General features: G+C 45.1%; 1 protein-coding gene and 2 non-coding genes across 3 annotated transcripts; all 3 read right to left on the bottom strand.

Annotated features, from left to right (window-relative positions):
• Positions 1 to 12649: 12649 nt before the first annotated feature.
• LOC136519305 (small nucleolar RNA snoR27) lies at positions 12650 to 12736 on the bottom strand. Its single transcript, XR_010774855.1, has one exon. It is a non-coding gene; the product is annotated as a small nucleolar RNA snoR27 (small nucleolar RNA).
• Positions 12737 to 12879: 143 nt separating this feature from the next.
• On the bottom strand, positions 12880 to 12972 carry LOC136519301 (small nucleolar RNA snoR26). The gene has a single exon (XR_010774851.1). It is a non-coding gene; the product is annotated as a small nucleolar RNA snoR26 (small nucleolar RNA).
• A 20520-nt stretch (positions 12973 to 33492) lies between these two features.
• On the bottom strand, positions 33493 to 47293 carry LOC136517728 (uncharacterized). Its single transcript, XM_066511372.1, has 15 exons — positions 47107 to 47293; positions 45988 to 46642; positions 45570 to 45882; positions 45199 to 45345; positions 45014 to 45102; positions 44838 to 44930; positions 44185 to 44311; positions 43385 to 43449; positions 43138 to 43309; positions 42010 to 42228; positions 41841 to 41888; positions 41578 to 41724; positions 35402 to 35484; positions 34062 to 34177; positions 33493 to 33957 (listed from the first exon to the last, which is right to left on the bottom strand). The coding sequence occupies exons 2-15, from the start codon at positions 46590 to 46592 to the stop codon at positions 33872 to 33874; spliced, it is 2310 nt and encodes a 769-aa protein (XP_066367469.1). The 5' UTR covers positions 46593 to 46642; positions 47107 to 47293; the 3' UTR covers positions 33493 to 33871.
• Between the last annotated feature and the right edge of the window lie 24796 nt (positions 47294 to 72089).

Genomic DNA, 72089 nt, shown 5'->3' with positions numbered 1-72089 from the left:
ACGCAGCCGTGTGGACGTGCGATCGGGTTTGTCGTCAGCAGTCCCTGCATGGTCTCCGATGGGCTAAGGTACAGATCGGGCTGGCTTGTTCCGATTGGACGCACACCACCGAGCTCGCAGGAACACGTTATCAGATTTTCGGCGAAAGCTGCTACCAAATCAATGCTCCTAGAATTGAAGCACACAAGCGCATGTGGCAGTCAAAAATTTAACCTTTTACAAATAATACAGTACTACCTCCATCAGCAAAAGAATATGATTATGGGATACGCGTCGATCAAAGAAATTCAAGTTTGACCAAATTTATAGCAAACAATATTATCATTTATGTCTTCAAATAAATTTATTATATAAATATATTCTATAACTAATCTAATGATACATACTTTATATCATAAATGTTTGTACTTTTTATATACTAGGTAGCTGGCCCGTGCGTTGCTACGGAACAACTAAATCTTTTGTACTAAAAACACACGGATCGCACGATAAGATAACAATACTGTTAAATTAAATACCGACGTCAAAGTGACATTTAATTCAAAAAGCAAAGTTCGTGAAATTAACACAGTCACGGAGAGCGCGACATCGCAGGCTCACAAATTCTTCTGTATAGACTTTTTCGTGATACGGCTAAGATAATATTTTATATCGGCAGAAAGAATTATACGATATCCATTTCTTTCATGCGCCAATAAATTTATGAATAAGTTCCACTGCATCTCCATATAATCATATACACATAGGTTCGAGTATATATGTAAATAGGTTCGTGCTCGTGCGTTGCTACGGGACAGCTAAACTTTTGTACTAAAAACACATGAATCGCACGATAAGATAACAATACTGTAAAAGTATATGACCGACGTTAAAGTGACATTTAATCGAAAAAGCTAAGTTCATAAAATTTACACGGTCATAGAGAGCATGGCGTCGCAGACTCACAAACTCTACTGTGTAGATCTTTCCGTGACGTGGCTAAGATCATTTTTATACCGACAGAAAGAGATTTCCGATATCCATTTCTTTCGCGCGCCAACAAATTCATGAATAAGTTCCACCACATCTCCATACCATTCTGTACACGGTGTTGGCAAGCGAATTAGCCACAACTTATGTGATTAGTTTTATAATTAGCTCATGTTTAGTCCTCCTAATTGATATATAAACATTCAATGTGACAGGGACTAAAGTTTAGTCCTGGGATCCAAACACCTCCTAAATCTCAACTCCTGCTGGCTGCTCACTTACACCACCATGCCTATGTGTCTGCACGTATAAACTCTAATGCCAGAACGTCTAAGATGGTCTTTAAGGTTGCCATTTGTGTATGCTGTAGGATTGGGATGCTTTGCACTGATCCATGAGGGTGTCCATGAGAGTCGAAATTTTTGATGCCATTATGATGTCTAAGCTTACCAATCAGACAGAGACGAACTTGATTGTTAAAATATTTTCAACACTGCTTTCATATACTCCCTCTGTCCCAAAATAGAATTCATTCTCGCTTTCCGAGAAGTCAACTTTTTTTAACTTCGACCAATTATATATAAAAGAATATTAATATTTATAATACATAATTAGTATCATTACATAGACCATTGAATATATTTTCATAATAAACTTATTTGGAGATATAAATGTTGCACGTATTTTTTACAAACCTAGTCATTGAGAATATTTGACCTGCACATATTCCATAACGACTTATATTTTGGGCAGAGAAAGTATATGCTAATAGGAGTAGTCAACTGGAAGTCGTGATGAACACAACAATACTTTCATATTATATGTTAATTGGAGCACAAAGAAACGCAGGGGAATGTACCTATATACAAATGGTGGGAATATTCATTTAGGAAATTGCAGAAGGTTCACCAGTCTCACCATGTATAACTTGCATATCTTTTATTTGGCACCACTGATATTCTCAAGGAGCAGCCACTTTTTAATTTTAGGTCTGCATGCTGGAAACACTAAAATTAAGGGTGAAAGGTCCTAATGGCTAGAGGGGGGGGTGAATAGCCTAATAAAAATTTCTACAACAACACTTAACCAAATGGTTAGATAATTATGAGACGAAGCAAGTGTTGCGCTAGCCTACTCAAAATACAAGCCACCTACCACAATTCTAGTTTAGATAGTGTCAATTCACACAAGAGCAACGACACTACCCTATGTTAGTGTGCTCTCAAAGGCTAACTAAAAAGTCACACCAACCAAGCATGCAAGCTCTCACAACTAGCTATACTAAAGAGCTTGTCAACTAGTTTGCGGGAAAGTAAAGAGAGTGATCAAGGGGGTTATACCGCCGTGTAGATGAATGAACCAATCAATCACGAAGATGAATAACAATGATGACCAATCACCTCGGAATCAATGATGAACACAATGATTTTTACCGAGGTTCACTTGCTTGCCGGCAAGCTAGTCCTCGTTGTGGTGATTCACTCACTTGGAGGTTCACGCGCTAATTGGCTTCACACGCCAAACCCTCAATAGGGTGCCGCACAACCAACACAAGATGAGGATCACACAAGCCACGAATAATTCACTAGAGTACCTTTTGGCTCTCCGTCGGGGAAAGGTCAAGAACCCCTCACAATCACCACGATCGGAGCCGGAGACAATCACCACCTCTGCTCGACGATCCTCGCTGCTCCAAGCTGTCTAGGTGACGGCAACCACCAAGAGTAACAAGCGAAATCCATAGCGAAACACGATCACTAAGTGCCTCTAGATGCAATCACTCACGCAATGCACTTGGATCACTCCCAATCTCACTATGATGATGAATCAATGATGTAGATGAGTGGGAGTACTTTGGCTAGGCTCACAAGGTCGCTATGTTAATGAAAAATGGCCAAAGATATAAGCCACAGCCGGCCATGGGGCTTAAATAGAAGCCCCCATGAAATAGAGCCGTTGTACCCCTTCACTGGGTACTCTGCGCTCTGACCGGACGCTCCGGTCCACCTGACCAGACCCTGGACTCAGCGTCCGGTCCACAGATGGACGCCACGTGTCATCGCCTTCAAACGCTGTTCGTCAGATTCCAACGGCTATGACGCTGACCGAACGCTCCGGTAAAAACTGACCGGACACTGGAACCTCAGCGTCCGGTCGAGTACAGTAAGGGTCGAAACCTGGTTTTCCTCGACCGGACGCGTCCGGTCCACCTCGACCGGACACAGCCCAGCGTCCGGTGGTAAACCCTAGCCACTGTACCGACAGTCAACGCGACCGGACACAGGCAGTCAGCGTTCGGTGCTTTTGGATTCAGTGTCCGGTCACTGGACCGACGCTGGCATCAGCTCTGTTCTGACTTCTATCTTCTCCACCCTTGCTCCAATGTGCCAACCACCAAAAATTTGCATCCGGCGCAATAGAAAATAGGCATTTCATTTTCCCGAAAGCGCCAAATCCCGCTGAGCTAGCTCGGCGGGAGGGAGAGAGGGACCCAAACCCATCTCAACCCTGCAAACACCTCGTGCACATGTGTTAGCATATTTTCACAAATATTATCAAGGGTGTTAGCACTCCACTAGATCCTAAATGCATATGCAATGAGTTAGAGCATCTAGTGGCACTTTGATAACTGCATTCTGATATGAGTTTCACCCCTCTTAATAGTACGGCTATCAAACCTAAATGTGATCACACTCTCTAAGTGTCTTGATCACCAAAACAAAATAGCTCCTATGGTTTATACCTTTGCCTTGAGCTTTTTGTTTTTCTCTTTCTTCATTTCAAGTTTAAGCCCTTGATCATCGCCATGCCATCACCATTGTCATGCTATGATCTTCATTAGCTTCTTCTACTTGAAGTGTGCTACCTATGTCATGATCACCTGATAAACTAGGTTAGCACTTAGGGTTTCATCAATTCACCAAAACTAAACTAGAGCTTTCAAAGGGCCAACCTCATGGAGTAGCCTTGCTTGATCTTTGCCAATTGTTTTCTTCCATGCATGATTATTGTTTCCTTCCATGCATGTGGCCTCAGGTGATCGATTTGTTTCCTTCAAAGCAGGCGGGGATAGCAGGAATGGCAGTTTCTTTTTCTATCGCGCGGGGTATCGCATGGCCAGAAGGGAGGAGTCTTGCTTGATCTTTGCCAATTATTTTCTTCCATGCATGATTATTGTTTCCTTCTATGCATGTGGCCTTAGGTGATTGATTTGTTTCCTTCAAAGCAGGCGAGGATCGCAGGGACGATAATTTCTTTTTCTATCGTGTGGGGTATCGCATGGCCGGAAGGGAGGAGCGACCCAAAAAAAAGTCGCACAAAAAATAGTCTTACTTTTAGTCTTTTTAGTTGTAGGAAAAATTTAGTCAAAGTTCCAACGGTTTGACTTCTCAACAAGCGAGAATTGCATTCTTTTGTGGATGGGGGGAGTAGTAAGTTAGTATGTTCACGATGTTGGGAGATTAATACAGTAGTTAGTATGTGTTGACGACGAGTTGGGTCACCACACTGGTAAGGAGCTAGCTCGCTCGATGTAAGGCCTAGCCAAAGTTAGGGTCGGTCAGCGCCTATGGTTGTCCGCACCTAGACCGTGTGCCTCTAGTGATGAGTGTGATACGTAAGACACGTCGTCGAAGGAGACTCGCTGGGAGCGCGATATGCAAGACATGTTGGCAAGGTTTCTTGAGACCTGAAACCTCACACGTCTAGAAGGGACCCTATCGGGGCATGTGGCGGCTATGGGCTGCCCTAGCTGGCCTGACCGCTCTAGAGCATCATAGCCGTTGATCCTCCAGCCATGCAGCACTGACAAAGAATGAGGAGAAGAGATGGGAAGAGAGGGTAAAGAGAGGTAGTAGATGTGTTTTTTGATGGCTGTGAGTTGGGATCCTCAATCGGTCATGATCCTCTCATATATAGAGGGTGTGGTCTTATCACAGTAGGAAATAATTCCGAAACACGCTTTGCCAAGTTTCTCATGTTAAAACCCAATTTAGAAACAAATCGGTTCAAAATCATGAGAAGTTGACCTAGTCGGGCTCAAACCTAGCCAGGCCGGGATTCACGAGCTCGAGCACTATGGTTGGCCCAGCACAAGCAATCCGGCCTAGCCGGCTTGGGAGGCTGGCCTAGCCGACTTCAGCGGTACAACACCGTTGTCATCTTCTTCCTTTTGCTTTGTGCTTCCAATTGTGTTGCATTAAATATTTTCTAGCACGTCATTTATGTTATGAACATGACGGTGCAGCCCAAACCACATGCTAGGACACTTTTGCGTGTCAACAGTATGTTCACAATGTTGGGAGATTAACAGCATCTCCTAGAGTTTTTAATCTTAATTTTTGGAAAAATTGGAAGAAAAGGACTCTCCAACAACTCCTTATCTTGACTCTCAATCTTTCTATGCTTAGTAAAATCGATCGAATCGCATGGAAATATACGCACAAGTATCCATCAGCTGACCTGAAGGTGGAAGGACATGGGGAAGAAAAGGAGAAAGGACTAGCTTCCTAATGAATTGTATAAGAGAGAAATAAAGTATAAAAATGGCTCAATGAAAGCGCATTTGTCCGCTATGTGCGTTTTGATGCATTAAAGACATCCAAATTAGAGACTAACAAGTTTATTGAGTGACATTACAGTTATTAGTCCTTTAAAGGGTTTAAAGGATGATTTGTATGATATGACACTCCTTAATTCAAAGTTTAAAAGGCTTCTAGACTCAAGTGGTTTAAACCTATTTTATATATTTTAATTTGAGTTTATGAATCGCCACACTACTAAGAGAAATGCAAATCTAGGTGGTCTAAAGAAGATAGAGTTCTCAAGTACCTATTTAAAATCAATTGAGAGACACTCAAACACAACACATGCACTTTGAGTTAGTTTTGAAGTCTTCAATTGTCGGAAGTTATGATGTGACCCGCGCAGCTCAGTCCTGAAGCTGTCAGGAGTTGGTTTCTAACTTCTGACCATTGGAGGTTATGACTGCTGTCGGAAGTACCGACGGTTTTCTGCGCAACCTTTTCTTTGCTAAATCCGTCGAAGGTTCCGACAATCGTCAGAAGTACCGACGCTTGCGTGCACATATTCTGTCGGTAGTTCATCGGAGGTTGCCTGCAACTTCCGTGCATTGGAAGTTCTGATATTTGTTGGAAGTTTTGATGTCTCTTCTTGCGCAGCATGGAAGTCTTGTTTGTATTGTTTACTGTGCGAAAACCTTTGGCGTCAGGATTTCTAACGCCGCTCAACCGGCTAAATTTCCCCTTGAGGTATAAATACCGCATGTCACTCTTCTAACAGTTATCCCACTCATTCGTTATGAGCAACCTTCAAACAAAACACCTCCCTAGCATACAAGCTCTCTTGTCTTCTTGCTCCTATAGAAGGGTTCTTGGTGAGAGAAACTCTGAAGCAAAGCTTGAGTACTAGATTTCTTTGTCAAGCCGGTTTGATTTGTGTTTGTTACTCTTGGGATTTGCCCCCTAGCTGGCTAGGCATCGTCTGAGAGCTCCTCGATCTATGGGAGAACCCCAGGAAGTTGTATTACCTTGAAATTTTAGTGAAGAACTTGAGATGATCTTTGTGGTTGCTTGAGAGGCAAGGATGTGAAAGAGACTTCGACCTTTGTGGTCACCTCGATAACGAAGACATAGGCACTTCTTAGTGGAGTGACCAAACGTTAGGATAAATTCTTGTGTCCCATGTGCTCATTGTTGTTGTGATTGCTTGAAATTACTTGTATTTGGTTGCTTGAAAGGCACAAATATACTCCCTGTTTTTTCAGCGACTAAAAACATTTATTTATTAATTGATTTTTAGGAAATACTCCCTCCATTCAAAAGTCTCCATCGTATTAGCCTTCGGTGTAATAATCAAGGAGCAGTAAACAACGCCGATTTGCATTTAAGGCAAGGAGTAGCCAAGGAGTCACAGCCAAGGAGCAGCCAAGGAGCAACCAATGAGCACCAAATGCGCAACACGTACAAGAAGCCAAACCCATGGTCCTAGACTAATACGAAGGAGTCTTCTGGAAAAAAAATGCTGAGATGAAGGAGATAAATGGACGGAGGGAGTATTGGAGATGCTCTAAGTATGATGATGTTAAGGGTGGCAATGGGACAACTGCATTTCCATCCGCTCCCCTCTTCCCAATCACATCTAAATAACCTTCTCCAGCCATTCTAATCTGACACAATTTAGGAGTGTTTCGCCAGATTGGTGGGGTAGGGCTAGGCAATTGGTGCAACCAACGAGTTTGGTTCAGTTTCATCAGTGTAAGGGAAGTTCAGTTTGGACTGATTGGAACCCAACTGGTGTAGGCAAATACAAGAAAACCAACTATTTCCATGCTAGTGTTCAGTGGAAACTGATGTTCACACCCACGGACCCACCCATTGTGCCGCCACTCCTCAACACTCGCTTGCACCTCCATCTATGGTCTACCATTAGCCTCTGATGATGTATTGAATTTGTATGCATCCTTTTTCTCATGTTAAAAACGATTTATCGTTGAATACCCATTACACATCAGACTTTCTCATAGATGATTGCCTTAAGATAAGTCGCACTATGGGAGTTCTTGTGTCAACTATTGACTATACTCCATACCACAATCTAAGGCACAAAACTCAGACATAAGCTATCATTTTTCGTTCACAGTTATGTCATTCTTGATGTTTGGAGAAAGGCTTCATGCCCATAAATTGGGATGCAAAATCATCTTGTGTGCATGTGCTTGCCTCTTGTTAGCGCACATGGGTATGCAATTTCACATCTTCGTTTGAGTAAAAGATAGAATCTGCATCTCAACTTTTGCAACAAAGCATATCTATGAATATATTGTAGGCATGAAAACAGATCGGATCGGAGAAAGTCTCCCATATCCTAATCTATTTTTCCTTTGTCAGATTTGGATTGGAGGAGATAATATCCGGATGTGGATATGAAAACAAACTTTTTTGGATGCCAGAAATGGTTCAGAGATAGCGCATAATCAGATCAAAAACAAATTTAAATAGTCAACTAATATTGGCGTATAGATAATTTGCCTTATGCTGATGCTGATTTCTTGTGAGGAAAACACTATTTATTCACTGAAAAGTACTGCTGAAGTAGTGCTGAAGAACATACCGATATGCTTGTCAAGACTTAATAATTTAGTAAAGAACCAATAGCAAGTATATTGTATTGCAGTCTATGATGTGGCCATCGCATCGACCCAATTAACACTGAACGAGATGTGCACACTCACAAATGATAAGTTATTAGCCAAAAGGTAATAGCAACCATCAAGTTCTAAATTCAAAAATTAGAACATAAAATAACCACATCTGTTCTCGACTAACAAACTTTTTTATCCTGAATTCTTTTGGTTTTAATCTAGGAGAAGAAATTGTTGAATATCCTATTTAAAGCATCAAATAATAATCTGTATAAAATGTGTAGATAATCCATATGCATCAAATTTTGACGATTTCATACCTATCCTCCATGCACGCACATAATCACATTGAAATTATCCATGTTTGCATGATACTAAAGATCTTCTCCATATACTCAAAATTCTGATTCAAATTGGTTTAAAATTACCTTACAAATTTTTTCGAGCAACCAAAATGCATATTTCAAACAAGTTTCCATGTTTTTATGAAGAAATGAGTTTTACGGTACAGATTTTTCCATGCTGATTGCCAACAGTGCAATACTATCTTTGGTATTTTTTTCAAATAAAAGGCAGGAGACTAGTAATAATAAAATCATTCTTGTTGTAAAACCAATCATATACTATCTTTAGTTAATCAAAAGACTGCATCAATTTATGATGATTTGCATACATAATCAAAATGCTCTTAGTGTTCGTCTAAAAAAAACCTACTCTTAGTGTTTTTTTACTATTAGTGGTTATTATCTAAAAGTTGTCCCTTCGTAATGACGCTTTCTGCTTCATTTCCTAACTAAGAGTATACCCCGCGCGTTGCTGTGGGAATTACAGATGGTTTAGAATGAAATATACTATATATAATTATTTATACGAAGAAATAAACTATTATAAATTAATGCTAGTGGATTACATGGTGACATGGACAATGAAATGCATGGACTTCACAATTGCAGTGGGTTTTAATTGCATGTGATAGTGCATTCTGAGATGGACAACTTGCATGTTGAGAGAAATTGCTAGTGGAGTTCAGTAATATAAGATATACTAGGTAGCGTGCCCGTGCGTTGCTACGGGACAACTAAATCTTTTATACTAAAAACATACGGATCGCACGATAAGATAACAATACTATTAAATTAAATACCGACGTTAAAGTGACATTTAATTCAAAAAGCAAAGTTCGTGAAATTAACACAGTCACGGAGAGCGCGGCATCACAGGCTCACAAACTCTACTGTATAGACTTTTCGTGATATGGCTAAGATAATATTTTATATCGGCAGAAAGAATTCTCCGATATCCATTTCTTTCATGCGCCAATAAATCCATGAATAAGTTCCGCTGCATCTCCATACAATCCTGTACACATAGGTTCGAGTATATATGTAAATATTAGTGCATGTCATATGGATAATACTGTGTGTCTTAAAAAATCTCTCACAAAATTTTAAAACAAAGTATGTTATACTCACCGTATAAATATGTGTGGCTTTAGAACTATTCCACACAGACATATATGGTAGAATAAGGTACCCACTTGAGTGTCTGTTCCAAGATGTTGAATTAGGTGTTGTAATTCTTAATTTCAACATATTTTTTAGGTCAAGGCAACCAATGGTGACACTTTTCTTAGTGGTGCATAATTTTATGGTGCACCTCTTGACTATCTGAGTAAGGACAAGTTAGCACAGTAAAGGCTCAGAAAAGCTGCTGAGAAGGGTAAGGTTGAGTTTTCCTCCACTATGCATACTAAAACCTATGTCCTCGTTTATCATTGCCGATGCTTTTGATGCAAAGCAATTCAACATTACCATGATCAGATATAAGTTTGAGTCTCTTATGAGCAATCTCATAGAGGGACTCTCATCTTTTATGTGATCTGCCTCAAGGATATTGGCAGGACAATAGATCCATGTTGGAATGGCGCACCAAAAAGTGTCCACGATTTATTTCCCATGAATACATGCGGTACTATGATAACACTAACTACACCAAATGAAAGATTAGAGAGAATTTGCATTGCCTCCAGAAGGATTTATTTATTAAGTTTTTTGGACTCTACAGGTAGTTTTGAAATATCTGTTTGCATGTCTTACCTCGTATCCTAATTTAAAATTTTGTAGTTTAATTAGGATATGGGAAAGGATTCAAATTGAACAGACCCAAGGGCAATTTCAGCAAGAAACAGTATGCGAGGGCGATGGAACACGTGAGCGTGAAACTAAATGAAATGAGAAAAAAGTTGCCCCTTTTACAAATGCAAAGAGAAGTAATTAAATATAGGCAGATTTGGCAAGGTTCTCAGAAATACAAAGAGGTTTCTTTTGTCTTAATTCTCTTTCCTTCTGTGTTAATTCTTTTTTCTTTTGTTCGTTGCCATATATGCTGGTGCATGCAAACATGCAATGCGTATATGGTTAGCACAATAATTTTCTACTTTCTATTTTACTGTGATTTCTCTATCACATGGCAGGCAATATTCAATCAAGGAAAATCGCACCAAAGGACACAATATGCGGGAGATGTCGTGGGATCACTGGAGATGTCGTGGGATCACAGGCGTAGGCAAACGGACAAATCAAAACAAATATCGCACAAAAAAATATCTACACTTTGTTCTTTTTAGTTGTAGAAGATAGATATAGATATAGATTTTTTATAGCTGAGTGTGCAAAACTAAACTTCTCACTAAATAATTGCAATGATTTTTTTAATTAGGAAGTCGAACTCATATAGCTAAGGTGTTTTGTATGTCAGCAGTAACGCACGGAGCATTTACCTTCACTTATGCAAAATCTTTTAGTATTTAATTAGTTAGTCTCCAACCCCACTAAGAGGGCGGTTGTGTTAGCTTTAGCCGGCCTGTTCGTTTGTTGGTTTCAGCCAGCCCAAACCAGCCAGCCAACAGTGTTTTTCTCTCACAATAAACCAGCACCAGCCAGCCCAAACCAGCTCAGAAACCAACCAGCGAACAGGCCCAGCATCAATCCGTCCCTAACCAAAACACACGATGAAAGATGGAACCATTTCATACCAGTTCCACTTGTCTCAGTTAAACACTTAGGTTTTGTTTGGCTACACACAAATCCACCCCAATCTACATATGTGATTGGGATGAATTTGTGTGCAGCCAAACAAGCCCTCGGTGAGATCCACCATGAGTTGTCTCAGTCAAACACTCAGATTTTGTTTGGATGTACGTGTATCCACCTCAATTTAAATGTGTTGGAGTAAAATAGAATGAAATTTAGTTTAATTCCACTCCAATCCACTCCAACACATATGGATTGAGACGAATACATACGCATCCAAAGGCCTCAGTGAGATCCACCTTGAGTTGTCTCATCCAAACAGCTGCCTTAAGTTTTTGATTCATACCATTATAATTTTCAAACTTTGAAAAAACACCATTACTATTCATTTATTTTGAAGCACACTGTTACAATTCTTCGCTTCCCACAAGAATACCACATAATACGTATAAAGACGATTTAGGTCTAGCTACAGGCATATACGAATACGTATATTTTATTGCAGCCCTCTGCCCTACGGACCCCACCTGTCGTCTACTTTCTCCTCTTGCCATCTTCCATTGCTGAGCAGCAGCAGCAGCATGTGAGCATGTGGGCGCGCAGCAGCAGCACGCAGGCGAGCGGGTGGCGGTGGGGCGCTCGTGGGCGGCGGAGCACGGGGCCCGGGCGACGCTCGGAGCTCGCGGCCATGGCGGCGCGCGGAGCACGCAGCCGGCGTGGAACTTGCGGCTCGGGCGGCGCGCGGAGCACGCACCTGAGGAGCTCGTGGCTTGGGCTGTGCACGGCGCACGCGGCCGGCGCGGAGAACACGGCCTTGGCGGCGCGTGGAGCACGCAGCCGAGGAGCTCGCGGCCTGGGCAGTGCTTGGAGGTCGCGGCCCAGACCGAAGTGCTGCTGCTGCTGCTCGCCCGCGTGGCTGCGTGGCCGACGCGGCAGCGGCTCGCCAGCTCGCCATCGACGGCTGCTGCAGCTGCTCTGCAATGGAAGATGGGCAAGTGGAGAAGGAAGAAGCTGACAGGTGGAACCCGCGCGTCAGTGAGAGTGAAGAGAGACTGCACTGAGGTATACGTATTCGTATACGCTGCAGCCAGCCCAAATCTTTTTTTAACGTGTTCTGTGGTATTCTTGTAAAAATTATAATGGTACGTTTCTAAATAAACGAATTGTAATGTCGTTTCTCTCGAGTTTAAAAATTATAATGGTATGAAAAAAAAACAAAGAAAACTATGGTAAAGCTGGTGTGTGTGGCGTGACAAGTTATGGTCACGAACCACAAGGAGTCTCAGTCTCTCAGTTCATTCTAGTGGGGAGCGCATGAGAACTAATTTTAGAGTGACTCTGGTAGAGATTGATGCTCTTAGCTCCTGGTGTAAATGGAGCCCAGGCGTGATTCTCCCGGAGAAGCTGCGCAAGTTAGGCTGCCAAATGGCCCCCAAAACTGATGCAACAAACTATAATTGAGGTAGCTGTGCAGAGTGAATTTTGACATGGATCTCAGCAAGTAATGTATTCTTCAGCACCTTAAAAGGTTGCAGAAAGATAACGCAGATAAAAGTAGCATCATCGATCCAGACTCGAAAACATGATAGCGTCTCACACATCTTTTCCCAGTGATTTCCTCAGCACGCAACTCATAGTGCAAGGATTAGTAAATATGAATGTAAGCAATCCACAAACACACCATAAGAACAAAAACAAATGAAGAAGAAAACACGATAGCATCTCAGGCAACTTTCCCCACTGATTTCTTCACCGCGCAGCTCATAGTGCAAGGATGAGTAAATATGGATGTAACATCATTGATGCTATTACCAGGAAAACAATGGAAGAATTAGAAAAAGTTGATTCCATCAGCGCAAAAAACCGATGAATGATTAAAACGGAAAGGTGCACCAGAAACAGAGACTGGATTCAATCCTTCTGGGACTACGGATCCAATTTTCCAGCAGGATTGGGGATTACCGTACTGTGGCCGAGCTCGAGGACCGCCGCCGCCGACTGCGGCGACTGGACGAGGGACAGGCAAAGCGGCGGCTTTGTGGTTTTTGGAGGGACCTAAATCCTAACCCTAACATCCTGGCGGGCTAGGACCATTGGGCTTTTGTTCGGCAAGAAATTCAACATGGGCCTTTCAAGCCTTCATCTTTGGAATAGTTTAGCTCAATCGCAAGTGACCTAGGATTTGCTCAAAAAAAAAGCAAGTGGCTTAGGAGAGTGCTCAGTCATTTTATTTAAAAATATTAATACTTACTCCCTCCATCCCAAATTATAAGTCATTCCAAGAATCTTGGAGAGTCAAAGCTTCTCAAGTTTGACCAAAATTATAAAAAAAATTACAAAGATTTATGACATCAAATAGGTATACTATAAAAATATAATTAACAAAGAATCTATTAGTACTTAGTTGGTATCATAAATGTTATTATCTTATTATATAAACTTGGTCAAACTTGAGATGCTTTGACTCTCCAAGATTCTTGGAATGACTTACAATTTGGGATGGAGGGAGTAATAAATAAATTATTTATAAACTCAATCAAATTTAAGTTAGTTACTTTGACTCTGACTAAATCTAAAATCACATCCTTTCATCGGTGCTTCGTGTCTTCGTACACTAGACTCTGCTACTGGTGTGAGCGACATGTTTGACTGTCCCACGTCACGTTATAGACGAACTAACGGCATAGAAAGATTTCATATGTACCAAGGGATTAAAACTATAACACACTAATAAACACATAAACAATATCCTAATCCATGTCCATTAGACACCAGCTATTTTAAGATTCAAGACAAGACTAAATATTTTCAGAATTGAGGGTAGCTTAAGACCAACCGAACTGTATTTCCACTTCCACAGCAACCAGCCAAAATTTCGGTTGCGAACAACCTGCCGAACCACAACTCTGCTGAGCACCGTATAACTTATATGCATGTCAAACTATCTTTACAGCAACGAGTCATTCTACCGGGGTCTCTGCCTAGGGGCACCAAATATGGCTGTACTGCCTTTTGATTAACAAGGCACAGCCATGAGTAACCGAGATGTTCATAGTTTTGTTCCAGAAATTGTCCAGGCGTTCTGCCTGGGGGACTGGAAGCGTATTATGGAGGACGGCCCCTGGATTTTCAGGGGATACGCACTGATGCTCGAGAAGTTCGACGGATCGACAACGATCCCCAGGGAGATCCCAAGTAAGGTGCTCGGGTGGATTCAAATTCACAAGATCCCCCATCTTTTTCGCACCGAAGCCATTGTGAAACAACTTGCTGCGAAGGTGGAGGAGGTGGAGGAGATCGAGATGAAGGCAATTGCATCTAGGACTGGAGACTTCCATCGAGTCTGGGTGAAGCTTGCTCCTGCAAAACCCCTGATTCGGGTGGTGACCCTTGCTCCCGAGGGACAGGCCAGGATTTTGCTCAAAGTGAAGTATGAGAAGCTTCCTCGGTTTTGCGCCCACTGCGGGCTGATGGGACACGTTCATCTGGAGTGTGGTGCTGGGGAGTACACGGAGAAGGATCTTCAGTTTGGATCATGGATGGTTGCTGATGCGGAATCCTGGCACCCTAGCACGCCGAGGTTCCGATCCTCAGCGCCAGGTGATCTGGAGGTGCCGTGGGATGGCGCCGGACGTGGTATTGTGAAACCAACAAGGGGTGGACGTGGTCAGGTCGGTGGGCGTGGTGGCCGCGGTCCCATGTGGAAAGCAAAGGCGACTACGACGTCTGAATCAGGTTCCAGGAAATGAACCTCGGCAGACGTCGGTGATGATAACAAGGATGACAAGGAGCTGGATGACACGGCCTCGAGCCCGGTCAAGACAGCCGCACAGCCAGGCGCGGGGGAGGAAGCACCTCCTGGTGCTCGCAAGCAGTTGGTGATGGATGCTGGACCGGTGGTCCCCCCTCCACCACCGGAATATAAATCGCCGAGGGAAATCAAGCGTGCAAAGAGGACAGAGGAGAAGAAAGCGACGAGTGCAAAGGACAGTGATGGGGTAGGCTCCCTCGAGGAGTGCCGCCATCCCCGATGAGTTGCTTAAGCTGGAACTATCGTGGATTTGGCAACGCCGCGATAGTGAAAGAGCTTCGCCAGCTTCGCGATTTGGCGAGGCGGGTTGCCCCTTCCGTACTGTGTCCAGGAGACTAAGTACACAAGGCGAGGGTGGAGCAACTAAAGACCACGTTAGGTTTTGATTTTGCTTTTGCTTTTGTTGTAAGCAGTTCGGGCCGCAGTGGTGGCCTAGGAATTTTTTGGAAGAATAATATTAATCTGTAGATTTTACCCTACTCACAGTATCAATGTATCATATATTCATATTGATGCCATTGTTCAAGAGGGAGATCTAGAGCCATGGAGATTAACTTGTGTGTATGGGGAAGCAAGAACAAGCGAGAGGTATAAGACGTGGGATTTACTAAAATTCATCAAATCTTGGTCTCCTCTTCCCTGGGTATGTATAAGTGACTTCAACGAGGTCCTCGACGGATCTGAACATGTCGGTGTGCAAGAGCGAAGCAATGCCCAAATGGAGGGCTTCAAGGAAGCCATTGATGTGTGTGGTTTGGCGGACTTAGGTTTTGAAGGAAGAAAGTGGACATATGAAAAGAAGGTTACCGGCGGATCGTTCTGTAGGGTTCGTTTGGATAGAGCGCTGGCCACTGCTGATTGGACCATGTGTTATCCTCTTGCCAAGGTTCGGCACCTTACAGCGGTTGCTTCGGACCATGTCCCAATTACTCTGACTTGGAGATCGGATGAGCCTAGAAGCACGAGAAAGAAGAACTTCAAGTATGAGGTCATGTGGGAAACCATGAAAATTTCTCACCCTCGTTGGCGGAGGCATGGGGGCGGCCGGAGTCGTCAACTGTGCCTGATTTACAGCGCAAGCTAAAGGATGTCAGCGGTCAGTTGCAGCGCTGGGAGCGATCGTCTTTCGGTAATGTGCGCTGGGAGCTTCACAAGTTAGCAGCCGAGTTGGAGCGGCTGCAGTCAGACCCGCGTAGAGTTGGACCATCTCATGCTGAGCTGAAAATCAAGGAGTGTATTGTGGAATTAAATCATCGGGAGGAGATTTTATATCGGCAGCGGTCCAGAATTATGTGGCTAGCAGAAGGTGATAGGAATGAACACTCGTTTCTTCCATTTACGGGCAAGTCACAGACGAAGGAGAAATAGAATTACCAAGCTGAAAAGAATTGATGGGGAGTTTACTATGGATGAGAAATTGGCAACGAGTTTCTATGGAAAATTATTTCGATATGAAGGAGTTCACAATATGGATATTGTCTTAAGTTCAGTCCCAGTGAAAGTATCCTCAGAGATGAATGACAAGCTTCCGCGGCCTTTTAGGGGAGCAGAGGTGAAGGAAGCACTGTTTCAGATGTTCCCCACGAAGGCCCTGGGCCAGATGGTTTCCCGGCTCACTTTTTCCAACGTCACTAGGAATTGTGCGGAAGTGCGGAACACAGGTGACCTCGGCGGTACTGCGGATATTGCGAGGGGATGATGATCTTAAGTTGATCAATGACACGATCCTAGTGTTAATACCGAAAGTTCATAATCCAGATGATCTAAGTCAGTTCCGTCCCATCAGTCTATGCAATGTAATTTATAAAATTGCTTCCAATGTTGTGGCAAATAGACTGAAGGGGATCTTACCTGAGATAATTTCAGAAGAGCAATCGGGTTTTGTACCTGGCCGGATGATCACAGACAACATAATCACTGCAAATGAGTGTTTACATTTTATGAAAAAGAAACGGCCCAGGGATCAGAGATGCTGTGCACTCAAGCTGGACATGCGGAAGGCGTATGACCGGGTTGAGTGGCCATACTTGAGAGCAATTATGCTTCGGCTGGGTTTTCATCAGATATGGGTGGAGATGATTATGAAGCTGGTCACGTCGGTTTCGTTCTCAGTTCAGCTCAATGGTGACTGCTTGGAATCTTTTGTGCCAACACGAGGAATTAGACAAGGTGACCCGATTTCATCGTATCTTTTCTTGTTAGCAGCAGAGGGCCTTTTGTGCCTTTTAAAATCAAGGAATCAATCATCAGCGCTCAATGGCATTAGGGTGGCACCGTCAGCTCCGACGGTTAACCGCCTACTCTTTACAGATGATAGCCCAAGCTCTAGGCCAGCAAATTAATATGGAAAAATCCTCAATCCATTTTGCTAAGGGTTGCAGCCAAAGCTTGAGGGAAGAGATCAAGGATATTCTTGAGGTATAGACCGAAACATTGAAGGAGAAATATTTAGGCATGCCATCGGATGTGGGCTCATCCATAAACGGAGCTTTCAAATATTTAAAGGATCGGGTTTGGGACAGAGTTCAAGGATGGATGGATCAATGCCTTTCGGCTGGTGGAAAAGAGGTTCTCATCAAATCAGTTGCTTAAGCTATTCCGACATTCTCCATGTCCTGCTTCAACTTGCCCCGCGGATTGTGCCAACATATAGATGGTTTGTTGCACAAATTTTGGTGGGGATGCAAAGACGGTAAGCGGAAGACATGTTGGGTGGCGTGGGATGACATGACTCAACCAAGGGGCCTCGGTGGTCTTGATTTTAGAGACATGGAATTGTTCAACCTTGCACTCTTAGCGAAACAAGCGTGGAGGATTTTACCGGATGGTAGCTCACTGAGTGCCAGGGTGTTAAAATCGGTATACTTTCCAGACAGAGACTTTCTGGCAGCTGAGATCGGATCATCACCCTCTCATATTTGGCGATCAATTCTTGAAGGCCGAGAGGTGTTGAAGGGAGGCCTGATAAGGCGGACAGGGACAGGAGAAACGACCAGCATTTGGTCGATGGATTGTCTACCATCAGCTAGATTGAGGAGGCCGGTTCCCACCAATCGGGTTGACCCTCCTCAATTGGTCGGTGAACTTATAGACTCAACATCAGCGCCCTGGGATCGGGAGAAGCTGATAGAATTCTTTACACCAGTGGATGTGGCTGTGATCACAAGTATCCCACTCAATACAAGGCGACAATAGGATTTCTGGGCATGACACTTTGGGAAGCGTGGTCTCTTCTCGGTCCGTTCGACATATAGAATGCTTGCACACCGTAAGTCTCTAGCTAGATCGGCGGGTGCCTCGGACAGACAGGCTGTGCAGAAGGAGTGGTCTATGTGTTGTGAGGAATTAAAGTTCCCTCCAAAGTGCGGGTGTTTTGTGGAGACTGGCTAGGTGTTCTCTCCCATCAAAAGATGTTCTCCTCCATAGGAACATGTCTGATAGCAGTGCGTGCCCCATCTGTGGCGCTGGAGATTCATGGCGGCACTCTCTCCTTGAGTGTAATATGGCTCACTATGTCTGGGCGCTAGAGAAGGATGAGATAACTGAGCACATTTGTCATATTGACGATCAGGATGCAAAGGGCTGGTTGGCAGCAGTGATGCAATCCCTGAAGCATGAGGACCTAATCCGAGTTATCGTGACCCTTTGGGCTATTTGGTATGCTAGAAGGAAAGCTATTCATGAAGATATTTATCAAAGCCCGCTCTCAACTCATAATTTTGTGACTAGTTTTGTGGCTGATCTCCAATTGATGCGACCAAAAGTGAAGGATCGCCCTGCTTGTCGGTGATTCGTAAACCGAACTAGTAAACTTATATGATTGTCGCGCTGCTCTAGGAAGACGATGGTAGCATCCAAAGACATGAGGATTTTTACTGGTTCAGGCCAGGGCCCTACGTTCAGTCTTAGAGATGATCGAGTGTGTGTTCCTCGCTTGAATGCTCTAAAGTTCTTACAATGGGGGTGCAAGAATAGTGGAAGAGGTAGGAGAATCTAAGCTAGGTGTTGGGCTGCCTGAAGGGAAGCTTTAGGAGCCCTACTACGATGGAGGATGGGTGAATGAGTAGGGGACTCAGAATGTCTAGAAAGGGTGCCCTGGCTGCCCTTATATATAGTTTGGGGCCAGGGCACATACAAAGTGTAACACCTCTGGTGTTTTGACCTAGCACTAAAACTTGATATGTCATCATATGCATTGCAAAGCATTCATAAAGTAGAAAATTTTGAATGCATACACTAAATAAGATTTCTTTCATAAGTTGTTATTTTATGTGTGATGTGATTCAAAACCCTAAATAAAGATCATGACCACAAGGGTCAAATTTCATGTGATCATATGAGTCCATGTGTCATTTGACTCAAATAACCCTAATGGGCCATGTTACTGGTCAAAAATCAAAGTTAAAGTAAAAAGGTAAACAAATCAAATTTGAATTCAAATTCAAATCATAAAGGTCCTTTTTGCCCCTTTTGTCTAATTCAAAATCCATTTGGAATTTGGGGTGGTGACAAAAAGCAAAGTTGAAGCTTATTTTATAAGGATCAACTTTGGTATTCAAAGTTTTTCAAGTTTACATATAAATTTTGGAGTAATTTTGAAATGATTCAAATACTCAAATGCACCCCAAATTCAAATTTCAAAATGGAGGTAGAATTTGAAAATATTCATTAAAGCAAAGTTGTAGAGTTTAAAAAGTTGAGCAACTTTCATTTTTGGAGATTTTCAACTTCTTTAGAAAATTTGGGAGTAATTTGTAAAATGAACTCAGTGACAATTCTGTAAATATTTCAAAAATCAAGTTGACAACAGGGCGCCACCGCCCCACCGCCGGCGTCCTTTCTCCGGTCTTCCAGGCGTGCCCGTGGCCACCTTTGGCTTCGCGCTGGCACGGGGAGCACACTGCGTGTCGATCCCGCGCGCTCCTGGCCGCGCTATAAAGCCCAGACGGCGTCAATTGCTTTTCTTCCTTCCCTCTGTTTTCCCGACGCCGCCGCCTCAACTCCGGCGAGCTCCTCTCGCTCCCTCAGCGCAAGATAGCCCCGGAAAAGTAGTGTTCCAGTTTCGCCTACTCCTTGCGCCTTCGACCAACCTATTGCTACCGCTTGATTTCGCCAAGAGCTCGCTGTCCACGTTCATTTTCCTCGCAGCCGGCGACCTCGACCGAAACTCTGATTCACCGTGGCCAGCATCATCTGGTGAGCTGTTGCCCTTGCTTGTTGACTCTACGGCTTCGTCTTGATGCTGTAGTGCTTATTCCACTCTTGCCTGCTCATTTTGCCCACTGCAGTCGCCGGAATGCCGTCGTCGATGAGGTCCGCTCCGCCATGATCACTGTCACCGTCGAAACGCGTCACCATAGCTTCTCCGGTCTCGCTCGTTGCTTCAACACATTCGGGGTGAGCCACTGATGCTTCCTAAACTCTCTGTTTCACCGTTACCGGTCTTGTTTCGCCGGCATAACGCTGCCGTGCCACCGCGTCCGCCATGGCCGGCGTCAGCCTTGTTCCGTGTTGTGATCAACCTCCGAAATACCATAGATCGATGCGCCTAGTTCTTGTGAACGTGTTGGTACTTTGGCCGTCGCTGTTGGGCTCACCGTCGGCGAGTTAGCGCCGGTCAGCGCCGTCGATGCCACGGTCAAAGCCAGAAGTTAGGGATGACATGTGGGGGTCGGCTGTCAGTGAGAGAGAGAGAATAGTGAATTTTGATATTTTCTGGTTTTTGAATAGTGCTGAAACTTTGGGAATTTGTAGGAAAATAATCATAGCTCCAAAAATTCTAAAAAATTGTGTGTAGCTTCTGTACATGTTCTAGTATGGTTTAAAAATATGAAACTTGAAATTTGAATAAATTTTTAATGTTCAAATATTCAGTCCATTAATTGATAAATGCAATTTCCATGATTTTTGTAGGCCACTGTATAATTCCAAAAATTATGAAATTTGTTTTGGTACACTAATTTGTTATGAGGAAGCTTACATAAAATTTTGAGGTCATTTGGAACAAGTTCATTTTTTGGCTTATTTCCAAATTAATTCAAAAATAAATAAAAGTAAACCCTAAGTGATGGATTAGTGTTTGATCTTGTTTTGGTCATGTTTTGTGACCAGTAGGGTTTCAAGATCAATTTGGTCGAGTCACTTGTGTGGTCCTTGATGGTAGAATTGCAAAGTTGATTTTGTTGGCTTGCAACTGTACCGTGAAAAACAGTTGTATTCGGGGTGTTGTTATATTTCATGTACCATGAAAGCATCATGTTTACATTATCATCATGTTAAAGCATATGTTATCATTTCATGTAGAACCCAAGAGTGAAATGATTATAGTTGAGCAAGTTCTGGAAGAATCCCTGGTTGTCACGGGATTTGATATTTGTGGTACTGATCCGGAACCCAAGATCGTCAACGAAAGCAAGCCCCGGTTTATGCATTAAACCCTTACCTTGTTACTTTGAAAAGTTTATCACCTATGTTACTTATTGCATTAAGTTGATTAATTCAAATGTTACCTACTTGATGCATTACCTACCTTGTTAATTGTTTACCATCCTTGAAGATGTTTTCATTTACAAAGGCGTAGAATGCTTAGTATGCTTTATGATAGGCTTTTAAAATAAAAGTTTTGATACAATCAAAGATGGCATACTGGCCAAAGAAAGAAAGAAGGTTGAATGAACTAGAGACTAGTCGGGTGACTTATCTTGAATGTTGGGTAATGTTGCCGACTATGTCGCTTAAAGGCCACTCATTGTGGATCTTCTGAACGAGACACTTTATAGTACTGGTCACATACTCCGGTAAGCCTACTTTGGCTAATTCGATACTAAGATGAATGCCCACGCACTGGGAGTGGAGAGATGGTGGGAGTAGCGTGTATCCTCATGGCTGGAATGTGGCTGGATTTGAGGTGTGCTGTGCTCTCGGGTGGCGTGGAGACGGCTTAGTATAGGAGGATCCGGTAGCGAGGTTGATATATGCAAGATTAAGTTCTACATATGTCGTGTGATAAGGAACCCCCAGCTGGGACTTGAATCAATTCGAATTGCCGGTGCTCCACGGATATGGAGACTCGATTCATTACAGAAGCAATACAGGACTGGTGAATTACTAAAACTTGAGAAAAGGAATGGAATGAGAATGTTTGGAACATGGGATATGAACACTTAGTTTGAGATAATAAACCAAGAAGACTTAAGGGTAAAACATGAAAATGGGATGAAGAATAGTAAGCTTTTGGCAAAGAACTTTTGAATCTTGCTACATCCTTACCTTGCCCCAACACCTGCATCTTTAAAGTCTTTCACCCCCTGTTATGTCGGGTTAGTCTTGTTGAGTACTTTTGTACTCAGGGTTTGTTGACCCTGGTTGCAGGTGAGTCGCATGCACAGGCTTGTTTTGGTCCCTGCTGCATGTCTGTGTTTGAAGTCAATGACGATGAGGAGTGATGAATGGCCTTTGGACAAGGCACTAGTTTGTATGATAAATAAAGTTAATGTAATATTATCCCGCTACTATGGTTGTATGACACTTATGGTATTGTAAGTTTGAAAACAACTGGTTTGTAAACTATGTTATCTTAAGACTTTCGCTATCTTTTACTCTGATGTATATATTTGAATAAACTGTTGTAATCTGCAATGTCTGTGATTGGGATCCTGTTTGAAAAGAGAATCGTGGATGATTCGGGTTTCCCGAGGACACCCAACAGACCTGTTGAGTTGTTGAGAACTCGTGAACGCTATCCGAGGTCTATTAAGACAACGATAGGTGTACATGGGCCCGATTTCTTAGGAGGTTCTGCCACACAAAGCAGGAGGTTCTCCCAACCGATGGGTCGTGAGCCTGAGGGAGGTCCTAGCTAACTTGGCTTGCAAGCTACGCTATCTTGTGGAGCATGTCCGGGTGTGGCTGTCATCATCGCCTTGTGGCCACGTCATAGCAGGGTGTGGCGTGGTGCCTACTATGTCGGTAATGGTGGCACTATAGGCACGGTGATAGTTCGCCAGCCGTCCTATGCGACGTGATCTCTGCCGTGGTCTTTGTCCTTGTCTCCTGGTTTCCTGGGGTGCGGTACATGAGTTAATAGCCGTCCTCAGGTCGTCGATCACCTAGTCATCTTTGTGGAGCTGAAGGCCATGATCCTGATCATTGGGGTCATGGCTTTTGTCGGTCTGGGTGGCCTTTAAGTCAAGGCCCCCATCGTGGATCCCATCCTATAGTGGGTGAGATCATACATGTGTCTTGTTAGGCCGTATCTAGCCGGTGGTCATCGTGCCTGTCATCACCGCCTCTAGGTGGTGTTGTCGTATTCGATCTTTGTGGCATAGGGCTGGCGTCTGACCAGAACGAGGTGACTATTGTCGCCTCGGTCCTTGTAGGGTCAGTGAGGTGTGCCTGCCCTTGCCATAGTAGGTGTACTTGGTGGGGCTCGACCTCTCCCCATCCATTTGAGGGGTCATGATGGGGGTGAGGTCACGCACCTTGCGAGCGTCGTGCGGCTAATGCATGAGGAAGAGGTCATGGCAGACCCTAGCCCTAGTGTTTGGCCTGGCTTGCTCAGCTTGGCTGGGCCTTGGTCGTTCGGGCGTGTTATTTCTAGCCTTGCTTGGCTCGGCTGGTTAGGTTTTGAAAAGAGTTTTTAAACTCGTAGACTCATTATTGGCTCTGATACCACCTGTGGCAGAACCACCCAAAATAACATGCTTTTAGATGCGCTCATCTTCCACTAGACACTAAGCACCTCAAAAGTGAGCTACATCAGACAGTTTCGTCGAGCACACCCCAAGGGAGAACTCGAAACAATCCACGCTTTACATCCAGAATTTAATAATGAGTATGAGCTTACAATACTTCATCTATTTCATACAATAAGAGTTCTTGGAAATTATTTATTATAATACCAGAGTTCAGAGTGCGATAATTAAATAGCGGAATAAAAATAAACATCTAACAAAAATGATACACGAATCTATCTGTGCCCACCAGAAGAATCCTCCACACAAGAGCTACTCCTCAAGCTGCACCTGCAACAGGAGTAAAATAAACCCTGAGTACACAATGTACTCGTAAGACTTACCCAACTAGTGGGAATAGTTTGTGGCTCTAAGGGGTATGATAGGCAATATGGGTTTGTTGTTTTCTTTTTGTTTGCAGAAAGCATTACTAATAGTTTATCCTTACAGTCAAGTTTTATTAGCAGTTATGATTACTTCATTAGCTAACCATTCTAGGTAAGCACTTGTTCTACCTTCAAGCAAGGGTTAAGCAATCAGAACCATTTTATCATCTTTTATCTTCCAGTTCTTACTATGGTGCTAGACCATAGCCAAGTTGTACCGTCTCATTGAAATGGCGATTCGTGAACCAATATATCCCAGCTAGGTACCCCCGAAACACACGCCCCATTTGTACCCCAGGCACAAACAGGACCAAACCATTCCACTTCTGTCATGAGGTCTAGGTCCCCGTCCAAACTTGGACTCCAAGCCCCCACACTTGAGACCCGGTCTCAATATGGTGCTCAGACCTCCACCTTTCCCCGCCTCCAATCAGTCAGTCTAGAAAGAGCTAGAATCCAAGATAAGAGCGTAATGAGCCTTCCCGCTCCCATAAGCAAGTATGTGCTCAGGATAATAAGTCTATGACCTAACTACCTTCCACAGCAATGGACGGTCCTCAATCGACATAGACAGGGAAAATAGTGTAACCAAGCTAAGCCCCGTGGCCGCAGAACACAACTCGTTACACCCACCAATACCCATACCATATCCCTGCCCGATCTTCATTTTCCTTTCATCATTTTTATCATGAGAGTAATTATAATAATCACCTATTGTGAGTAATGGCAGGTTACTCACGCTACCAAAAACCTAGGCATAGCAGCTACTCAAACCTACACTAGTAAGACTCATAGGATAGATATATCTACGCTTGTGGTTTCCATAAAATTCCTATAACATAAATGCACATCACATATATACATATAGTGATTATCAAAAATAAGGGTTTTGCACCGGGGCTTGCCTTGGGCAGGCACGGTGTCAACTGCGTCAGTCAGTGGTGGCTCTAGGACCTCCTCCTGCACGAGAATCTCCTCCTCATACTCCTCGATGATCTCCTCAAACTCATGATCACCGGTGGTCACGATCTCCGCTGACTCGTTCTCTATATGCATGCGATGATGATGATGATGCAACGATTTAGTATTTAGGCAACAACAACTTTTAAAATACGAACACATATGCCATACTAACAAACTAGCTCTAATGACTAAGATACTAAGCTAACCATCAGCTCTATCAAATCAAGTGTCAAGCTCACCCTAACAAGTGCTTAATTTCCTAAATCAATGTTATGCTCTTATTCATATTAAAGGTTTAATGGATATGTAGCTACCCAAATAAACAAGCTATATATTAAGGCTACAAAAATTATAGTAAGCACATAATAATACAATGAAGCTACTATAAAAATTTCAGGATCAAAGTTATCACCAATTTACCACAAAAATTCCTACAATAATTACCTTAATAATATTAAGCACTTTCAAATGATTTAATAGCTCCTAGTATCAACACGCATATATATGAACCCCTATACCAATAGATAGATCACAATTTTAGGAACCTAGAAAAATTGTTTCATAATTTTTGGGCATCTACACGATTTTTATATTAATTACCAAAGATCAGCTCAGAATTTAAAATAAAAAGCTATTACTAATTTCCAAAGAAAAAGAAAAACAAATTCCATCACGCGGCCCACAACATGCGGCCCGCAACACGTGGCGTGCACACAAAATGGCCCGTGGATGCGGTCCATGCGGCGTAGGCCCACCCGCGAGGCGGCCCACGATGTGGGAGCCTGCGTGCACTGGCGTTTTTGCAAAAGAGATCTCGAACTTGTCCTGAACTACACCTAAGTCCTAACACTATTTCTTCCTCTCTTCGATGAATTCATTTAACCCTCTGAGTTTTTCCTAATTCACCTGCGCACACCCTTAGCAACTCTGTGCACGGCGATGCAGCGAGCGGCGGCACCGGGTGACTATGTCGGCAACCTGGGACCTGCGCGAGCCTATCTAACGGGTCGATCTCCATCTCTGACCTAGATGACTACACTAAGCAGCGATGAGGGGTGGCGGGGCTCACTGGGGAAGGCTGCAGTGGCGTGCGGCCGTCCACGACGGCGACACAACGGTTCCGGTGAACTAGGACAGCTACCGGCTTAACCAGCTAGCTTGCGAGCAATAGGGGCTCATCGTGGACCTGGCTGAGGTGACGGTACGGTTGGGGACTGCTCGAGCGAGGCCGGTGTAACACCCTCGGTGTTACACTATAAATCTTTTGCTAAAACATGTCATGAGCATCATATTTATGTGTTAATGCATGTGATATAGTGTTTGGATCAAATTCCGTAACTCGAAACGATCAACGGAAACACGAAATGAAAGTTAATTTTAGTCACGTTATATTACTTAGGGTGTGAAACCAATTTTTATTAAGCAAAAATGTATAGAACGCATATACGAAACTTTAATAAAGCTTGAAGTACAAGCTTTGTAGATGACGATGAAATACACGCGGTCAAAAAATGAATTCACTAGCTAACTGGTCTAATAGCTTGGAAATCAAATTCGATGTGAATCTGATCAAGACTTAGCAAAATTCTTAAGTTGAAAACGGTGGGACGATGCGATATTAGTGTATTAAATGTAGAAAACTTATCTCAAGGATTGTGCTATATTTTTGCTCAGTGGGTTGCATCAAAGTCTGTACTTCCTAATGGTAGCAAGGTTAGTTTGGTTAGGGCTTGGCTTGATCACTAATTAATTGCATTGGAAAGCTTAAAATAGTTAACTTGGCAGCCTAGCCTTAACTCCGGATAACAGTTGGCATTGCTAGCTTGGCAGTCTTCTATCTCCCTCTCCACTTCATCTTGGTTCATGTGGGTAGGTCCTATTAGCAGCTTAATCAACCCTCTTTAGCTTCGTTGTGATGGATAAGCTTTGAGCAGGCTAGTTAGGCAGGAATTGGTGCTTCAAAAGTCGTGCAGCACACTCTATTGGTTAGCTAGTCGAGTGGTCATGGTCATCACACTATTGGGCGCGCTCCGCCGCGTCGCACACATGGTCTGGTGTGCTGGCCGATCTAGGTCGTCCTGGCCTAGCTGTGGCCTATCGTTGGCGTCACGTCACCACTGCCACTGCTACTGCGCGCACCCGCTGCGGCCGGCACATGGCCCCTGCCCGCGCCGTCACCTTACCCATGAATGGCACTGCGCATGGTCGTACTTGGCCTACTATGGTCGGCACATGGCCACTGCCCACGTCGTTGCCTTGCCCCTGATTTGACGCTGCGCTTGGCCCGACTCTTTTATAGCGCGTTGGTGAAAGCTCTAGTTTGGTTTTGGTGAATTGATGAAACCCTAAGTGCTAACCTAGTTTATCAAAGTGATTATGAAATAGGTGGCACTACTCCAAATAATGAAGAAATTGTGAAGATCATGATGATGGCGATGTCATGGTGATAATCAAGCGCTTGGACTTGAAAAGAAGAAAGAGAAAAAACAAAAGGCTCATGGCAAAGGTATAAATGGTAGGAGCTATTTTGTTTTGGTGATCAAGACACTTAGAGAGTGTGATCACATTTAGGTTCGATAGCCATACTATTAAGAGGGGTGAAACTCATATTGGAATGCGGTTATCAAAGTGCCACTAGATGCTCTAACTCATTGCATATGCATTTAGGATCTAGTGGAGTGCTAACACCCTTGAAAATGTTTGTGAAAATATGCTAACACATGTGCACAATGTGATACACTCGGTGGTTGGCACATTTGAGCAAGGGTAAGATACTTCACCAGCGCCCTAGACAGAAAAGACGGAGGTCACTATAAGTGACCGGACGCTGGTCTTGGTTGGACCGGCGTGTCCGGTCAGTGGCAGCAGAGGGCGCACAGCATCGATCTCTGATCGGACGCTGACAGGGTGCGTCTGGTCCTGCTGACGTGGTAGTGGACAGAGGAGTCGCCAAGTGACCGGACGCTGGGTGTGTCCGGTCGAGCATGACCGGACACGTCCGGTCGTGAAAAGTCATCTCTGGATGCTTACTGGAAAGGACCGGACGCTGGGGTTCAGCGTTCGGTCAGTTTGAGCTGCTACGTCCGGTCGTCACTTGACCGTTGAGATCGGGCGATCAACATTTGAAGAGAGGAGACACATGGCACACATCGCATGACCGGACGCTGAGGTCCAGCGTCCGGTCAATATGACCGGAGCGTCCGGTCACCCCGTGTTGTACTTAGTGAAGGGGTACAACGGCTCTATTTCATGGGGGCTTCTATTTAAGCCCCATAGCCGGCTCTATCTCACTCTCTTGGCCATTTGTATTGACATAGCAACCTTGTGAGCTTAGCCAAAGCCCTCCCACTCATCTCCATCATTGATTCATCATCTTTGTGAGATTGGGAGAGAATCCAAGTGCATTGCTTTAGTGTTTGCATCTAGAGTCACTTGGTGTTCGTGTTTCACTGTGGGATTCACTTGTTACTCTTGGTGGTTGCCGCCTCCTAGATGGCTTAGAGCAGCGAGGATCATCGAGCGGAGGGTGGTGATTGTCTCAGGCTCCGATCGTGGTGATTGTGAGGGGTTCTTGACCTTTCCCCGGCGGAGAGCCAAAAGGTACTCTAGTGAATTGCTCGTGGCTTGTGTGATCCTCATCTTGTGTTGGTTGTGCGGCACCCTATTGAGGGTTTGGTGTGTGATGCCAATTAGCGCGTGAACCTCCAAGTGAGTGAATCACCACAACGAGGAGTAGCTTGCCGGCAAGCAAGTAAACCTCGGTAAAAAATCATTGCGTTCATCATTTGATTCTGAGGTGATTGGTCTTCATTGTTATTCATTCTTGTGATTGATTGGCTCCTTCCTCGACACGGTAGTAGAAACAAATTGCTCACTCTCTTTATATTACCGCAAACTAGTTGTCAAGCTCTTTAGTGTAGCTAGTTGTGAGAGCTTGTTAGTTTGGTTAGTGTGGCTCTTTAGTTAGTTTTTGAGAGCACACTAACTTAGTGTAGTGTCATAGCTATTGTATGGATAAAAACTATATAAACTAGAATTGTGGTAGGTGTCTTGCATTTTAGTAGGCTAGCGCATCACTTGCTTTGCCTCATAATTGTCTAACAGGTTTGTTAAGTGTTGTTGTAGAAATTTTTAATAGGCTATTCACCCCCCTCTAGACATTAGGACCTTTTCAGTTGGCGCGTGGTAGCGCCGTATGGGTATGCTCACCGTCGTCATGTGCATCTCACCATGATAGGGATGGGTTGAGCTCTGCCTACCTCCCTCTTCCGTCACCTCTGTCCGGTGAGCTAGTTCACAGCGCCTAGTCATTCACGCGGTTAATGCTTGTGCTGATCGAGAGTTGGGAAGCCTAATTTAACGCCAAGCCCGTCTGCTGCCACGGTTGGGCTCTGTCGGGCGCCAATTTGGGATTTCCCCTAGTCGCCGGCCACCATAAGACCAAACTGAGCCGCCCCCTAATCCACCCCTATTTTTGAATGATCGTTGAATATATATATATTTGATGTGCATTTATGTTACAGGCATTTTATGGAAAGTACATGCATAAATATACTTACCTATGAGTCCTACTAGTATAGGTCGAGTAGCTACTATGCTCAGGATTTTGGTAGCGTGAGTAACCTGTCGTTACTCACAATAGGTGATTATTATGATCACTCATGATAAATGGTGGAAAGGAAAGATGGAGACCGGGAAGGGATATGGTATGGATATTGGTGGGTGTAAGAGGTTGTGTCCTACGGCCAACGGGGCATAGCTTGGTTACACTTTTTCTCTGTCTGTGTTGGTTAAGGACCGGCCATTGCATTGGGTTCTAGGCAAGTCATAGACTTATTATCCCGAGCACATACTTGGGTATGGGCGCAGGGAAGGCTTGTTGCTCTCTTGTCGTGGGTTTCGGCTCTTTCCGGACCGACTGATTGGAGGCGGGGATGGTGGAGGTCTAAGCACCGCACTGAGTTCGGGACTCAGGAGAGGGGGCTTGGAGTCCAAGTTTGGATGGGGACCTGGACCCCATAACAGAAGAGTGATGAGTTGGTTCTGCTTGTGCCTAGGGTACAAGTGGGGCATGTGTTTCGAGGTACCTAGCTGGGCACATTGATTTATGAATCGTCGGCGTTCCAGTATGGCTTATCTACAGTCTTGCACCGTAGTAAGAACTAAAAGATTAAAGGTGATGAAATGGAACTGTTTGCTCAACTCTAGCTTGAGAGTAGAACATGTGCTTACATAGAATGGCTAGATAATGAATTAATCATGACTGCTAATAATAACATAAATAAGGATTCACTATTAGTATTGCTTTTCGCAAAAAGGGAACCCAGCAAACCATAAAGCTTATCATATTCCTTGGAGTCGAGAAATTATTCCCACTAGTCGAATAAGTCTTGCGAGTACATTGTGTACTCAGGGTTTATTTACCCCTGTTGTAGGCACTGCCTGAGGAGTAGCTGTTGTGTGAAGGATTCTTCTGGTGGGCATATACGGATCATTGTATATTATCGATAGATGTTTCTTTTTTATTCCGCTGTTAAATTTCTGTACTCTGAATTTGGTACTGTAATAATATATTTCTAAGAACTCTGGATGTATGAAATGGACTAAGTAATGTAAACTCGTTCTCATTATTGGATCCTGCGGAAAAAATGTGGATTATTCGAGCTCTCCCTTGGGGTGTGCTCGACGAAATCTGCTTGATGTAGCTCGCTCATGGGGTGCTTAGTGTCTAGTGGTAGACGAGCACCTCCATAAGTGCATTATTTCAGGCGGTTCTGCCACAGCCGGCCACGTGCGATCGAGCGACACAGCTGCGCACCGCGGTGGACACGACCGCGTCAGCAGCGCCGGGGTAGCGGTAGAGGTATGGCTAAGGAGCGCATGGCAACGTACAGATGGAGGACTACCCACGACAATGGCCGAGCTCGGCCTTATCGGCATGGCGGTGGGGAAAAACTCCAAATTGGAGCTTGGCCATGCCCGCTTCAAGGCAGGGTAGGGTCGGGGGTCAGGTGGCTTAAGGGAGAAGCCAGGGATGAGTCGAATTGAGTTGAGGTGATCTAACCATGCAGAATTGGGCGAGCGGGGTCGGCCGGTCACGGTGGCACACAGAGAGGCAGTCAGCACTTGGCTCGTCCTCGCCTTTGTGGGATGCGAGCGGCGTGATCAGGACGCACACGCGTAGGACCTACGGACAAGGCGTGCGCACGTCCACGACCGACACGGCATGAGCGGCTGCCGCGCCTTTATGGGCAAGACGATAGCGGGTATGGCCATGTGCTGATGCTGCGGATACGCCAAGCGCGCGCATAGCAGCGGCAGGGCCACTGGCAGGGCGGACAGCGGTGCAGAGCCGCAAGGGAGGTGTGGATGTGGCGGCGAGGCGACGACAACACAGCGCGAGGTAGGGCAGCAGGGCACGGGGCCAGCGGCTTGCTACGGCCGGCCTTGGCCAAGCCCAGGCGGGCTCGACCGACCCAGCGAGGCGGCACGGTGTGACCGCGCGCATGGCGCCAAACATCTCGAGGCTATGTCGTGCACAAATTTTAAAGCGTTGATACAAACTAAACTAATGAAGTTGGAGCTAAACCGCCTTCACTATGCTAAAGAGGGTACATCAAACTACCATACGGAACAAAAATATAGCACTGACCTTTAGCTAAATTTTCCAAAATTAATTCACCAACATAGCCTTGTCACACTGTTTTCAAACTTAAGGATTTTTTCTAAGTCTTGAGCTGGATTTGATTTCAAGTTCCATTTCTAAGCTATTAGAAATACTGGCTAGCAATATTATTTATCCACGACAAGTATTTCATTGTCATCTACAAAGATCATATTCCAAACTTTATTTAAATGTCACATACATGTTTTATAACATTTTTGCTTAATAAAAATTGTTTTATAAGCCTACTCGATAACACACAAGCACTAGAACCTTTCGTAACTAAATCTTCATTGGGCATTTTTAGTACAACCAAAATTCTATTTTCACTTTCCCACATGTTCTAACACATAAACATGATGCTCATGAGGTGGTTTAGTAGTTGGTTTAGGGTGTAACACCGAGGGTGTTGCAGTGCCCCATCTGTGGTGCTGAAGATTCATGGCGGCACTCTCTCCTTGAGTGTAATATGGCTCGCTGTGTCTGGGCGTTGGAGAAGGATGAGATAACTGAGCACATTTGTTGTATTGACGATCAGGATGCAAAGGGCTGGTTGGCAGCAGTGATGCAATCCCTGAAGCATAAGGACCTAATCCCGGTCACCGTGACCTTTTGGGCTATTTGGTATGCTAGAAGGAAAGCTATTCATGAATATATTTATCAAAGTCCACTCTCGACTCATAATTTTGTCATTAGTTTTGTAGCTGATCTCCAATTGGTGCAACCAAAAGTGAAGGATTGACCCGCTGTTCAGAGCAGCAACACTCGCTGGATTCCTCCCCCAGCGGGGCTAATGAAGATTAACGTTGATGTAGCCTTGGCTAAGAACTCAGGAATTGTCGCCGCTGTAGCTGTTGCAAGTGACTTTGCTGGACGCTTCTTGGGGGCCTCGGCGGTAGTGATGGAAGGAAGCTTGGAGCCAGAGACGGTGGAGGCGATATCATGTAAAGAAGGCCTGCCTCTTGCTAGCGACTTGCTACTTTAGGACTTCAGAGTGGCATGTGACAATGCTGGAGTTGTTGCAAGCATACGTGAAGGTAGTATGGGCTCTTATGGGCACATTTGGCCCCGTTCGGCTTGCTGAAACTTGGCTGAAACTGGCTGAAAACACTATTCTGCCTGAATTGTTGTGAGAGAAAAACATTGTTTCCGCTAAAAAAACAAGCCGGTTTCTGGGTAAGCCGAATGGGGCCATTGTCCAGGAAATTAGAGTTAGATCGAATGATTTCAGATTTGTCGAGTTCATCCATGAGAGGAGACGATCAAATGTGGATGCTCATAATCTTGCTAGGAGTTGCATCTATGCTAATTTAGGGAGATATGTTTGATTTGTATCTTCGTCTAATGGCATTTGTACTTCTTATGAAGAATAATAAAGGTCTATTATGCTAAAAAAAAACTCAATCACAAGTGACCTAGGATTTGCTCAAAAAAAAGCAAGTGGCTTAGGAGAGTGCTCATTTATTTAAAAATATTAATACTTATCACACTAAATAAATATTCTTATATTTTCATAAAATGTATCTATTTGTAGACTTAAATGTTAATAAATAAATTATTTATAAACTCAATCAAATTGAAGTTAGTTACTTTGACTCTGACTAAATCTAAAATTTCATCCTTTCATCGGTGCTTCGTGTCTTCCTACACTAGACTCTGCTACTGGTGTCAGTGACATGTTTCAATGTCCAACGTCACGTTATAGACGAACTAACGGCATAGAAAGATTTCATATGTACCCAAGGAATACCAAGGGATTATAAAACTATAACACACTAATAAACACATAAACATCCTAATCCATGTCCATTAGACACCAGCTATTTTAAGATTCAAGACAAGACTAAATATTTTCAGAATTGAGGGTAGCTTAAGACCAACCGAACTGTATTTCCACTTCCACAGCAACCAGCCAAAATTTCGGTTGCGAACAACCTGCCGAACCACAACTCTGCCGAGTACCGTATAACTTATATGCATGTCAAACTATTTTTACAGCAACGAGTCATTCTACCGGGGTCTCTGCCTAGGGGCACCAAAAACGGCTGTACTGCCTTTTGATTAACAAGGCACAGCCATGAGTAACCGAGATGTTCATAGATTTGTTCCAGAAATTGTAGTCCACCCATCTAGATACTCGGGCTGTTTCCACCTACTGCCGTGCTTCCTCTTCCTCATCGTTGTGTTCCTCTGTTTGCGATGCTAGCCTCACAATATCTTCCACGAGGATCTTTCCTTCTGTAGGCACACAAATAAAAAAAAAACAGAACACAATGAGAAAATCGGGCATTTGCTACAAAGCTAGAGTGAACAGCCTACAGGTGTCAGGGGTGTGAACGGACCTTTGTCCTTCGAAAGGTTGCTGATGAGCTCTTGCACGCCTTCCTTCCCGATGGTGTCCTTCAGATAGGCTGCGGCGGCGGCCACCTCCTCGGGAGTCACCTTACCATCGAGGTCCCTGCACATGAACGGCGAATTAGATCAACATAGCGATGACACATGTGCAAGATGATTTTGGTCAAAACGTGTAAACACCAAGGTTTCCACCTCGTACAGGAGAAGCACTCATAGGCATAAGTTTATTATTGGGACAGACAGTAGGCTGGGTGTACGATCCCAACTGGCAACTTGGTTCCGGTAATTCAGTTTTTTAAAAGGCCTTTGCAAAATGAGAACCGAGGTGTTTGCCAGGAAAACAGGGAACGGTTAGGTATCCTGTTCAGACTGAAGCTGACCGAACTCAGCACTTGTAGGTACAATAGCACAAAGCATGAGCACTTCTTCCCCAAGAGCACCGAAGAAAACAGGAGCACTTGTTCATCCAATCAACACCAAACCCCATCCTAGCTTCGTCTTCAAGTTCACTCTCTCATCCCAAATCAACACTAACCCCCATTCCAGCCTCATTTACCCCTTTTCTTACATCCAATCAACAAATCATCTCCCAATCTCCCTTTCGTATATCCTTTGGGGCATGGCTATGGGGGGAGCAGAAGAGAACCGTGTATGGAGGAAGCAGCACAAAGCCACGTGTATCGTGGGCCAGAGGTGCAGCCATGTGCACCGCACGGACCATTGGCCAGCTATGTTGTATGGTTCACATGCCAAGCTTGGTGCCTTGGTGCTGCTGGTTGTGCGCACTTGGGGTATTAGTGGCTAGGACTAGTATTCTGGGACTGGGAGCCGGAGTGGGGATTTAATAGTGGGGACTAGGGTACAGTGCTGGGGTGGGATGGGTCAAATGGCCATTCAGGTAACCAAGCAATCAGACTGAGATCTATGAAAAAATTCAGTTCCCTAAAGGCAGGAACCGATCTAAGAACCATAACCCAAAGTCTTGATCGTTTGATTTCATTTTTTTACCCAACCCTAAATTGCAGTTCTGCTTGGTAAACAATGTCTCGCATATCTTATTCAGGCTTCAGCAATATGAAACAATATGACGGTGACTTCCACATGGACCAAACAGGAATATTGATTCAATGGAGATAGTCCGGTAAATTACAGAAAAAGGTGGCCAAACAAATGTGCTGCTAAGGGGCAACAGGGTAACAACCTACTGCAACTGAAAAATGTACAAAACAATATTGCGAATCCAGATAAGTGGGTACTTAAGAGCTAAAAAATGGACTGGCCGACTATTATGCAACATTAAACAACTTTCAACATAGAAGCACCATACCTATCAAGAAGTTGCCATCGGTTTCCAATTTGTGCATCCACATCATCAATCTCCTTTTCTAATTCTTGAAGCATAGCATCAACCTGAATGCAGTAAAAGTGTAAAACATATGTGCAAGTGAATAACCAATCTCTTAATCGTAAATAACCAATACCACTGGTAGTTTGCGCCTCCTCCTTGTGAGGGTTAAATGCAGAAATCATTTATGAAACTAGATATCCTTTAAGGCTTTAGCTTTGCTAGTGAGATTAGATCCTCATACTCCCTCCACTTTAGTTCGTTATAGGCTTAGTTTAAGTGACCAAATAGATTAAGTTATAAAACCTACAAAAAGACAGAGTAAATGACCAACTTAAATCTTAGTTGATGCATGTCCAGGATTTTCCTCAAGCATGAAGATGACGGCAGTATATGGAGAATATGCAAATAGTAGTACCATCGATAACTACACTAGAGTATAAATTTATTTATGTGCCAGCACTTGTTTTTCTTTTTGGGCCCGGTTTCCACTCAAAAAACTGGGCCGGTGTAGAGAGATAAATGTAGGGAAACACCACACACCCTCTTAGGGGGGTGACCTTTCATATATATAGCCCAATGGGGCTTGGATTACATCATGTCCAGATACAACGTATACAGGACTATACACGTCTAATGCCCGCCCGCAGTCACAGCGGGAGGATTTCGGACGCAAAGACTAGACCTAAAGTCAGTGAACAGCTGTACAGGTAAGCCTTTGGTCATGATGTCCGCGAACTGATGTGTCGTGGGGACATGGAGCACCCGAACCTGTCCCAAGGCAACCTTGTCGCGGACGAAGTGAATGTCGGCCTCAATGTGCTTCGTGCGACGATGGTGGACAGGATTAGCAATCATATAGACAACGCTGACATTGTCGCAATACACGACGGTCGCAGAAGCAATAGGTGCGTGGAGCTCCTAAAGAAGCTGACGAAGCCAACAGCACTCGGCGACGGCATGCGCAACTGCGCGGTACTCAGCCTCAGCACTGGAACGGGACACCATCGTCTGGCGCTTGGATGACCAAGAGACCAGATTGTCGCCGAGGAAGACGCGGTAGCCGGACGTAGAGCGCCTGGAGTCTAGACAGCCCGCCCAGTCCGCATCGGAGTACACGGTGAGGGAGTCAACCGGCCCGGAGCTGAGGTGGATGCCAGTGGACAAAGTGCCCTTCACGTAGCAGAGGATGCGCTTGATCAACGCGAGATGAGGCTCACGGGGATCATGCATGAAGAGGCACACCTGCTGAACCACGAGGCAAGCTCGGGACGGGTGAGCGTCAGGTACTGTAGGGCGCCGGCGAGACTCCAATACTGTGAGGGATTGGCGAACGGAGCGCCGTCGGTGGCAGAGAGCTTGGCCCGAGTGTCAACTGGTGTGGAGGTAGAGTGACACTCGACCATGCCCGCCCGCTTTAGAAGGTCCACAGCATACTGGCACTGGGAGAGGAAGAGCCCCTGTGGCGAGCGCGTGACGGCAATGCCGAGGAAGTGGTGCAAGTCGCCGAGGTCCGTCATGGCGAACTCAGAGTGGAGACGCCATGATGCACTGCAGGAGGGCAGTCGAAGAAGCTGTAAGGATGATGTCGTCGACGTACAGGAGCAGGTAGGCGATGGCGTCCCCCTCTTTGAGCACAAAGAGGGACGTGTCGGAGACAAAGGCGACGAAGCCGAGGAGCCTGAGGTAGGCGGCGAACCGCTGGTACCAGGCCCGAGGAGTCTCTTTCAGGCCATACAAAGAGCGCTACAGAAGATAAACATCGTCAGGGTGAGCAGGGTCGACGAAGCCAGGAGGCTGTTGGCAGTACACGGTCTCCGCCAGATGACCGTGGAGGAAGGCATTCTTCACGTCAAGCTAGTGGATTGGCCAGGAATGTGAAGCAGCAAGGCTGAGGACAACGCGGATCGTGGCCGGCTTGATGACGGGGCTAAACGTCTCGTTGTAGTCGACGCCGTGGCGCTGGGAGAAGCCGCGAACCACCCAGCGTGCCTTGTGGCGGGCAAGGGAACCGTCTGAGTGGAATTTGTGTTTGAAAATCCACTTGCCCGTCACAATATTGGCGCCGGGGGGAAGAGGGACGAGGCGCCAAGTCCCGTTATCAACGAGCGCCTTGTACCCCTCGGCCATGGCAGCCCTCCACTGAGGGTCGGCCAAGGCGCTCCTGTAGTTCGCCGGTACTGGCGAGACGACGGAGTGCGTGGCGGAGAAACCGAAGTGCTGGACCTGGCGAAGAGTTCCAGTCTGTGACCGGGTGACCATCCGGGAGGCCGGTGGCGCAGGTGCTGGTGCAGGGGCCGGCACGACCGGCGCCGGAGCAGGCTGCACGGACACGGGCGGTGGGGTGGCAAGCTGCACGGCGGCAGGCGGTGATGCAGGCTGCTCCGGAGTTGGTGCCGGCGCAGGTGCCCGAGCAGCCTGCGCGGCTGCTGGTGCTGTCGTAGAGGCCCGGGGACGTCGGCTGTACGTCAGGTGGAAGTCCCGGGCCGGTGGAGCGAGGGCGACTGCAGGTGGTGGTGGGACGGCAGCCACCACAGAGCCGCGGAAGAGGATAGCAGGGTCGTCCTGCAGCTTCTCCAGGACCGCCTGAGAAGAGCGGGGTCGCGCGACGTCAACATGCAACGGAGCGGCCGCGGGGAGTCATGCCGAGACAGTACCTACAAGCAAGAAATCCAGGTCGCTCGGCGGGGACCCGGAAGGGTAAAGCCCGAAGGGAAAACAAGTCTCATCAAACACAACGTGACGTGAGATGATGATGCGCCGCGTTGAGAGATCGAGACAGTGGTACCCCTTGTGGGAGGAGGGATAGCCAAGGAATACACAAGCTGTGGACCGAGGGGCGAGCTTGTGGCGAGTCGTGGCGGTCATGTTGGGATAGCAGAGGCACCCAAAAACTCGAAGATGAGAGTAATCGGGTGTTTTGTTGTAGAGTAGAGCATAGGGGATGGCATTGCGAACGGCGGAACACAGGCGCCGGTTCAGCAAGTATGTCGCTGTGGCGAGCGCCTCAGCCCAATAGGGTGCGGGCAGGTGCGCATGAATGAGCATGGTGCGGCTAATGTTGTTCAGTGTGCGAAGGATGCGTTTGGCCTTGCCATTTTGTGGGGAAGTATATGGACACGAAAGGCGTAAATGAATACCACGAGAGGCAAAAAGAGTCTCGAGGGTATTGTTTACAAATTCAGTGCCGTTATCGGCCTGGATGGCTTTGATGGCGAGGCTGAATTGTATGGAGACATAGTTGCAAAATTTTGTGATATGGGCTGCAACCTCAGATTTGCGAACGAGGGGAAAAGTCCAACAGAAATGAGTAAAATCATCAAGTAAAATGAGGTAATATTGAAAGCCCGAAATACTGGCAACAGGAGATGTCCACACATCACAATGAATGAGTTCAAAAGGCATAGTGCTAAAAGAACTGGAATTTGAAAAAGGAAGCCGCACATGTTTGCCAAGCTGACATGGTGGTGGAGCTACATAGAGTATGCGCTACATTATTACAACTGATGGTCGCACTATGGCGAAGAGTATCTATGGTGGCGGAGCTGGGATGACCAAGACGGTGATGCCAGAGGTCGGTGGAGATGGCGATGCTGGCGTGTGGAGCGGGAGGTGTAGTGGGAATGGTGTAAAGATCGCCGGCACTATTGCAGCGAAGCATCACGCGCCGGGTCTGGATATCCTTGACAGAAAAACCAAGAGCGTCAAATTCGATAGAACAGTTGTAATCTCTAGTGAACTGACGAACTGAGAGCAAATTGTGCACTAGGGATGGAACAACTAGAACATTATGAAGTGGAAAATTGGACACTGGTGTGTGAAGGATAGACTCGCCACGACAGGAAATAGGAAGTGTGTGACCATTGCCAACAGTAATGGAGGAATGAGAAGGATGGCGGGAAAGAAGTATACCATCCGAAGAGCTCATGAGAGGAAGCACCGGAATCCATCACCCAGGGCTGCTAGTCCTGGAGATGCATCTGGTTGAGCGCGGCGACGAGGCCAGCCTGGTTCCACATAGGAGCCGGCTGGGAGAACTGAAGCGGTGCGAAGGTCGTCGGAGGATGCACGGGCACGAACGCCGTGCGGGCCTGAGGGGGCGCGCCGAGGACACCTAGGCGCCAGCCGCTAGGCCCTGTTGAGCCGGAGGAGGGCCCTGCGGAGCCCACGGGTTGTAGCAGATCCAAGGACCAATGGGCCTGTACTGGCCGACCTGCTGAGGGGCGCCAGCAGCACCGCTGCGGGGCTGACCGCCACCCGGACCGCGCTTGCCCTTGCCCTTGCCCTTGCCCTTGCCCTTGCCTTTCCCGCCGCCGCCGCCCTGTTGCCGCTGTCGTAGCAGCTGATGTGGGGGTTGTAGGAGCCACCAGAGGTGGCCACGACGGTGGTGGAGCAGCACTCGCCCGGGCTGGTGCGGCCAGACCGGGCTGCAGCGAGGACGGCGGTGTTGACGACGGTCTTCACGTCGTTGGCAAAGCGAAGTTCCTTGAGAACCAGCATGTCATGGGCTCTGGCGAACGTGGGAAGAACGGCGAAGTTGGCGATGTCATCGGCGGTGTTGGAGAAGCGAGGGTTGAGGCCACGCAGGAGAGCGAGGACGAGCTGCGAATCCTCCACATGGTGGCCGATGTCACGGAGGGCGACGGCCTTGATCTTGAGGCGCTGGCAGTAGGTGGAGATGGTGGAGTCACCTTGTACCATGGAGTGGAACTCGTTGAGGAGGAAGATGGCACGTGGCTCCCTGTTGGCGCGGAAGATCCCCTCGATGGCCACCCACAGATCACGGGCGGTGGGATCAACGTCCTCCATGGCGAGGTCGAGGACGGAGTCGTCGACGGAGCCGGAGAGCCAGACGCGAACGCGGCACTCCGCAGCGTCCCACTGCGGGTCATCAGGTTGAGGAGGAGCGGTGCCGTCGATGTGCGAGCGAAGCCCGAATTTCCCGCACAGCGACTTGAAGAAGAACGCCCACTTTGAGTAGTTGGAGGTGAGTTCCAACATGATTGGGACATGGGACTTGACGTTGACTGTGGCGTAGGGATGAGCCACGATCAGCGGCAGCGGGGCTGCAAGGTCGGCGCCAGCGGCACCCACGGTGCCAGCGCCGATGGCTGGCAGGGTGCCGGCGCCGACTGCTGGCATGGTGCCGTCTCTGGTGGCTGGTGTGGTGCTGGTGGCCATCGGGAGGGAGGGGTGAAGGAGCGCCGTCGGGAAGGGTGGACGGGTGTGAGTGTCTCACGCGCGGAGGGGCGCGTGAGGCGCGGTCGCGAGCCGAGGGGGAGGCACGATCACGAGGAGTAGCGAGCGCTAATCGCGCGTGCGAGGTTAGAAAGGGGCGGAAGCAGAGGGCTAGGGTCTGATTGTGAATGATACCATGTAGAGATAAATGTAGGAAACACCACACCCCCTCTTAGGGGGGGTGACCTTTCATATATATAGCCCAATGGGGCTTGGATTACATCACATCCAGATACAACGTATACAGGACTATACATGTCTACAATACATGTCTAATAGCCGGCATTTGTTTTTCTTTTTCATCGTCTAATAAAAATAGCGGCAAAGCTTTTGCCGTCCTTTCTAAAAAAAAAGATAACTACAGTATAAATTTATGTGAAGTGGATTCATTTTTGAACCGTTTATGTTATTATATACCTCTTCCTCAGCGGTTTACAGTATAAACTAATTGGCTCACATCACCAGAATCAAGTGGTGCATGTTTCTTTTTGTAGCATTCTAGAATGTCGACACAGCCAGCGAGTTTGGTATCCTTACCAACTAGACCCATTTGATATGATTATTATCTCTAAGTAGCTACCAACTAAAGATTCAAAAAAATACAACAGCTCTATTAGGAAATTTTGATCAGGCTTTTTAAGATGTACAGACATTCGACATCCTTGAAATTTAAAAACAAAGGGTAGTAACTGTTAAGTATCATCAATAATAGGCCAAAGTTACAATCATTTGATATTGGACTATTGGTAGAACTGTCTGTAAGTCAAGCAAAAGTTTGCAGTCTTATCTCTAAACTTTTCAGACATCTATTTATAGTTTTTAAGGGAAATATCCAAAAACACTTACCTCTGAAAACACATCAAAGGTGATATTTGTAAATTTTAACTATGGCTATAACACGCATTAAGAGGATTTCTTACCTTCTCAATCAGCGCTGACGAGACCTTTTCTTCTGCAGCGACCTCAGCATCATGGTCTGGCTCTTCCCTAGCAGCTATATATGCTTTTTTAGCTTCTTCTTCACCTTCAGTACCCTCTTTTTCGAGCATGGAGTTATATAGCTCTATCTGCATTGGGACATTTGGACAGCTAAATCCTATTAAACCTCCATGATGCATTATTTGTTATAACTGAAAGGTGAATGCATGAATAATTGTTGCTTTAATCACAATTCACACTGTACCTCTTTATTGACAAGGCTCAGGAACTCTTGACGCTCCTTGCTAACAGACTGCAATGTAGAGATGGAAGTTGGAAAAAGGTCAGACAGACAATTGTTCTAGAACAATGGTGCTATTAGTGTCCATATGTACATTTACTAATAAAAGAATACGCATAGACTAGGATCATACAGAGGCAGATGCGAGCACAGCCAATGCACGGCTGATATTACAGAGCTTTTCCTTGTCATGTTCTTTCGCTTTTCTCAGTTCTTCTTCTTCCCTAGCAGTAGCATCAGTCATTTCCTTCAAAGCTAAATCTTCTTCAGCAGTGTCTGGTTCTTTCATCTTTGCCTCCTCTTCTTTCTTTTGTTTTGCCTTTTCTTCTTTCTCTTTTTTTTTCTCTTCCTCCTGAATGGTTTTTATACGCAGAACATCAACAGCACAGATTTGCAACATAATAAAAATGATTATATAACGATAAACAAATATGAATTCGTATCCTAGATTTTTTTTAAGCAAGCTGCATTAACAGATCCCATTCAGGGCTTGCTCAGACAAAACACACACACACACCCGCTCCAATCCACATGTGGAATTGTTTGTCTGAACAAGCCTTCAGCCATTTTATTGAGAAAAGATAAGAACACTCTACATTAAATCTAATATGAATCTCAAAGGAGTTTAGGTGAGCTTAATAGATCGAGAGCAAGGAATGTATAAACCATACACTGAGACATCAAAACTGAGTTCTATTATAAAAACGTTTTCAAATTAGTTCTTCTAATGAACAAGTTCCACTTGACCCGTGAAATAGCATAAACCATGGACTTGAGCCACTGAGGCATATTAATGGCTTGTTTGGATATAGTGGGATTAGGCCCAATCCCTTCAAATAAGCTTTAGTTCATTTGCCAATCAGAAGGGATTGGGCCCAATATCAGTCTATTGAAATCTACCTTTGTAACTTTGTCACATGATAAAATACAAACAGGAAATCCTAAGAAATTCAAGCATGTGATTCAGCAAGGTCACAGCAAAACACCAGTATACGAAGTTGGCATTTCAAAATATCAGAATATCCAGGGTGCATATAAAGTTGGGTTGTTAGAAAATACTAATCTATGGCTTAACTACTTAAGATAAATGTGTCTTTCTGGACTGGATGAAACTTAAATAACAAAACTATGAGGTGCACATTCAGTGGATGGAAGTTCTCTATCAGATACACAGCATTACTCCCACAGAAGACCTACTCAAATATAATGGTAACAAGAAGCTAAGAAAAAGAACATGTTTCAGTCTAAAGTTCTATATCACCTTGATAAGTTCTTCCTGCATCTCAAGGAATTCTAATTTTCTCCTCCTCTCAGAAACCGAATCTTCAGATGGCAATACTGTCCCAACTGTATCCACAACTTCATCTGGTAGAGAAGATAGTGTTGCTACAACAGCCTCCTCAGGCTTCATTCTCCCAGACACAGTAAAGGCTCTAAAAGTATTACCAAATATAAGAATGCAAGCACGAGTGGTAATAACACTAGAAGGAAATATCAACCAAACTTACCTTGAAAGTATAAGAAGTGAAGATGGCACAGCATGATTAAGTGAGAGGTCCAACCAGTCTCGGAGCTGGGTGCAAAATGAAATTTATTGGTACAGTTTATCATGCATCTAAAATTCTACACAGCTGCTATATATACCAGATTTTAGTATCATTGAGTTACACTTATGGTTAAAAAAAATAAAAGCCAAGCAATACAACTCAGATAGTCAGATGTGTTTAACACAAAGTCAAAGCTGGGGCTGGTTGTACTTTCCTTCAACAGTACATCAGACTTGGGACATATTTTACAAATAGCCTTTTGGAGCAAACAAACTCTAAAACATAACATTTCATTTAACAGAGAGAAGAGACGAGAAAAGAACGAGAAAACAGCCACTAAGAGAAGCAAACATGGCCCTGAGCAGCTTATAGAGGTCCTTAAAGTTAGCCAAAAAGAAAGAGAGAAAACATGCATTCTTTGATAAAACAGTGAGCTAAGTCAACGTGAATAACACTCCATTCCATATCATGTGTTATTCACTTATTCCATATCATCGTACCATTCCAATTCTTGACACAGTGTGCTAAGGCATGACCATGTTAAAAAGGATCAAATTCACAGTTGCTGGGATGGCTAGGTACATCAGAAATAATTAACTATGCATGTGTTGTTGCAATTAAATGAAGGGTATATTAAATGGTGGGCAATAATGGAGAAGTGCTGAAAATCTGTCTCAAAAAGATAAGTGTGTTTTGTAGTGTGGAACAAGAACTGATGGCTCAAATAACTGTGATCATGTGCACATCATAATGCAACAAACCTGTTGGCGCATCTCTTCAGTTGACAGCAAGCCTAGATGACCACGTTCCTGGCAGGCTTGCCGGAGCTCTTCTTCAGAGAGAGATTCCACTCCCTCGGCTTGAATCAGCTTATCATCATTCTTAATGCTGAAACGATAAGGAATATTAACAAAATAAGCAGATATTTCGCACCAGCATTTTAAGTTCAAACTCGATGAATCTAAAAAAACACCAACAAAACAGACAGAAAAACAACTACCAACTAAACCGAAGAAAGAAGAAATCATGAACTTCTTTATATAGACAGAAAACAAATCTAGGTGTTGAACCTAAAGTGCTATTTGACTAACAAAAAAACACTGTGGCATGGAGAGTTAAACATAAACAAAATGAAGATGATTCCAAATGTCTGCTAAGTTTACATGGCCACAGAAACACTGCCCATTGCAAAGTCTTTTCTTGAAAGTAATGCATGAATTTTCTATCAGTAGTCCCACTAACTAGAAACAAAACTTTCTGTTTTGATAATTGATTAGGTGAGCTGTCTACAAGATAGTATCAACCACAAGTTCCCATCACTGTTTGATATACAAAATTAACCAATTCTGTTATATTGGCATATGCAGATAAGAATGCATAAGCATTCAGTTAACCCCTTCATTTAAATACTTACTCTTGCAGTTTTTTGCGAAGCATGAACCTCAAGTAGTGGTCTGTACCAAAAGGCCGGATACCCATATATTTGCACATATTAACCAAGCGTGGTCTGCAGGATAGTGCCAACCAACTGTTTAGTCACTAGTGTAATTGTGAATATGAATTTATACAGTTACTAAAGGAATATCTAACCTGCTCATGTTATCCAGAGTAAGTTCATCATTGAATAGCTTTGCGAAATTCAAGATTTCATCATTAGAGACACGTTCACCTCTCCTAACCTGATCTCAAGGCACATTATCCAATCAATAATAGAGAAAGTAGTTCACTATGCATAGTTATTCCAGAGACAACAGAGCACACAAAGAAACTTATACCTTATTCAAAAATTCGTCCAGATCTTCAGCTGTCTGTTTTGTTTCTCCGCTACGAGATGTCTGAACTTCCTTTGCCATTTCTTTTGCGGTATCTTGCAAAAATTTTGCATACTCCATTCTTGCTTTCAATTTCCTTTTTAGTCCCTCCTGTAGAGGAAAAAGAAGCACCCGTGAGCCAATCAGATTGCACTATGATAGTGCTTGTGGTTTCCATACAAATGGCACCAATAGGGTATGCTAATCAATCGAAACAATAATTAATAGTTTATTAGATATGGTTCGTGACTTAAGCATACAGTAGTATTTCACTTGCGGAGACACAAGCAACATAATTTCAGGTAGTTGCAACTTACAAATAGTCAAGAACATACCTCTTCTTTCATTTTGTCCTGGAAAGTTGATGGAAGCATGTTTGGAAACAACTTGAGGAAGACTGGCAGTAAGAATTCCATGAATGGAACAATGATGAACACAGCAAACGGGACCAGCCTGAAGATATCTGCTGTTGTCCGTGTCAGCTGTTGCCTCTCTCTTCTTGAAAGGCTCTTCCCACCAGCAAGTTTCACCAGCAATCTTGATGAGATCCTAACATCTGCCCAGAGTAGTTTTGTCCCTAACCAGTAATGCTGCAGTGTAGAAACAAATTCATCCTTCCAATGCTTAAGCTTTGCAGCCCAATCAGCCCTTAACAAACAAACAAAAAATTGTTTCATAAGTTACAGAAGAAACAGACCAATCATTCATCTTATATAATCATGCATTCAGGTAGGAAAGAAAAGGAATTGAGACCTGCTCATTGAAGCCACAGCATGGAGAGCAGGACCAACACCCAGAATTCTCGCCCAAAACTTCTGTATAACTGATTGGTCAACCTTCAGAGATTCTTGTACCTGCTTAGCTTTAGCCTTAGCTTTTGCAGTGCTTAGGCCTTCCACAGCCTGATCACATTCTTCTGGGGATGCCTCCTTTTTCTTTTTATTCTGCTTCTGGTCCTCACTCTGTTCATCATCTGTATCCATCTTAGGCTGCCCTGCAGTTGTAGTTGATGCTGTGCGGACTGACTGCAGCAAAGATCTAGCTCCCAAGCTCAAAGGCAACCCAAATTCATTCTTTCCAATTCCACCATGAGAAAGAGAAATCACATAAGCTGGACGTTGCCGAAACCCATTACCAAGACCTAGTAGATCTTTTTTTATCAAACTCATACTGTGTTGCTCCTTCTCACATTTGGAATCCCCAGAACTATGCTTGAGAAATCGCTGTTCTGTTCTTGGCTCAACCTCCAAACCGAGTCTTCCATGTTGGAAGGTAGAGAAGGCGGACGATGAAATGATAGGTGTGTTAACATGATCCAAGAAATACTTCCTTCTCCTAATGATTGCCCTTGAAGCCATACTTGATTGCCTCCGACTTCACAATGGGAAGATCACACTCATGTACAAATCTGAAGTAATCCAAAATGGTTCAAGCAAAGACTCAAAAAGTGTAAATTTAATTACATATAATGACAGGGAAAAACTAACTAATCATTTCACTGGGCTCCAATTTGGTACCCTCACAACCTCAGTGTGTATATAGAACCCAGAGTAGCCAAGACTCAGTAATCGCTAATGCTAAATTTCCCAAATATATCTAGACAAAAAAAAAACTAATTAATCGTTCAATAACTGGGATCGACAAGGGCCGTTTCATCTTGATGAAATTCCTTCGCTACTAGGAGTGGACCCCCGATAATTTTTGCAAAAAAGTGAAGTTAGTAGGACTAATACTCCATTTTTTGTATGGAGGAGTGCATACATAAGCTTGTAATTAGATCAAGTTCAAATACTAATGGACAAATAGCTTAAGTTAGGGTTTGGGGGCTCAGTTTCACACGGCAGGAAGGAAAGAGAAGAGGTGGGCATATACCTGGTGGATGCTCGTCGCTGCCGAAGGGCGACCTGGGCACCTGGCGAGGGCGGCGGCGGGCTGCGGTTGCCCACTCGTCGCCACGAGAGAGAGAGAGAGAGAGAGCGCGCGCGCACGGGGGTGGCGGCGGTCGCCGACTCAACGCCACGGCCCACGAGAGAGAGAGAGAGAGAGCGGACGCGGGATGAACGGGAGAGAAGAAAAGGCTGCACGCACTCCTGTGGGGTTTAAGTTGTGTTTGCCGTTCCAAGAATTTGGAATTTGGGGTTAATATAGTACGTTCGTTTTTATTTGACAAATAATGTTCAAATATGAATTAATTAGGTTTAAAACGTTCGTCTCGTAATTTCCCACCAAACTGTGTAATTAGTTTTTTTTCCGTCTACATTTAATACTCCATGCACGGGTCACAAACATTCGATATGACAGGTACTGTAGCATTTTTTTTTAGGACATTAGGGTGGAACGGCTTTGTGTACTTGTGTATAGAAATCTGCCCTGCCAATTGACATTGGACATTCCAAGGATCTGGAGTTTCGGAGCAGATTTTTTAGTTCTGGTTCCACAAGTAGCTTCATTGATGTTGCTGAAGCTGTTTCCTTAGAATATTTGTTAAACAGATTCTCATCATGATATAGTAGATTTTTTATTTTAATTATTTGTTTATTTATTTTCTTTTCTACTCTCCCTTATCCTCTACTCTCTCAATCCCATAAAAAAGTCATTCTCGTTTTCCAAGAAGTCAATTATCTTCAGCTTTGACCAAATATATATAACAAAATATTAATATTTACGGTATATAATTATCATTATGGGATAGATCTTGGAATATATTTTCCTAACAAACTTATTTAGAGATACAAATTTTTGCTAATATTTTCTATAAATCTAGTCAAACTTAAGAAACTTTAACCAGCACGAGTCTCATAGCGACTTTTCTTATGGGACGGAGAGAGTATTTCCCATCTCATCGTTTGTTTTTCTTACCACGGACTCGTGCCAGGTTGCGAAGTTGAAGGACCGGCCTTACATGTAGGGGCCATGTCAATGCACAATCAGTGTGCCATGTCAACGTCAACGTACAGAGCCGACTAGGGCCTGTTTGCACTTGGATGATTCCCAAAGTCAAATTTAAGGACCCAGAAATAACATTTTGGGAGCATATGGATCTTTGTGACACATTTTGCCAAGTTGAAGAACCGGCCATTAATTTTCCTCTACCCAAAATAGTAGAAGTCTTGATATGTTGGTTGTGATAGCAGCATCATCTCTAGACCCTTTGTTGTCATATCTCCTTGTTTAGCTATTTGTGACAGCAACGATGGCCCCGTTCGGCTTACCCCATATTCGGCTTGTTTTTTTAGCCAGAACAGTATTTTCAGCCAGTTTCAGTCAAGATTCAGCAAGCCGGACGGGGCCAATGTTTCTTGCCACTTGAGAATTGACCTGTTAATTGGGCATGCAACAGCTGCCTCTCCCTTGTAGCAACATCAATTTGTTTTGCATTTTTAAGTAGACCAAGCCCCAGCTCCAGCTCCATGCGCTTCCGGATCTTCTCATTGTGGAAGCATGACTCCATCCATAAACTGATTGGTGGACCTAGTAGTACCAACAGTGGCTCTTATCTTTAACTGCACTTGTGCAAGATAGATGAATAATGATGGCCATGGCATTGGTTGTAGTGTATCAGTGAGAAATGTGTCGAATATTTATTTGTATTAATTGGGGTTACAGTGAATTTGTGTTGTAATTAGCGGTATAGGGTTAGGTGAGCTAAGTGTTGGCTCTTATAACCCGACCCCTCTATAAAAGGAGGAGGGGGCTGCACTTGTAACCGAACTTAGTCATGAGAGTGAGAGGCAACACAGAGTGACAGGCTCGCGGGGGTGCTGGCGATTTTGGCCGGTGCCTCGGGCGGCCAGTGTCGTGGTTTCGGGGAGGAGCGCCTGTAGGCATGCCTCGGGGACGTAGGCTTCGGTTGAACCTCGTTACCAAATATCGAGTCTCCTGTGCAGTCTCGCCTAGGTATATCCAAGCAATCGCTTCCGCATTAGGCGCTGATATCACAACAATTGATATCAAGAGTTGTAGGTTGTTTTGAGGATCTTAAGAGGTGAGGAAAGAGGTGGAGACTCGAGGATCATGCTCGACGGGTGTCGCGGTGCTGCTTAGGGCGGCACAAGGTGGAGCATGGCGGCGACCGGTGCTCTGGTCGGTGGTGTTGGACACTCTAGGCAGGAGGCCTAGACCGTCCGATGGGCTGCAAGTCGGTGAGGATCAGCCAGACATGGCGGTCGGACCGACACAGTGGCTGGTAAAGGCGACGCGAGGAGCGTCAGCCTTGGCTCATGATCCAGACTGGCTAGGCCAGACATGGCGGGAGCCGGGTCGGTCGGAGCGCAGGAGCACTACGGTGGTAGTAGTGCGACCGGGTGTTGCACAGGGGCTACGTACGACACGGCGAGCAGAGGGTGTCGGTGATGCGTGGCCATGGTGCAGCATGTCTCGTGCACAGGAGGTGTGCGAGGGCGTCGTTGTCGCGGCAAGGCCTGAGCGCGCAGGTGGAGTGCACTCTGCAGGGCCTGCGGCAAGACGCGGATGTTGCTGTTAGGGAGATGACGGCATGGGAGGCGCAGTTGTTGTGGCGAGGTTGTGTGTGGGTGAGCACACGCGACGAGACTGCGATAAGGGTGCTGATGGAGATGATCACGAGGAGCATGGTGAGCTGAGAGTTCATGCTTGAGACGAAGCATATGGCCATGGCGGTCGATGGCTCGGTTCCTTGCAGCACGGCAAGGAATGGAGGAGGCCGGACGTGGAGTGTTGGAGCATGCGTGCGTGTGGGACAGCAAGGTGTGGCTTGCGCAAGACTCATGCAAGTCTGAACGCATGACCAAGGAGAAGTCTTAGCTTACAGGGAAAGAAGCAAGGTGGCATGGTGCTGTGCAGGTGCGGCGTAGCTGCCGAGCAGGAGGAGCAGGAAGCATTCAGTAGCGCAACAGCTAGGTGCGTGTGAGTATGATTTCTATCTCCATCAATTATTTTGCCACGTTTACATTTTACTGATGTGGCGAGCAATTAAACGAGGAGAGAAGAGAAAAAACGTAGAAACGGTTTCTAGATTAGGGCCTTGCTTAGATCACCTTCAAATTCTAAGTTTTTTCACTCTCTCTCCATCACATCAATTTTTAGCTGTTTGCATGGAGCATTAAATGTAGGTAAAAAAATAACTAATTGCACAGTTTAGTTAGCACGAGATAAATCTTTTGAGCTTAGTTGATCCACGATTGGACAATATTTACCAAATAAGACGAAAGCGCTACTATTCATCGGGTTACAATTTTTTTTTAATCTAAACATGGCCTAGACTCGACGTCTACACGGACAACGAGACAGTGGAAACCATGCGTTACTGCGTTGGGGAGGAGCGCTCGGTTTCCATCTACGAACTAGGGATCCTGTGCACCGATGAGAGCTCGCGTCGCCGTTGAAGCACCGCTCGTGCGGCCGCCACTATCGCAGACCTCGTGCGTTCGATGGTAGCTCGCGCAGTCGCTGCCGTGGAGCCTAGCGCGGCCACCGGAGGGATCTGGCGCGCTGCCGTCGCGGAGCCCTGCCTCACACGCACGGCCGCCGACAGGAGCTCGTGTGCCGCCGCCGCGAAGCTGGCTCGCTCGCGCATCCACCGTCGAGATCTCGCGCGGCCGCCGGCGGAAGCTCACGTACCACCGCCCGGGAGCCGCCTCGCTTGCGGGCCACTGACGGAATCTCGCGCGTCGCCGTCGACGCGTGAGGCCAATCGGACTGTGGGAGCAACTGCATGGCGCGGTTCGCGCGGAAGACACTCCTTGGTGGCGGGACATCCCAGCTTGTTGGGCCGATGGACGGCGGACGTGCGCGACACCTCTGCGTCCCGCGGTTGGTGCTCCATGGACCATCCGTGTTCTTGCTCACGTGCACAACCTAGTCAGGCACCGCGCGTACGGCCGCTGATGGCCGGGGCTGGAGACGTTCCAGCGGGAGACGCTCGAAGCCGAGGCTACCGCTGATGGCCTGCTAGTCAACTTGCTCGGGCCTTTTCTAGACGTGAAAGTTCTACTTTGATTTTGGTGAATTGACAAAACTTTAAGTGTTAATCTAATTTATCTAAGTGATTATGAGATAGATGACACTATTCCAAGTGGTGGAGTAATGGCAAAAATCATAATGATGGTGTGACCATGGTGATGATCAAGTGCTTAGACTTGGAAAAGAAGAAAGAGAAAAACAAAAAAACTAGGCAAAGGTGATATTTCATAGGAGCTTTTTGGTTTGGTGATCGAGACACTTAGCGAGTGTGATCATATTTATGATCGATAGCCATACTATTAAGGGGGGTGAAACTCGTATCGAAATATGGTTATCAAAGTGCAACTAGATGCTCTAACTCTTTGCATATGCATTTAGATCTAGTGGAGTGCTAACACCCTTAAAAATATTTGTAAAAATGTGCTAACACACGTGCACAAAGATGATACACTTGGTGGTTAGCACATTTGAGCAAGGGTGGCGAAGTTTGAGACTTAGAGGTGCTGTCCCGAGGTGACCGGACACTGCTTTGGCGGCGACCAGACTCGGAGACAGCATCCGGTCAGTGGCACGCAAAAGGGGGGCGTGCTCGGTTGACTGACCGAACTCTGGTCCAAGTGTTGACCGGACTCGACGATGGTGCATCCGGTTGTTGGTATAAATTAATACACCCAAAATATTCCTCAAGCGCACATATATGATACCGTTGTAGCATTTTATCGAGAGTAACCCAGTTTTATATTGAATCCAACGGAACAGGGGTGAGAATAACCGATTCTAACTTAACCCAACTTCGCAATCAAGGCTAGATAATAGGAGCGTAGAGGAGGCTGCTAAGGTTTTCTAGTTCTAACTTCGGTAAATTTTGTCTTCTATTATTTAATTCTGGATATATTACTAGAGAAAACACAATTAGAGTATGTTTCCTATAGTAACAAAGTCCTGATAAGCCTACTAACGGAAGGTAGACTACAGAGGATTCAACGAGGCTATAAGAATCACCCTCGTGAGCTACCACCGATCCAGAAAATAGGGTACATCCATGTAACACCCTCGGTGTTACGCCCTAAACCAACTACTAAACTACCTCATGAGCATCATGTTTATGTGTTAGAACATGTGAAAAAGTGAAAATAGAATTTTTGTTGTACTAAAAATGCCCAACGAAGATTTAGTTACGAAAGGTTCTAGTGCTTGTGTGTTATCGAGTAGGCTTATAAAATAATTTTTATTAAGCAAAAATGTTATAAAACATGTATGTGATATTTAAATAAAGTTTGAAGTACAAACTTTGTAGATGACAATGCAACTTTTGTCTTAGGAAGATAATATTGCTAGCTAGTATTTCTAATAGCTTATAAATGGAACTTGAAATCAAATCCAGCTCAAGACAGAAAAATCTTTAAGTTTGAAAACAGTGTGACAAGGCTATGTTGGTGAATTAATTTTGAAAAAAATAGCTAAAGGTCAGTGCTATGTTTTTGTTCCTTATGATAGTTTGATATACCCTCTTTAGCATAGTGAAGGTGGTTTAGCTCCAACTTCATTAGTTTAGTTTGTATCAACGCTTTTAAATTCGTGCACGACACAGCCTCGGGATGTTTGGCGTCGTGCACGCGGCACCGCGTGGCCACCCCACACCGTGCACATGGCCGCATCCCGCGCGGCCACCCCGCCGCCATGCTAGGTTGGTCGAGCTCGCCTGGGCTGGGCCGAGGCCGGCCGTAGTGAGCCGCTGGCCCCACGCCCTGCTGCCCGGCCTCGCGCTGCCACCATTGGTGTCGCCACAGCCACACTGCACTGCCGTTGCCTCGCCATCACATCCACACCTCCCCTATGGCTCTACACCACTGTTCGCCCTATCGATGACCCTACCGCTGCTGTGCGCACTTGGCGTATCCACGACATTGGCACATGGTCGTACTCGTTGTCGTCTCGCCCATAAAGGCACGATAGCCGCTCATGCCGTGTCGGTCACGGACGCACACACGCCTTGTCCGTAACGCCTACGCGTGTGCATCCTGATCGCGCCGCTCGCGTCCCGCCAAGGCAAGGATGAGCCGAGCGCTGATTGCCTCTCTCTGCCATCGTGACCGGCCGACCCCGCTCACCTAATTCGACATGGTTAGATCACCTCAACTCAATTTGACTCATCCCTGGCTTCTCTATTAAGCCACCTGACCCCCCGACCCCACCTAGCCTTGAAGCGAGCACGGCCAAGCTCCAATTTGGAGTTCTTCCCCGCAGCCGTGCCGATAAGGCCGAGCTCGGTCATTGTCTTGGGCAGTCCTCTATCTGTCCATCCCTACCCAATCTAAGTGCACCGCTAGCTTCACTTCCACCTCTACGTCATCCTACGCTACTTAGCCATACCTCTACCGCTACCCCGGCGCTGCTGATGCGGTCGTATCCGCTAAAGGTGCACCGCTACCCCGGCACTACAGTCCCCCGCCGTACCATCACCTCAGCCAGGTCCACGGTGAGCCCCTGCTGCTCGCACGCTAGCTGGTTAAGCCGATAGCTATCCTAGTTCACCGAAACCGTTGCGCTGCCATAGTGGATGGTCACGTGCCACTGCAGCCTTCCTCAGTGAACCCCGCCACCCCTCACCGCCACTTAAGGTAGTCATCTAGGTCGGAGATGGCGATCGACCCGTTAGATAGGCTCGCGCAGGTCCCAGGTGGCCGACGTAGTCACCCGGTGCCGCCGCTCGCCGCACCGCCGTGCACAGAGTTGCCGAGGGTGTGAGCGGGTGAATTAGGAAAAACTCAGGGGTTAAATGAATTCACTATAGAGACAAAGAAATAGTGTTAGGACTTAGGCATGGGCCATGCAATGGAATTTGATTTTCTTTTTCTTAGGAAATTAGTAATATCTTTTTATTTTAAATTCTGAGCTAATCTTTGGTAATTAATATAAAATTATGTAGATGCCCAAAAATTATGAAATAAATTTTGTTAGGTTCCTAAAATTATGGTCTATCTATTGGTGTATTTTGTTCATACTTATATGTGTTGATACTAGGAGCTATTAAATCGTTTGAGAATGCTTAATATTATTAAGTTAATCATTGTAGGAATTTTTGTAGTAAATTGGTGATAACTTTAGTCCTAAAATTTTTATAGTAGCATTATTGTATTATTATGTACTCACTGTAAATTTTGTAGCCTTAGAATAGTCTAAGCATTAGGGTAGTTAAATGCTCTTTGTTTCAATATACATTAAATCACTAGTATAAATAAAGATATATCCTTAATTTGCCAAGTTAAGGGTTTGTTAGTTGAACCCAACACTTTGCTTGATGAAGATGATAGTTAGCTTAGTATCTTAGTCATTAGAACTAGCTTAGTAGCTTGGTGCGTGTACTCTTATTTTAAGAGTTGTTGTTGTCTAAATGTTAATGGTTGCATCATCATCGCATGCATGTAGAGAATGAGTTGGTGGAGAGAGTGACCACAGACGATCGCGAGTTTGAGGAGATCATCGAGGAGTATGAGGAGGAGATTCTCATGCAGGAGGAGGTCCCGGAGCCACCACTAACTGACTCAGCTGACACTGCGCCTGCCCAAGACAAGCCCCGGTGCATAACCCTTATTTTTTATAATCACTATATGTATATATGTGATGTGCACTTACGTTACATGAATTTTATTGAAACCACATGCATAGATATATCTGTCCTATGTATCTTACTAGTGTAGGTTCAAGTAGCTGCTATGCTTAGGTTTTTGGTAGTGTGAGTAACCTACCGTTACTCACAATAGGTGATTATTATAATTACTCTCATAATAAAAATGATGAAAGAAAAATGGAGACCGAGCAGGGATAAGGTATGGGTATTGGTGGGTGTAACAAGTTGTGTCCCGTGGCAATGGGGCTTAGCTTAGTTACACTATTTTCCCTATCCATGTCGATTGAGGATCATCCGTTGCTGTGGATGGTAGTCAGGTCACAGACTTATTATCCTGAGCACATACTTGCTTATGGGAGCGGGAAGACTCGATGCGCTCTTGTCGTGGGTTCCAGCTCTTTCCGGACCGACTCATTGGAGGCGAGGAAAGGTGGAAGTCTAGGCACCATGCTGAGATTGGGTCTCAAGTGTGTGGGCTTGGAGTCCAAGTTTGGACGGGGACCTGAACCCCTTGATAGGAGTGAAATGGGTTGGTCTCATTTGTGCCTGGGGTACAAGTGAGACATGTGTTTTAGGGTACCCAGCTAGGATATCTTTGGTTCATGAATCACCATTTCTATGAGATGGTATGACTTGGCTATTGTCTAGCACTGTAGTAAGAACTAGAATATGAAAGATGGTAAATTGGTTCTGATTGCTCAACCTTTGCTTGAAAGTAGAACATGTGCTAACCTAGAATGGTTAGCTAATGAAGTAATCATGTCTACTAATTAAACTTGATCTTAAGGACGTACTTCTAGTAATGCTTTTCGTAAACAAAAAGAAAACAACAAATCCATATTGCCTATCATACCCCTTAGAGTCAGAAAACTATTCCCACTAGTCAGGTAAGTCTTGCGAGTATATTGTGTACTCGGTGTTTATTTTACCATGTTGCCGGTGCAGCTTGAGGAGTAGCTCTTGTGTGGAGGATTCTTCTGGTGGGCACAGATAGATCCTTGTATCATTTTTTCTAGATGTTTATTTTCATTCCGTTATTTAATTATCGCACTCTGAACCATGGTATTGTAATAAATAATTTCTAAGAACTCTTGTTGTATGAAATAGACTAAGTATTGTAAGCTTGTACTCATTATTGGATTCTAGAGGTAAAATGTGGATTGATTCGAGTTCTCCCATGAGGTGTGCTCGATGGAACTGACCGATGTAGCTAACTTTTAGTATGCTTAGTGTCTAGTGGAAGACAAGCGACTCCGATAGCGTGTTATCTTGGGTAGTTCTGCCATAATCCATGAGTAACCGAGTCTAAGCACCACGCTTACACTATGAATACTACTTTAACCTAGGAGCTACAAGGATTAAAGTACTCAAAAGAGAGTCGCAAACCTGAAGAATAATATGAACTAGATGCTTACTTGAATTAGAAGTTGATTACCAGACAAATCTTAGAAGCAAGCTCAAGAAGAACTTGATTCCGCCAGGGTACAAGCCATAGAAAGAGCACTGACAGGCCAAGACTCCTCTAAAACTCTTCCCTCTCACTCTATCTCTCTATCTCTAATACAAGATTAGATCCTATCGAGGACTAATCTTCCCTTAATTGCTAGCTTTGATCCTGGTGGACATATGAATTAGGGTTTCTAGCTTATCAGCTCTCAAGATCAAATGAGGCATGCCCTGAGCGGGGTATAGGTAGGTATATATAGCCAAGAGCATCAATCTTCAGCCCTCCGATCAAACCGACTTGAAATAACAGCTGAGATGCATCCTAGGAGGCGGTATAGAACCGACATAACAAAGAGGATGATAGGTGGGTCCCATAGGGGTGGGGTGGCCTCTAGGTGGTGTAAGGGACCGTGACGCCTAAGACGGGGATGAATTAGGCAACTTAAAACTCTAACTCTAAACTATGCCATCTTTTCCTACCCTTAGCAAAACCTATGCTAAAGATAAACTATCTAAATGTGCAAGTGCAACTACGGTTTTGCTAGTATGTTGCTATCTCTGCCGTGGGCCTTGTTCCCTCCTTACACGGTGGCAGCCACACCACAAAGGTGGTTGGTGTTGTCTCACAAGACTACAAGCCCCTACAATGTACAACAAAGGTGCGCGCAAGCACCAAGTGGTAATAGGTGTGCAAACCTCACTAAACACTAGGCCTAAACCTAGAGCAAGCGCATAAACAGTGGTCTAATCATCCTAAGCACTTCGCAAAGCAACTACGCTAATCACCTAATGAATCACTAAGCACTATGCAAGTGAAGATCACTAAAATGGTGTATCAACACCATTGGTATATTTTCTCAGCTCTCCATACTCAAATGGCCGGTTGGAGGGTCTATTTATAAGTCCCAAGAACAAAGTAGCCATTAGGGATGAAACCTAGCTTTCTGCTACTAACTGGACGCTGCTTTCGTCATGACCGGACACGTCCGGTTGTCCCGACCGTTGGAGCGCGCACGTGGATCGGACTCTAGGCCAAGTCCTATCTCACTCGATAGGACGCATTCGATTGTGCTGGCACCGCTTTAGAACCTTTCTAGACATGATCGGATGCTACTTCTTGGTGCATCCGGTCATCCTACTGTCACGTCCGGTCATGCTAAAAACATTGCTGTGATAAAGAACAATGCCATCTGTGCATCCGGTCACTGCTTCACTCAGTGTTCGGTCACAGCCTTGCTTAGCATCCGGTCATTGCTACTAACGCCTGCTATTGCTGTGTAACTGATCAGACACGTCTGGTCCTCATAGGGCCACGTCCGGTCACCTCTTTCGAGCTCATTTCTTCGTGATCTTGCGTTCGGCTTGGTTTCCATCTTCGTGCTTGGATTTTGCTTGATATCTTGGGTCTTCTCGTGTGCTTTTAGGGTCTTGCTTATGGTGTTGATCATGTGATCATCATGTTGCCTTCGTCCAAGTCACGTCTTGCACCTTATTGAACTACAAAATAATTACTTGCAAATTCATTAGTCCAATTTAGTTGTGTTGGTCATCAAACACCAAAATCCAAAGTAAATGGGCCTAGGGTCCATTTTCCTTACAATCTCCCATTTTTGGTGATTGATGACAACACGACCAAAGCAAACAAATAATAAAATTTTTGGAATTTTAAAACTATTTACTTGCTAGGATGCAATGCAAAAGGGCAAGGTTATATGATGCTAAAAGATACCACATGTAAACATCCTTGGAAACTTATCTTGCCCTTGCAAATGTCCCCATATGGCATTATGGATTTAAGCCTCCCCCTAACTCCATAATCCACTATCCTCCCTTTCTCGGACCATTACCACTTGTAAATTATTATGATCGGGCTTGCTTTTGGTCCTATAAATTCTCCTCCTTTGGAATCAAACACCAAAAATGATGACATTAGTAGCACAAGGGAGGGTCAAACTTTGTGATCCTTTGTATGTGGAGTGGAATAGGTCATAAATTTTGACTCTCATATTACATAGACTAAGCTCCCCCTAAATATATGCATACATATGATGAAGAATGTAGTTTATGCATAATCGATAAATTAATACTCAAGGGAGTTTAATCTATATAATGCATAGAGAAAGCATATAAATACCAAAGTGAAATCAACATGATGATATCTGTTTAGAAATACCACATGTGGAAACCAATTTGATTTATACCACTTGCAATAGGTGATGGATATTTGAAGTATGATGCTTAACTCCGGGGACTCTATTTTCCTTGCAATGAGACTACTACACACATGATAAGCTTGAAAAGGTGTTAGTCTCAAAGTATCCAACTTATAGAGTAACCTCCCCCTAAATTTGTGCACACAAGTATGGAATACTTGTAGGAGACATGCACATTGATTTTAGAATAAAAAATACCACTTGAAAGATGACATCACATGAATGTAAGAATTATTTTCGAAAGTGATAGTCGGGAGAAATTATCTACAATTTGGACTTTGGCACATATTAGATGAACACTTGTAAAACAAGCTGTGTCGTGCTCCTAAATAATTTAAACCATGTAGGTTTGCTCCAAGGGTTAAGAGTGAAACCGAGCAAGCCTATCATATGATATACCTAGTGTATGCAAGGCAAAAGATTAAACATGCAAATGCAAACCTAGGCATGAAAAAGAACTAGATGCTAATTGAAATTGCAAGAAATTATATCTAATTACATAACATGGGAAGAGGAATTTGGGTCCATAGTATTTACTAACCCACTTGGCAATTACCTTGTCCATAATGATGCACCCCATGAAATGCACCCATACTTTGCCAAGTCTCCAAATTTCTCAAAGTCCATCGGACTTCTCACTTCCCTTTTGGGATACAAACCTTCTTGGTGCTCTTCATGTTGAAAATGATCTCCTTTGGCACCCAAATGCATTTAGCCCCATTGTTGGCTTGCTTGTTCACCTTGATAGCCACCACCTTGTCATTTTTCTTCTTCAAGAGATAAGGTGTGGAGGCCTTTTTATCCACCTTGTTGGTGTAGGTGTTGGAGAGCTTGCTTGTTTCCTTTTTGTTTTTCTCTTTCTTCTTAGCTCCTCTCTCATTCTTCACCTTGCACTCATAGGACTTGTGGCCTTCCTTGTGGCATACGTAGCAAACCACAATTTGTCCTTCATCAAGCTTCTTCACTCCCTTGATGGTGTTATCTTGATGAAGTTGGGCTTGCTCTGTTTTGCCTTGCACTTGAGTCAAGTCCTTGGTGAGGTGAGCCACTTCTTGCTTGAGTTACTTATTCTCCATTGCAACCTCTTGTGTGCATGTATCTACAACTTTCTCAACACAAACTTGGTTGCACAAGGGTGAGTCTAAACATAAATCATTGCAAGAAGTAGAGACATCCTTTTTAGTCATGTCAACAATTAAATTTTTTCTTTTAGGTGCCTTGGTAGGGGTTGTACCGATGGCTTCAAGATTAACAACTTTATTAGTTAGCTCATCATAATATTTGCACATGGTTTCCATTTTAGCAAGCAAACTTTTATAAGAATCTTGTGAGCTAGCTAACTTTTCTTTTAATTTTTCATTTTTCTTTACAAGTTGCTCATCATTGATTGTGCATGCTTTGTTGTTGCACTAGCCTCAAGTTGCTCAATTTTAGTAGATAGTTCAATATTGAGATTAACAAATGTCTCATATTATTCAAGCAAGGTTTCATATGCTTCTTGTGAACTATCTAGCTTTTCTTACAACATTTTTAGCTTCTTTTGTTGGCTAGTGCAAGCCTTAGCATATTTAAGATTTTCTTGCACAAGTTCATTAAGAGAAGGCATTTCATCATCACTATCACTCTCACTAGAGGATAAGCTTTTGTTACCTCATGCCATAAGGCACACACAAGAGGAGCTTGATGATGAGTGCTTGTGGCCTCGCCTCTTGTGATGGTCTTCTTCTTCACTTGAAGAATCATCCCATGACCTTATTGATGTGAGGGCTTTGTCCTTGCACGCCTTCTTCTTTGTCTTGGGTGTGGGCTTGTTTGGACAAACTTCCACAAAGTGCCCTAACTTGCCGCATCCATAGCATCATTTCTTTCTTTGCTCATTTCTTTGATTGGTGAAGATGAAATCTTGAATTTGGATGGTTACACCCTTGACATTGAGCCTTTCGATCATCTTCTCCACCTTGTTGATAAGTTTAATTGATTCTTCATCAAGGTCGGAGGTGGAGGAGGAAGATTGATCATTATCACTTGAATCTTCATCATCCTCATCCTCATCGTCTTCTTCTTCTTCTTCACTTGAGGAACTTGAGGTTGAGATTGTTTCAACTAGCTTGCCCTTCATCTTCTTGCGCTCACTACAAGCGAGAGCTTTACCTTTGCTTGATGAAGAGGCTTCTTCATGACCCATCTTACGTGACATCTCAAATGCCACTATCTTGCCAATGACTATGGTTGGGGTCATGGTGCTCAAGTCCTCCATGTTGTGAAGGATGGTGATGATGCTTGCATATTTCTTTTGTGGTAGCATAGAGATGATCTTCCTCACGATGTCCGCATCATCTAGCTTCATTAATCCTATTGAATGGAGCTCATTGATAATTAGATTCAAACAAGAATACATATCACAAACAAACTCATCATCATTCATTTTAAAGGAATCATAATTTTGTTTAGCTAGACAATGTTTTTGCTCACGGACATTAGTTGTGCCATCATGGAGCTCTTGGAGTTTTAGCCAAATTTTATGTGCCGTATTTAAAGTGAACACTTGGTTAAACACATCCATGCTAAAAGATTTAGACAAGCAATTTTTAGCTCTAGTATTGAAATGAATTTCTTTTTCTTCACTCTTTGTGGGTTTATCAGGATTCTTAATGGGTTTCATCCTATCATGATTGACTCTCCAAACACCCAAATCTTCCGCCTCAAGGTGACAAGCCATTCTAGCTTTATAGCAGGGGAAGTTAGTGCCATCAAAGTGTAGAGGCCTAGAGGTATCCATCCCAACCACTCTAAATAGCATCGGCTCAACGGCGGTGAAGCCAAAGGTCCAAATTGAGACAACTGGCTCTGACACCACTTATAAGGGACCATGACGCCTAAGAGGGGGGGGGTGAATTAGGCAACTTAAAACTCTAACTCTAAACTATGGCCTCTTTTTCTGCCCTTAGCAAAACCTATGCAAAAGATAAACTATTTAAATGTGCAACTACGGTTTTGCTAGTATGTTTCTATCTCTACCGCAAAAGGAGTTATGCAACCTAGGTTCCAAACCTATCAACTAGCCTATCACTAAGCTAGGAAAGTAAAGCATACACCAAGATTGCAATGTAAATATGGAAGCTAAAGAGTAAGGTAGAGATATGCAAACTCCCGTCGATGACTTCGGCATTTTTATCGAGGTATCAAGAAGCGCGCAAGCTTCCCCCTAGTCCTCGTTGGAGCCTCTCGCAAGGAATCTCTCACAAGGGCCAAGCTCCCGGTCGAGTAACTCCATGGATAGCCTTAGGCCTTCCCTACAAGCAAGTGGGTCTCCGACATGCCTTCCAACAAGTCTCTCTCAGATGCTCCCCGCTGTTTTCACTATCAAGATTCTGGCCAAAATGCCACGGGCCTTGTTCCCTCTATACATGGTGGTGGCCATACCACAAACACGGTTGGTGTGGTCTCGCAAGACTACAAGTCTCTCCAATGTACAATAAAGGTGCGCGCTAGCACCGAGTGGTAAGAGGTGTGCAAACCTCACTAAACACTAGGCCTAAACCTAGAGCAAGCACATAAGCGATGGTCTAATCAACCTAAGCACTTCGTAAAGCACCTACGCTAATCACCTAATGAATCACTAAGCACTATACAAGTGGAGATCACTACAATGGTGTATCAACACCCTTGGTATATTTCCTTAGCTCTCCACACTCAAATGGCCGATTGGGGGGGTCTATTTATATGTCCCATGGATAAAGTAGCTGTTGGGGATGAAACCCAGCTTTCTGTTACTGACTGGACGCTGCTTTCATCTTGACCGGACGTGTCTAGTCATCTCGACCGTTGGAGACCGCGCATTGATCGAACTCTGGGCCGAGTCTGGTCTCACTCGATCAGACACGTCCGGTCACACTGGCGCCACTCTAGAACCTTTCTAGACATGAATGGATGCTACTTCTTGGTGCATCCATACATCCTGCCATCGTACCCAGTCATGCTAAAAACATTGCCGTAATGAAGAATAGTGTCATCTATGTGTCCGGTCACTGCTTCGCTCAGCATCCGGTCATAGCCTCGCTCAGCGTTCGGTCACTACTGCTGACGCCTACTGTTGCTGAGCAACTGATCGGACACAGCTGGTCCTCACAGAGCCACGTCCGGTCACCTCTGTCGAGCTCATTTCTTCGCGATCTTACGTCTAGCTTGGTTCCTATCTTCGTGCTTGGACTTTGCTTAATATCTTGGGTCTTCTCTTGTGCTTTTAGGGTCTTGCTTATGGTGTTGATCGTGGGATCATCATGTCGCCTTCGTCCAAGTCACGTCTTGCACCCTATTGAACTACAAAACAATTACTTGCAAATTCATTAGTCCAATTTGGTTGTGTTAGTCATCAAACACCAAAATCCAAAGTAAATAGGCCTAGGGTCCATTTTCCTTATAGGTGGGGCTGGCTAGCCCCACATGTCAGTGGATCGAGCCCTGCTTTGGTGGAGGAGCCCCGCTTGTTAACTACCATCAACAAGCTCCCCCACACTTAGGCTTTTATTCGTCCTCGATAAAAGGGTGGATTACTCAAGACATAACCTTAGGACAAGATATCAACATAAAACCATTCCTAGTCATACATGTACTGTGGTATTCAAAATGTCTACCATAAAACATTGGGCAGTTGAAGAATGTAACAACTTGAAACAGATCACCATCTTCCTTCAGTCAAGTCAATTGGAGAAACATTTTAAGATTTTTGAAAACAAAACATAGCTTACCTTCTCCTTTTGTAGTACTCTCAAATCACTCTATATATGTGGTATTTTTTGATCCTCACCAAGGCATCAATGACTTGCCTTCTTTTTGCCTACTTCTAAAAGCTTTATGTGGAGCTCAGGTAGGGATAAATGTAAGAACATACTTGCATTGCATATATTGTAAAGTCAAAACAAGGATCCCAAGAGAAAAATGTCATACTCTTACATCAAGATGTGCATGTGCATGGAATATGTATATGGTGGCTAACATAATTCTACTATGCTCCTTGAAACATATCTCTTTTATTGTTGAAACTTGGAAAACTTTTTGTAAGAAAACATGGGCTATCTTATTCATCTTCTCTTCTTTTTTTCATGGTGGGCACTAAGTACCCATTGTTTTAGATATCTTGGACACTTGTCCATTGTTCAATACTCTCTCTTTTTCATGAATAACCTTTACATAGCCCCATACCTCTTTTTTTGTAATTGAAACTTTCAAGAGAGACATTTACAAGAACTTGGAGCATTTATCCTATCAAGCATATTTTTGTGTCTATTCCTAGTGTAGGAGTAGAATATTTTTTGGTGGATGGAAAACATCTTGTTATGTTCTCCCAGTGTAGGAGTAGCAGGTATATGTGTAGTGTACGTGATCTTGGTCTTGAGAGCATAAGTTTCTCAACAAGGGTCACAAGGTTTGACCAAACTCAACACCATGGCAAGTAGTATATGTAGAAGGTTTTCCTAATCTATATATCATGTATGGCTCTGGTAGGACATTACTTACCACAAAGGAGAGGTATAGCTATTTTTTTACTTTTTTTTTGAAATAAAATTCTCCAATAACAAGACATCAAGAATCAAGTTCTCATTATTTTACTATATCTCATTCCACAACAACTTAAGTGACATGGGGTCCCTAATAATAAGTTCCCAACAGTAGTATGACTTCTAGGAAAAGTATTATGTGAGTCTATCCTTAAGTCTTGACTGAAATAGCATTTTCTCATGTTTTAAGTTGTTTTATCAAGTGATTTTCAATTTGGTTCGAAACAGAAAGCAAAACATATGAAAATAGAGTGTATGGGCTGCAAACATGACCGTGGACAAAGCGCGAGGCGAGGCGGTGTAGTGATGGATTGGGCGTCCCATAGAGGAGGCTGGACGGCCCACTCTAGGGTCTGCTTGAGGTCCACTTCATCGTACATGGTTCTTGACTCATTATTTTTTTTGAATTTCATGATTTCCGCGATTAAATTACATCTTGTTGTTGTGGTGTCTCTCCCCCACACTTGTTTCCCTATATAACTTTCTGCACAACATGTGGAGACAAACACATATCCAAAAGAAATATAGAGCATGTAATAATATGACTCCATTAACTTCAATAAGGCACTTTATTACACAAGCACAAACTAAGCACAAACTTTTATCTGGATAACACAAACTTTCAACTGGTCTAACATCTGAGCTAAGCGACAAACCTAAACACATGATAACACTTAACCTAATACTTGTGCCTTATCAAAATGACTATATAATTCTCACTTCATTTTAGCAACAAAATGATTCAAAGTGTTTAAATCGTGTTGTAGACTCTTGCGGTAGACATGTTCCTCATCGATCCTTTGCTATAAGGTATAGATAACATCGCTTAGATCTTCAATCTTCTTTTCTAAGAGATCAATGGTCATCCTTGGACGCTTCTCAACCTCTGGAATAGGTGGTGATGTTGCCTTCCTCTTGGGAGGAACAACCTTGATCTGCTCTAGCATAGCTCGGACTCCATCAATGGTGGTACAAGGGGTGACCGACTTATACTTTGCATAAGTAACATCTCCAAATTTGTTGGTCTTTAGTCTAGTCATCACCTCATGATCCTTCAGCAGAAGACGGTTGGTTTCCTTCGTCACCTTGAAAAGCTTCTGTGCATCTAGCTTTGGCTCTTGTTGGAGAGGCTTTCCTTCAAGACGTAGCAACAGCAGCGATGGAGCAATTAGCGGGCGACGAATGGCTTGGATGTAGTAGGATTGATTTGAGCAAATGGGGGTGACTTCTGGTGGAACGATGGTCAGCTCAAGCGTGTCGAGCTTCTTGTTTAGGTCAGCTCCATAGGGGATGATTTGCTTGTCGGCCATGGGAACTAGAGAGGGTGAGAGCTTTGTTGCTGTTGGTGGAGAAAGCTTTGATGGGATGGCAATGGAGGTAGGTAGGGGCTCGTTTATATAGGGGCATTCAACTTGTAGCAGGGGTCAAGATCTATCCATATGAGGTCTTGTAACGAGGAAAAACATAATGCGTCAAAAAACTGTAGGATTACAAAGAGGAAGGATCTATGTGGGGGATTGTCGACGAAATATGGTCGGCAGTCTACCTAGGGGTATGCCCAAGGTAGTAGATTGTCGGCAGACAGATGCGCAAGCCACAAACAAGATGGTGACGCAAGACAGACATGAGGTTTTATCTAGGTTCGGCCGCCCAGAAGGCGTAATACCTACGTCCTGTGTCTGATTTGTATTGCTGTATGTTAATGAGAGATGTTTTTTAGAGGGATCCCCTGCCCGCCTTATATAGTCTAGGGGATAGGGTTACAGATCTGGAAACTAATCCTAGCCAGTTACAATTGCCATATGTGGCCGGATAAGGATTCCTATTCTAACCGACCAGGATCTTGCTTGATCGCCAAATCCGCCTTGACTCCTTGTGCGGGACTCCGATCAGGTTGGCTAGGCCACACATCATCTTTTGGTGGACCAGACCCATCGATCCGGGCCAGCCCAAGCTTAGCCGTAAGGGTATAGGGGTTAATACCCCCACAGCTAGTCCCCGAGCACCATGTATTATGATGCGACACGCCATTTTAACCTTCTCCGAACAGTGAGGCTTGAGTTCTTGACATCTCCGATCACCGTTGTCACCGGAGAAGTAGGTTGTCCAAAGAATGTATGGTGCTCTTAAGAAGAAAGAAAAAGATTTCCATCTCGGGAAGTGTGCCCACTTGTATTTCTGAAAAGAAATGTAAGCGCGTCTTGAAGCATAGCGTCCTTGAACGTCAGAGGTGTAGGGGTCAAAAAACAAACACATTCACCGTAAGGTGAAGTGTGCCCATTTAGTCCCCGAGCCTGGTAGTAGGTGACGTAGGCACGTGGTGCCAGGGTCTAAAAAGAATTCCTAGGTAAGTTGAGAACCCAATTGTCATTCAAACAAAAATGGGATGCACCAGCTGGAAGGTGAGGTATGAGCCTTGTAGCAAGGTCTAAATAAATGTCTCTCAACTGTATGTGAGTACAAATCACATGTAGCCAAGGAGAACCATTCTCCGAGCAGTGGTCGGGACAGTCCCCGAGCACATAAGTTGTCGGAGCAGTCCCCGAGCACGGCAGTGGTCGGAGCAATCCCCGAGCACGGTAGTGGTCTGGGTAGTCCATGAGCATAGCAGTGGTCTGGGCAATCCTCGAGCATTGCAGTGGTCTGGGCAGTCCCTGAGCATTATAGTGGTCTGATCTATCCTTGAGCACAAGACATGCAGCGAAAATACGAACGCCGCTTGTAATATTATTTGGTGTATTTATTTATCTCCTTTCTTTGTCAAGTCCAGTCTGATACGTCTGGTAAAAAAAAGTAGACGGGTATAGTACGTCACTCTGTCTTCTTGCTCTTTTCTGGCAAATAGTCGCTTGGCACCTGTATGGAGGTGCGTCAGTGTGGGCCCTCTTACACTATCAACGAAGAGGCGTGTACACTGGTAATGAAGGAGCGCATTTATTGGCGTAGATCTCGAGGTTGTGTGAACAACCGTCTGCGGCGCGTGCGCACGTCTTCCAAGAATCTTGGGCGGACGAAACGACGGAGCTCTTTGTTATTTATAATATAGATCTGGTAAGTTACTTTTACTGATCCCCATTGTCATTCGCCGCCGCAACCTTCTTCTTCCTCTTGCCGAACCCTATTCCTTCGAAAATCATCACCAATCCCCTCGCCACCGCATCCACCCCCTTAGTAAGGACAGACTAATGGTGAAGAGAGACGCCCAGAAGAATGGTAGAGTCATGGCGAAGGAGTGGTGGAAGTCAAGGAGCAATGAGCAGACCATCGAAGACCTCGTCGCCATAGGAGTGCTCCATAACACGGCACTCGCGGGATGGCGTGCGCCGGAAGGAGAAAGCTTCCCCGATCCACAACTAGGTGAGATTGTGGTTTTCGAGGATTTCTTCAAGCGGGGTTTTGGGGTTCCAGTGCACCCTTTCCTTCAGGGTCTCTACTTGTATTACGAGATTGGGATTTGCAATCTGCATCCCAACTCGATTCTTCTTGTCTCCACCTTCATCCATCTCTGCGAGGCCTATGGTGGCTTCCAGCCCCATTTCGACCTCTTTCGCCACCTGTTCTGTCTACGGAAGAAAGGGAGCGGCGGCTCGAAGATAGCCAGAGGCATCTACCTCAATCTGCATGACGATATGAAAGCCCAATACTTGCACTGCCCCTAGAACACCTCACTGGATGAGTGGTACAAGAAGTGGTTCTACATCCGTGAAGAGCCGAACATAATCACCCTGTGCGACGTGGGGCTAATTCCGGAGAAGAAGAACAGCTGGTCGGAGAAGCCTGAGAACTTGGAGCAGATTGCAGAACTGCTTAGGATGATCCTGTGGGGAAGGCTAGATGGCCCAAGCGTGGTCGGGAACTTCATCAGCCGAAGGATCCAGCCCTACCAGAAGAGGGTACATCCTGGCTTCGAGTACCAAGGAAGCGCAGATCCAACAAGGACCAGGAAAGATGCGCTCGATAAGATAGAAATCAAGGCCAGGATTGGGGAGCTATTCAACCTGGCCGATCCCAATTATGTCAGGTTAAACGACATTGAGCCTTCAAGCTGGCCCGACCTCCCCCAAAGGTAAATGATACTTCCTTGTACTTGTAGAATCATGTTTTAACAAGAAATTGACTGTTGTCCCCTTTATGTTTCTTAGAGTAATGGTCGTGACCAGGTAGTAGTGTTTGTGTCTCTGCCCCCTGCTGTAGATTGGCCGCAAGTTGCTGGCCCAGCCACCTAGACCAGTGCCAGGACCGAAGACGTCCACTAGGCGGCACTCGAGGTTGTGGAGGATGCATCGACCAGAGCTGCTGGCAAGCAGTTGGCTGCCAACAAATGGCGCCAAGCCATCTTCCCCCTTTTAGATGACGAAGTAGAGGATGTGGACATCTTCCATCTCATCCCTCGAAAGAGGAGGAGACAAATGGGGCCGACGGAGCAGGGTGGCTCCTCTATGCCAGCAGTGATCGCATCGCCGACCACTGCAACACAGAGGGCTAGCAAGGGAAGTGCCGAGCATCAAACCCCGACGCCAGTACCGGTCATCGAAAAAGGCCTGGTGGAACCTGCCGAGCACATGGAGCAGGCGCGATCGAAGAGACGCTCCTTCGCCACGTCATTCCGTGCTTCAAAGCTATAAGTATCTTTGACTTTGATGTAAGCTTATAATTTGTATTGAATATTATTGTCTTCTGAACTTTTCCCTGGTGTATCAGGTCGGCGTCCATCGAAAATCCCAACCAGCTAGCCGGATGCGGCATGGCTTCGCCAGTACTGGCGGAAAGAGCTGCCCAGCGGCTAGTTGTGGAGGAACCTAAAGAAGAAATTTCACCGGAGCCTCAGCAGGCGGGCGACCAGACGTTAGTCCCTAAGCAGCTAGTCGAAAAGACAGCCAAGCAGAGTACAAGTGCCCCGAGCACAAACCCTGCTGAAGCAGGTACCTTGGCGCCAAAGGAACTAGTTCGAGCCGAGGAGCAGCAACCGGGGTTGGCACAGAGCACGCTAGCCGATGCTACGGCTCGTGGGAAAGCCATGGTGGTCGCAGTGACTGCAGACTCTAGATCGGTGCCATCCCTTGAACAAGAGGCCAAAGAGGACAAAGTAGAAGAAATCCTGGGCCATCCCCAAGATAAACAACAACATGTATATGTGTCGCGCTGGCGGAACGACGAGTGGGTTATGCACGAAGAAATCCCAGAGGTCGAAGAGACCCTAAGAGTCGAACGGGCGGCAAAGCGTCTAGTGACAGAAGTCTAGGTATGTTTGGCTTAACCACTTGACCCTATTATGTAGTCGATCTGTCTGACTTAGCTTGTTTATATGTAGGACTTGATGAAGACCGCGAAGTACCGAAAGAGGTGCTTCGACCAGATTGAGGGAATCACGGCGAATAATAAAGAACTGGCGGCCGAAGTGGAACACTTGCGCCACCAACTTGAAGCCGTCGACCAGGAGAGGGCAGAGTTAGAGGCATAGAACCAAAACCTAGTCGGCCAGCTTAATAACAAAGAGCGGGGAAAAATAAGTAAGTTGTCACTTTATCGCAGCAGGTGTGTAACATGTATTGTTGCGTTGTTGGTAGTGACAGCTGTAATGCAGGCTTAGAAGCTGAAGTAACCCGCCTCCAAGAGGGGAATAGTCACATGACCGCAGAGTGTGGTCGTCTGAAGGAGGACAACGAGAAACTGGCATGCAACCAGTCTCAACTCTAGGACCACACCACCAAAATGAAGGAGGAACTGAAAAGTAAGTATTCTAGACCACCTTTCTCATTCTATTGCTTGCCTTGTCTTGTCGTGCCATTACATTTGATGTCTTGTGCGGTGTTCAGTTTTAAAAGTCAATGCTAAGAGGCATCTAGAAGCCGTGATCAAAGAGCGTGATGGCTGGAAAGCAAGATGCCTCAAGGCCACCGAGGATCGGGACGCATGGAAGAACCGGTGCCAGGAAGTGGCCACTAGCATTGTGCCCATCCTCGACCTTATCGACCCGGTGCTCACAGAGGAAGAGCCAAGGACGCCCCAGCTCAGACTGGTCGAGAGATGTAGACAAGCATAGGGATGGTTCCAAGAGTTCGTGAAGGAGGCGGGTGAGTACACGGGTGCCCATGTGCTAAGCATGGTGCGTGCCCACTACCCCCTGATCGATCTCAAGCGCCTGGAAGCTGGATACCCGAAGGAGGTAGACCTAGACAAGGCAGAGGAGCTTCGGATGGCCCAACTAGACCTATCGTCAAAGATAATTGGTGACATTAACCTGTGTGGAGGTGGGACAGCACCTGTATAGGGAATGCCATCGACAAGTCAGTTGGAAACGCCATCAGTTGCGAGCCAATCGACGAAGCCTACGGTCTCAACCAGCCAGGCATCGGCGGGGCCATCCCCTTCAGCTCGATCAGCACAAGAGTCCTCAAGACCCAAGTAGGGTATCAGAAGCAGCAAGCAGTAGGTGCCGCGCGCCCCGACCAGCCAATGTAATAGGCTTAGAGCGGTAGAAGGGGGAATAGTTGTGTTATTGTAAACCTGGGCCTATTCAGGCAAGCTTGTAATAACGTGACTGTATATCATTATAAGCTTTTTTGCTTTGTATAAAACATTTTTAAGCTTGAAACTTATGCTGGTGTAACTAAGTGAGAACATGTTAACGTTCTGTTTAGTTGTACCATTTTGCTTGACACATTTTCCCAAAAAGTTTGTGCGGCCCTAGTTTGCCATGTGGTCAGAGTGTGAGGTTTGTGACCTGTGCACACGTAGATGCGGACAAGTCAAACCAAGGGGGACCTGCCGATCACCCATAACATAGAGAGCGAATCCCATGCACATGTTGGGAGAAACCGGAGACAGGGCCTGCTCTGAAAACCATAGAAGGAGTGGTGGTCGGCTTTTACTGGCTAAGTTAGAATAACCATAAAATTCAAAGTGACGCATTAGAGTGGTCGGAGAAATCATAATAGCTTTATTGAAGTAAATCAAAAGTATAAGAGGGGTACATATCTCAGTAGTTAAGCATAGAAATGTCTAAGCTTGTCAATGTGCCATGAGTTTGGTACGTCAGTACCGTCTAGGTGAGCTAATCTGTAAGACGTTGGTCATGTGACCTCCTTGATCATGAAAGGACCCTCCCATGGGGTTGCGAGTTTATGGACACCAGCCTAGTTCGTCTTCCACTTCTGGACTAGGTCCCCGACCATGAAGAACCGCTCTTTAACGTTCTTGTTGTAGTACCTGCGCAAAACAGCAAGGTATTTGGCCATACGTACACAAGAATCGAGCCGTTTCTCTTCTGCGCTGTTCACTTCTAGTTCCCGTACTTCATTGACCCTTTCTTCATCGAAGTTCTCTACCCGTGCTGATCTAAAAGCTATATCTGCTGGAAGGACTGCCTCAGCGCCGTAAACCATAAAGTACGGTGAGACGCCGGTGTTACGACTGGGCTGAGTTCTGAGGCCCCAGACCACAGCTGGTAACTCTTTGAGCCATCTTCCAGGAGCTTTGTCATTTTCTTTGTACATCCTCTTCTTCAATGCGTCCAAGATCATGCCATTTGCCCGCTCGACTTGTCCATTAGCTCTAGGGTGCGCCACCGAGACGTATTTTACTACTATGCTCCTTTCATCGCAGAAGTCCCAAAAAGCGTTCCCGGTGAACTGAGTACCCAGATCAGTGATGATGCTGTTGGGTATGCCAAAATGGTGGATGACCTAGTCTAGGAACATGACAGCCTTCTTTGAGGATGCCTGTACCAAAGGCATGTATTCTATCCACTTAGAAAATTTGTCGATCAGCACAAAGACGCATGTAAATTTCCTAGGAGCCAGCTTGAAGGGCCCGATCATATCCAGTCCCCAACATGCGAAGGGCCAAGAGGCTGGTATTGTTTGGATCTCATGTGCTGGTATGTGGATTCTCTTGGCGAAGAACTGACAACCCTCACAATGGCGGACTAGCTTTTCTGCGTCGGCTACTGCTGATGGCCAATAGAAACCTGCTCGGAAAGCCTTGCCGACCAGTGTTCTTGAGGCCGTGTGGTTGCCGCAGGAGCTAGAGTGGATTTGGTCCAGGAGATGTTCACCTTCTTCCTAG

Source organism: Miscanthus floridulus, chromosome 17, assembly GCF_019320115.1.
Source record: "Miscanthus floridulus cultivar M001 chromosome 17, ASM1932011v1, whole genome shotgun sequence".
Lineage (NCBI taxonomy): Eukaryota > Viridiplantae > Streptophyta > Magnoliopsida > Poales > Poaceae > Miscanthus > Miscanthus floridulus.
Note: the sequence above shows the minus strand (reverse complement) of the source record. Positions and strands in the feature narration are given on the sequence as shown.

Coding starts and splice junctions, on each gene's coding strand:
- LOC136517728 (XM_066511372.1), bottom strand. CDS start 46,592: ATGGCTTCAAGGGCAATCATTAGGAGAAGGAAGTATTTCTTGGATCAT. Junction 41,725..41,840: donor TGAGCCTTGTCAATAAAGAG/GTACAGTGTGAA, acceptor GTCCCAATGCAG/ATAGAGCTATATAACTCCAT. Junction 34,178..35,401: donor CGATGGCAACTTCTTGATAG/GTATGGTGCTTC, acceptor GTTCATGTGCAG/GGACCTCGATGGTAAGGTGA.